Raw genomic sequence first — 71,507 nt, forward strand, 5'->3', positions numbered from 1 at the left:
TCTCCTTGAGGTTGTAAAGCAAGACATGCTCAAAAAGTATCACTGGGTTCTCACTTCGGATTGCAGCTTTCATTAAGCCCTTCGCATTATATGGGGTCGAGCATGCCACCATTTGGATTCCAGGAATTGATTGAAAATACGACTCGAGACGTTGGGAATGCTCAGCCCCAAGTTGCCGACCAACTCCTCCAGGTCCACGAATAACAATTGGGATTTTAAACTGGCCACCAGATGTGTAGTGGAGCATACCACAATTGTTGGAGATCTGGTTAAAAGCTAGAAGGAGAAATCCCATATTCATACCCTCAACAATTGGCCTCAGACCAGTCATGGCAGCTCCAATACCCATACCTGTAAAGGAGTTCTCAGCAATAGGAGTGTCAAGAACCCTGAGATCCCCATACTTATCAGCCAGGCCTCTGGTCACCTTGTATGAACCTCCATAATGACCCACATCTTCACCCATTACACACACATGGGGATCCCTGTCCATTTCTTCTTCCAAGCCTTCTCTTAGGGCTTCAAAGAGTAAAAGCTCATGCCTGAGGAAGAACACTAAGTGGTTAATACCCTGAACTAATAAACCATAATACTAAGAACAAGAATGCAAATACATAAGGCAATATTGTCTTGATGCTATTCATGCAGTTCCATTTGGCAAGTATGGGAAAATAGAAATCATTTTAGCTACTACTCACTCGTGAATCTCAGAAGATAAATAACAGCAGAGACATGGCATGCACATAAGAGACATTTTTCAAATCAAAACTTTGAAGATACGATGATAACTATGAAAAGAGTCTGTAGAAGGAATGCATTAAGGATTCAAAGAATCAATAGTAATACTTATCCAAAAAACAAAACAAAAAAGAATCAATAGTAAAACCAGAGTCTGATGTTAAGAACCATCCATGTTCTGTATTCTAAAGAGAAGGACAAACAGATATAATAAGAACATGCTGCATGAAATTTAAAATAATGGTATATAATATTTAATACCACATTATGCTTCATTTGAAGAATCACGTGCCTTTTAAATGCGTGCCCAATCCCATAACATTTAGGTATGGTTGAAATTTTCTTTTCTTTTTTTGGAATTCAAAATTATCAAGCAGATTGATATTTTGCGTTAAAACTTTTGTTTGTTAATCAATATAACAATCAACAATTTACAAATTCTACAAAGCAAAAACCGTGAATGCCACATCCACTAAAAATCAAAAAATATGAGTCGTCGTTGGTAACATACATGCAAGCATATGTTAATCCTGACACTAGAAAAGGAACAGTCAAAAGAACAGGAAAGAATGAAAATGGCAAGAATGAAGATGCAATTGCTTACAGAATGAGTGTGCCATATCTGTAATCTACATGGTTTGAGAAAAAAATAAAGGAAAATGCCGCCTGCCGGATAACAACCATCCTCATAACAGCTAGAAAATCAACATCCTTCAGAAACTAACAGAGAAAAAGATAGTCCAACAATTCAATTGAGGCATACTGAGCAAGAATGTGCATTCGGGGGAAAAGGTAATCTTTTTCTTAAAAGTTGTTTCATCATGTAATTTGGATACATCTAACATATAAACATATCTTACAATTCAAAAAAATAAGGGGAAACTTCACTAAGGACCCCCAAACTTTCACCCGTTTTGAAATACCCTCCCTGAACTTCAAAATCTCTCAATTTAGTCCCCTGAACTTTCAATTGGTTTCAATTTGGATCCCTCCGTCAGATTTTAAACATCACATGATGTTTATATCCCTGACTTTTGTATAAAATTACAACTTCTAAAACATTTTTTATTTTAAAAAAAAATAAAAATCAGGGATATTTTGGTCTTTTTTTGAATTTTTAACGGCTAAAATTAACTGAATGGTCCAAATTGAGAGCAATTAAAAGTTCAGGGGACTAAATTGAGAGATTTTGAAGTTCAGGGGAGGTATTTCAAAACGGGTGAAAGTTTGGGGGTCCTTAATGAAGTTTTCCCAAAAAATAAATATACGAAAAACATGATTTAACAACGCATCTGAGTTAGTTCTGACAGACAGTTTGTTAAGGCATTTGTGATTTTCTATAAGCATAGATACATTTAAAAGGAGCCATATTTCTATTGAACCATATAGGATATTAATTTTTTTTGTTTTTTTTTTGGAGCCCCTTGATATGAATCTAATACTGGTCAAATTTTGAATCCTCTAGGGTACCAGTCATACCTTACAATTAAAAAATAAATTATATGAATAACTTCACCACTACATCTAATTGAGACACCTTAATAAAATATTGAAGTCCAGCTTAAGCACCATGATGCATTAGATTATAGTTTTAGAAAAAGTTAAAGAAACCCCTCAACACAAGGTTTGGCATTCAGATGAAAACCGTAACAATCATCTTTCATATTTCAAAGAGGCTAGGAGAAAAAATGGCTAGCAAGTTTTACCGCATTGAAGAGGTGTAATAAAAAAAGAAAATGTTTGTCCTTACAATCTTTTCTCAATTAATCTCCAAATATCAAACCCACAGCATCTTTTTCAACTATTCATCTGGTGCAAGATGCATCAAGAGCCCCTCCTTCTCTCATACACAGTAGATCTTAAGAGTAATCTGTACATTAGCATGTCATAACTTTTTATCAATGAGAATGGACTGAGCTAGATTCAAACCCATATCTTGACGTATCCCTCTGGTACTGTTTAGGACTGCTCTGGACATACCAGCCATATCGGGCTTTTGACTCCAACTTTTCAGTCCATTCAACATTCCCAATGTTGACATGGTACCAAACCTTGCAGACTCTTGCCATTATCTAACTTTTATTGTTATTTCAATAGTGAGACAACAAATTTGACATACTGAGACCGACTTGCACTTCATTATCAAGTACTTGGTGTCTATGAAGAACCACAACGGGACAGGGTTTGAACCAAAAATCCTCAACATTGAGACAGCAGAGCATGTATTTAAACTGGTAAAAACATATTCTCATCCGAATTGGAGAAAACAATCATTTGTCATATGCAGATATTACTTTGGTTTCACGAAAAGCAAGTGACATTTTCAGATTGAAGAATTTGAAAACCATTATAGACAAAGTAAAGGATCGATTTAAATCCAAATTTCTGAACTTCTACGACCATCTTAGTCTTGTGGCTTCATACTAGTGACCATTAAGAATCACAAAAGATGAAAGCATCAACTGATTCACTCCGTATATATTGACTGACCAGAGAAAGCCTTTCACTGGCCGGCCAGCGTGTTCAGGTAGTTTCCATAACTAAAATAGAATTCCTTCACAAACAAAAGAAATTAATGTAATACAAGAGTCGACCAACAGTGGAGGGAGGAGTGTTAAAGAGACCATAACACAGTGAAGAATAAATAAAGGACTTAAATCAATGAAAGAGGCAGCCATCTAATTTTATCAAAAGCGGTTATTAAGCTATAAAATAATAGTTTCCTTAGTATGATAAAGGTATCCATCCAATCCACCTTCCCCATTTGATTACTCAAAACTTATTACATATTAGAAACCAAAAAGTAGCAATCATGAGCGAAGCTACAGCAGTAATTAAGAAGAACAACTGTCTCAAATAAGCCTTTTTATGTTTGCATTTATCTTCAGAGTGTTTAAGCAAATTAAATCAGCCATCAATACAATCCCTATTCTGTTGCCTCTGTAAATTATGGTTGCATTTATCTTCAAAGAGTGTGTAGGAAATGAAATAGAACAATTAAGCATTCCACATTGATCACAGAAGAGAAGCATACCCAGGTTTCGAGGCTGTTGAAGCTGCAGAAGTATCGGCCTTCGTCTACAAAAAGCCACGTCCAGAATCAAAATCCAATGCCCACAATAAACAAATTCACATACAATTCAAAGCAAATAACAATAACAGTAAAAGAGAGAGAGAGAGAGAGAGAGAGAGAGGGAGGGGAATAGATGGTTTAACTGCAACTGCATTAGTAATCAACTTCTCAGCCCTGAGGGCTCTCGAACCCTGGACCATTCTTCCATCAGATCTCACAACCAAAAAGCTTCCCTTCCTCTCTAAATCAAATAAAAAAAAAATCCCAAATCAAAACAAAGGAGTATGTATCATCAACAGCAGCAAATGTCGAAGAATACCAACGTTTAGTATCATCAATTTACAATAACAAGACCATGAGGTGAGCTACCAATCAAATCCAAACCAAACCAAACATGAAAGAAAAACAAAACCCAAGAACGAATTTGTATTCCTTTCTTTTCTCTCTGCTAAAATTTTAGCGAGCAACCCAACAAAGATAATGAATTGAACCCAAACCTGAGAGCGATCTGCGAGATGGGAGCTGAAATTTCCGGGAGTCAATGGACTTGGAAGCCGATAGAGCCGTGGCAGCTCCCACTCCATGAAGCACGGTGGCCATTTGATCTCCCCCCACAAGATAAAAAATCGACGACACAGAGACAGAGAAGCAGCAATGCAGAGAGATAGCAAAAGGGTGCAAATTTATAAGAGAAAATTTAGAGAATAGAGAGAGAAAGAGAATGGGCGGAGAAACTGAGGAAGGAGAAACAAAAGGCTTTGTGTGTGTTTTTGTCAGACTGGTTTACGTTGTTCGCCAACTGTTCGGCGATTTATTTCACACGCACTACGATTTGAGAGACACAGAAGAGAGCATAGTTTCCATCGCCACTAATTAATGGATTTCTTCACATTTTGGTTAATTTTGTTATTAATTATTTAGAGTTTAAAAAAATTAATTATTTAAATAATAAAAATGTTGTTAATTCATTATATTTTATCGCATAGAATTCTTTTGAAAAAGTTTTTCTTCAAACTGGATCGGAGGAATTTTCTTCAACTTAGTCTATAAAAGTGACACGTGTCATTTTTTTTAATAATATGTGAGATGCACATGAGTTTTTAATAAAATTTATCTCAACTTTGTCTATGCTATTAAAAAAAAACATATGCATCTCACATGTTCAATGTCACTTTTATAGACTGATGGAAGAAAATTTTTCCAACTCAGTTTAGAGAAAAAAACTTTATCTGAATTCTTTAGAGTTTACCACTTTGGCATTATTATTTTTGACACAAATATAATCTAATAAGTGCCGAATGTCATCTTTCACATGTTTTTTTTTTTTTTTTTTATAAATATTTTAACAGTCATTTATTATCATTTCACTAATTTAGGAACTCAAACATTAATCTTTTAGAAATCAAAAGATGTTAGAATGACACTTATTTCTTATTTAGAGTAGATCGAATGAAATTTCTTCTGAACCAGTTTAGAGGAAATTTGTGTCTACTATTTTTTATCAACTTATTATCTATATTGTATTTTATGTATTTTAAGAAGTAGTATTAATAGAACAAATTCTCAACTATTTAATTTAAAATTAATAATTAAGATTTAAAGGTCCACATAAAGTGGTGGGCTTTTCTTATTGGTAGACGATTGTGTGTGTGTTTATGACATTTATGTGATGGTTGCTCCATTGGTAGCCTACTTAGACCAAACCCAACAAGAATAAATGAGCTGACAATAAGCACGGTAATAAGATCGGTTGAACTCGTGTTCGAAAGAAAATAAAATAAATTAAATGTCAACATTTAATATTTGACTCGATTTTATTCTAATACAATTTTAGTCCATAGGGATCTAGCTAGCTCTTTACAGCCTTTTTTGGTTTGTAAAATACACACTTGACATTAACTAACTAATCTTAATTATAACTATTTCTTTGTTTCGAACACGAGTTTTGTTCAACTCCTTTGTAAATACCAAAAAAAAAAAGAAAAAAAAATCATTTGTTTGGTAATTCGCTATTATTGAAAATAGTTTATTCTCATGAAACTACTAATCTCATTTACAGGATTATCTAGGCTACCTCGTGCGTCGTTGGGGGTGGCCGTTATTGGGGTGGCTGCGGCCACTTCTGTAGGTGGCCAACCACCCCAATGGGTGGTGGTATTTCATTTTTTTATTATTATTTTTTTTAATTTTAGTATGAGTTTGAAAAGAAAAATAATATGGGGTTTTTCGTAATTTTGATTCGATTCCAATTTTTTCATGTGTGTTGTTACCAATCTAGTTATTATATTCAACACTCTTCTATTCTTAATAATAGTTATTTATTTTCTAATGGACTAGACATTTCACAAACTAAATGAAGCCTAAAGAAATTTTTTTTTTTTTTAAAGGATAATCTCAATTATAGTTTTTTTTTTTAAAAAAAAAAAAAATTAATTAATTGAGTTGATTTTTTTAAATGTAATCTTTATTTTTTTTTTTAAATGTAAGAAGCATATATTTTTAATAATATTAATAAAGTTAGAAAAAATTTAATTAAAAAAATTATCTACTATTACATCCTAGTAAAAATATATATATTTTTATATTTAAATGAAATCTTTCCCCAAATATTTGGCCGTTGGATGTCCACAACTGTATACGAATATATTTTGGAAAATTAACTCAAACAGTTGACCAAAAATAATGGAAGCACTCTATCTATTGGGCTCCATCGTCTCCACCACTCTCACATCCCTCGCTCTCTCGCTCCTCCTCTTCTTCCGCACTCTCTTCCTCCGGAAAAGTCCTTCCCGCGCCGCCTCCTCCACCTCTTCCTCCGACACAAGCGAAGAAACTGTGTCTCTCTATGAAGGCACAGTCTGGCACGAGCGCCGCCGCCCCGTCCACCACTCCTTCCGGTACTCCGTACGCTACGCGCTTTTTGACCTCGACCACGCTCGTCACGCACCTCCGGACCACCTCTCCGCCGACCAAGCTCGCCAAATTGCCGCGACCACCGGACCCATGTGCCGCTCGCTCTCTCGTTTCAACACATTCTAAATTTTTTGGGATTTAATTTTTTTATAATTTACAAAAAAAAAAAATTAACATGTTTGTTATCCTTTTGATACAGTTTGCTCCTGACAATACCTCCCAGCGTGGGATATGAACAAAACCCATTGAGCTTGTATTACTGCTATGATATTGAAGGGTCTACTCGGTGTTTGAAGAAGTGCATTGCCGAGGTGGGTGTTTGATTATTATGATACTTCATATTGCATGCATTTCTACCTCAACCTTATTGGCTTTTACATTCCTGTCATTTAAATTATTCAACTCTAATGATTTCTCAGCCTATTATTATGTTATTTTGGGTTAAAGTTAAACATAGCTTTTTAGAAAAGTTTATTTTCAAGCTTTTCTAACAAATGCATTTTGTCCATTTTTAAAGTGAAAAAGTTCAAGAAGTGCTTTTGAAATTTTTTACCAAACATATCGATTGGCGCAGCTTTTTAAGTACTAAAATACTTTTTAGGCTCTTTAACGCAATCTCAAGCAGAATTTTACAGTGGAATAATCATTAGCTATATTAGTGCTTTGACTTGGTTATGATTGTGCTAAAATTGGTTATGAATTTTGGGTCAGTTAAAAGTTAAGCTCCACAGTTACACTGCTTTTTCTTTTGGGTCACCCATTTTAGTACTTAATTATGAATTTAGAACGAGTTTAGTTATGAATGTTAGGTCACTTAGTAGGAAAAAAATCCTGACTTCTGTACACTCTTCCCTTTGCCTGCTCTTCACGTAAAAATTTGTCAAATTTGACATGACTTAATAATAGTAAAATGTAATTGATACAAGTATTTAGATGAAAAGCTTGAAGATTGTGCATGAATTCAGTAATGCTGGCCAGAGTTTGTCCTAGTGAATAGTGATAGTTTTAAAAGGATTGAGATCTAGTGCAATAGCCAATGGATGCAATACTTTTTTAATGTGTCGTTTATTTTAATATTGTACCCTCATTCTACTGGACATCAACTATTGTTAAATAAATAAATAAATAAAAATTTAATGGCTGATGGGTGGAGTGTGATGAGGGAATAGTATGTAGCATTTTAGGGACACTGTTCTGTTTAATTTGTTTCATTAGAATATGTGTCACTTGCAAACTCTGATCTATTTTGGGATGGAGGAAGTAGTCAAATTTTGTTTGAAGTTTGAACATGCTGAAACATGCAGTTAGGATCATAAATTTGATCTGTGACAAATACTACCGGAGTATGTTGAAAGTTGATAATGATGTTCGCTTGTGTTGGTGTTTAAGGAGTTATTTTATCAGTATGATACTCTCTTTTGTAGCAACTAAAGGAACTTATTTACGCATTTGTGTGTAAGATCTTAGTGATATTTTCTAGGTTTGTGAGGATAATGTTTGATCATTATAATCGTTTTACTGACCTTTGAATTGATGGTCTGCCATTTGAATGTGCTTTTTTAAAGCTTGAAATTATTGCAAGCTGGATGATATAAAATCCTCAAGAAGGTTTTTTTATGATAACTTTAAAAGCCCCAAGATGTGATGTGAAACATCTCAACACTGAAATTATCTTCTTCCTGTCAAAAGCTTTACACAATCCCTTAGGCAGGGAATTGGCTATCAGCAATTCTTCTCTTTCTCTCTCTCTCTCTCTCTGTCCCCCCTCGTGCTCATGGATTCCAGTTACTGGTAGTTATTCTTTTGCTTGGAATGATAGTGGGGGAAAATGATGATAGAAACATTTAAAATAACTGCAATTAAAATATGAAACACCTGCAATTGATTTGCCAAAATGTGCATCTCTCGTTCTAGCTATCAAATTGTATGGAATTTTTTAGTCTGGTTTTTATGCTGAATAGTTCTTTTTTTCTTTTATTGTTGCTTGAAGCTTTTATGTTGATAGGCTGATTGATGACGGTATTGGTGATTTCTTGTTTTAGGTAACAAACACACCATGGGGTGAACGAGTATCATTTGTTTTCAATCCAAATTCTGATTTAGTGGCAAAGCCATTACATGTCAGTCCCTTTATGGTATGTCTTGTAATTGGTCTGCTCTCGTACTTTTAGGTGTCTTGCTTTTCCCTATAGTAGAAGTTCATAACTTCTTGTTAATATGCACAATTGTTCTTTCCTACATAATATTGGAATAGAATTGATGTACAGTTTTCTCATGTCTCTTTGATATTTGATATGCTCATGTGCATGGATTCCTCTTTCATGAGATAAATGCTGCAATCTGGGCATATTCTATAACTTCATTTCTCCAGTTGATGCTTTCTACAACAAATTTCTATCTTATAGTTTTTAGTTGTTTCTCTACTTGGACGATTGTCAGGGAAAAGGGACCTCCTTTTGTCCTTTCATATGTCTAAGAATCTTATGCATTTGAAAATTCAAAATGAAATGGGAGTCCTATCTGATGTTGATGCTTGATCATAGGCAGAAATCATATCCTGGTATTATATTGGTGAATGGTCAATCACTTAATGAACTCCATTCTTTTGTAACTTCTTTTCATCCTATTCATGCTGTTGGTCAGAAGGTATTTGAAACATATCCTCCTTTTTGCACCCACAGAATTATATGATGGAAATTTTCTATTAGTGAATTGTACATAAGTTGATAGCTCCTTTACTTTATCCTTTGTTTTCACACTTTTTGTTGTGCATAAGGTATTTGAAGTTGTTGTACTAGTTGAGTGAGATGGCATTTAAATATTGACTTGTGCACCCAGCACGAACCTTTCATGCTTTAAATTGTAGGCATAAATTTAGTACAATACCTTCTATTTTAGGAACAATTTACTAAATACTAAATATAGCCTTTGCATGTTCTTTGGGACTTTCAAATTGGAACTGGTGAGCCTTTGATATTTCCATGATGGAGTTAAATTTGTAACCGAGTTTTTCTGCACTAAGGCGACCTTCTTGTATGTCCTCTTGGAGATTATCTTGGTTCACCTGCTTTATGCTCATGATTAATTTGCTAAAGTTCTTCAAAGACCTGAGGTAGTTTCCATTAAATGGTAATGACTATATAATGACATCCTGTAGAATATGGGAGTCCAGATTTAACCAATTCTCTTATGATTTAAGACATGCCCATGGATGAAATGAAGCCTGTAAGCATAAAAAATGTATCGATGGCACAATGAAAGACTTGAAACTGTAATTCAGCAAATAACAAAAAGAAGTCATAAGGCATACAGGAAATTCAGCATTTTGTTCTTTTTCTGACTGAAAAAAAAAAGAAGGAAAAGTCCTGTCATCATCTGAAACTGAACTTCATTATGTTCTGAAGCTGGATTGGTTAGAACAAGGATGTTTTCCAGGGTATAATCCTCAAAATAGAGTTTACAAGCTTGAATAATGAGTGATGCTGGAAATTAGTGTGATTGTTTGATTGTTCATTTCTCAAATCAAGGGATACAGAATAGCTCTTTGAAATTGTAAGTGATACTTTATGCTTTATTTATCCAATTTTTGTAATATGGACAGAGGTTTTCTTTCTTTTGAGTAATCATTAGGGAAAACAATTGCAGGATATGCTTGGGACATGGAGTATCAAGGCAAATGCTCCCGGAGATAATCTATATGTGGCAATTTCTGTTCAACACCCCAAACTTGGTGACTATTTCACAGCTACCTTGAAAGCAAAAAGAATGCCCTCATCATTAGTATCTGATCATGCTATGTTCTTCTGGCTGATGCCTCACAAGGTTGCAGTGTGGATCTACTGGCATGTAAGTGAAATTGGAGAATGCTCTCTAGATCTCAGTTTCAGTTATATTTTACTCTAATTAGTTAAACAGAGCTTTAACTACTCCTAGTTTGGGTGGCAACATGAATCCTTTTTCACCTTAACTTGAACTATACTCCAAAAGATTTTCTTCACCTTGAGACTATGATAATTGGTATTCAGAAAACTAGCTTGTCAACGTAGCCCACGATCTTCTTTTCCCCTTCCTTTTTGAATTTAGAAAGATTGATACAATTGAAAAGTTATGGTGATTGAATGATAGTCTAATGACAGTGCAAAATGTACCTCTAGACAATGAAATCAAAGGATACTGTTGTTCTCAGGATTCTAGGAATAACTTACTTCGCTAATTGCTGTAAACGACACCATACATTATGATTTATGATTATAATATATGAAACTTGTGTTAACATTAGCTGTTCTCTAAAACAAGCTCAATGTCGAAGAATCATATCATTATAATATAACAAGTCTAAAACAAAAAGGATATCTAACCAAAAAGAAAAGGCGGTACACTGTACACAAGTTAGGTGAAAATTTTAAAAGAAATGTTAAGAGGACCAAATTTTTTACTAAAAGAAGCTTACCAAACTGATGTGTAACTCATTAATTGGACAGAAACAAAACAATTAATTAAAATAAATGTAGCAGGTACCAATGAATGAGCTATACATCAGTTTGATAAGCGTCTCTTGATAAAAAAGTTAGTACCCATAACATTTCTCAAATTTTAAGGGATGAATAGTGCTTTCTGCAGTCATGTCATATATAAGGCTGGTTATAATGCCAAATATGCACTGGTGAGACTCAGTTTTATTCTTGAGACTCTCTTGTATAACCCTAAAGTCAATGACATTTGATATGGATAGTGAATGAATCAAGGGTATTTTGATCATATGATTTGTTAACATTATAGAAAGTGTCAAACGGATTCATTCTTACCTCTATGAATTAACTATTCATTCTCTTAAATTAACCGTGTCTCTTCTCCAGGCTTTTAAGCTATGGTGGAAAAATGTGTCATATATCCAACACCCAAGGTACACTAACCCTGCATATAGGGAGGAAGCTGTGATACATGATCAAAAACTTCAATGCTGTCCGATAATTGGATCAGACAGAGACAAATATCTGCAAGATGAAGGAAGTGATCAAGGATACTCGCCTGACAGAAATTACAAGATTCGTCAGTTCACTTGGAGAGACGCAAAGTGGCCTTGGTCTTGAATATAGAGGAAAAGAACATATTATCATCTATAACCATAGATGGCCGGTAGAAAGCAAGCACATTGAAAGAAGAGGACCTCAATTACAAAATCAAAGGTTTCCATTTTATCATCTATCAGTCTGTTAAAGTTTTTTAGTTACTGGAAGCACCCCCAGATCTCAACCAATATTGGAATTTGGCTACCTAATATTATTAGGATATTGTGTTTGATGCTCTAGTAAGGTTATCATAAATACTGCTCTGTGTAGAACCTTCTTGTGAAGTATTCTATACTGATATATGGAATACCATGGTTATCTTGCTTACAGGAATGGTTTTACGGACCACTAAGAATCTGTTTGAGATTGTGTTTGAGAAATAGAACTTTCAAGTCAAAATGCACTTTTTGGCAAAAGCTTCATTTTTAAACTTTTGTCAAAAGTGTGTTTTGGCCTTTTTTTTTTTGGCTTTTTAGACCTTTAAAAGCACTTTCAATTTTTTTTACCTATCATGTATTTTTTTCTTCAAACGGACTTTTTGAATGTTAAATACACTTTTAGGCCTCTCAAACACACACCCAAACAGACTCAAAGAGTGATTAATTTTCTTAATGTTAGCTAACAATAACATTCAAACACGTGAATACACTTTCCTCATAAACTAGTTTCCTTTTCAATGTAAAATCCTCCTCCGCAGCCTTAGTGAGCAGCCAGGGAGGAGGAATGAACCTTTTCTCCTTATTCTTTCCCTCCTTTAATTTCCTTCCTCTTCTTTTTGCTTTTTTGTTCTTTCTCCTTGATTTTTCATTGGTTCTCAAGCCTGATATGTAGTCCTCCACCCTCCACCGCCACCTTCCTTGGTCGCTACCTCCACCGCTGGCCTTTTCCTCGCTTCTCCTTTTCTCTTGTATGAGGAGTGAGACCCATTGTTGTCATTGCAGTAGCAAGCAGGCCAGCTCTTGGTTTGTCTCTACAACTGCTTCTCACAGAAGTCCCCCTCTTGGATTTTTATCTAAGAACTCATGGACCAGGCCAATTTTTGGCCCATTTTCAATTATTTGTTTGTATTTTCTATATGGACCTTGTTGTTGGAGAAGCTCACCTTTGTTGGTTTCCTCTTAACCTTTTTCCTTATTAAATAAAATATATATATAAAAAAATAAAAATTAAAAAAAATTAAAAAAAAACAGACTTTCTTATAGATAAAGAGGAGAGTGTTATATTTTGTGGAAAGCATACGATAAGAGCAGCGGCATAACCACTCCAAATATATTTTTTGTAAAGTTTTGCTCCCTCAAACTAAAAGTACTTCTAGTTTCGCCCTTAGATGAGATAACAAATCCTAAAAAATAACAATTTAGACTTGGATCCGAATTTCCAGGAACTTAGGAGAATTCCAGATTCTGGAATTTCAAATCTTAGCCCTTCAATTTCATCCAATTTCATCCAAAAGTTAGTGTTTCGCCACGTGTCATAATAATAAAAAAATAATATTTAAATTTTAAAAAGAAAATAATAAAAAAGTAAATTAATTTAGGGTGGCCGGCCACCCCATTTTTGCCGAGCCACCTCATATTTGCCATGGGGGTGGCTTTGGGTTTGGCTCTTGGGGGTGGCCGCTTCTGAGGGTGGCCAATCACCCCAATATATTTTTATATTTTTATTTTTTTATATTTTCTTTTTAAAATTTAAATATTATTTTATTATCAGTAGGATAAGTAACAGAACAGTAGCCTTTGAATTAAAATGAAGGGTCAGAATCTAAAGTTTCAAAATCTAGAATTCCCTAAGAATTCCAGGGGACACAAATCCTTTATAGAGATTTAATAAAGTCCACAAAAGAAGTGAAATGGACACCATCTATTGCAAACATTCAATCCCTTCAAAAGTGTTATTATTCCCCTTTCAGATTATCTACATAACACACAAACAAAATGAAAACAATCATTAAAGGATTCCTTTGAGTCGTTGTTGTCGGCCAAAACCAAGTGCTAGCTGCTATAACATGCATGTGCTAAAAAGGGATAAAAGGTAGATAAGAATTAGGACACAAAAGAAGCAAAAAAAAACACACCAAAAAGAGTAGTGCGCAAATGAATTAGTTTTTTGGTGTTTGAAAACTCGTTTTCACACAAATGAAGAGAACATGAAGAGGCTGCTCTGCTGTCTACCTACTAAGCCTACACACTTGACTCAAATATGAGAAAGCTAGCCAGAGATGATGATTGACTTCACTTCTTGGGGTACCTGTAGATAACCACTTGGACAAAGCGTCAACTACATCAACAGTCTTAGGGGCAGATCTAGGATTTATGGAGTGGGAAACGATTTTTTTTTTTAAAAAAAATTATTTATTTATTTTTATATACATTAAGAAGACAGACTTAAATAAATACAAAAGCGCATCAATACATATAATCTATGTGTGTGTATGTGCGTGTTTATATAAAATAAAAGGGTTAAAGACCAAATACTCTTCTGGGTTTTGTAACTTTATTTTTACCCCATGGGGTTTCATTTTTATCACAGGATCCCCTGGAATTTTGATAAAGGATCAAGTTAGTCCATCCATTAGTTGACCGTTATGACTGACACGTGGATCAATCAGATGTTGACACATGACACCTATTTAATTTTTTTTTAATTAAAAAAATGTATTTAAAAAAAAAAAAAAAAAACAATTGGCCACCCCCAAATGGTCAAGGCCACCCCCAATTGTTTTTCTTTTCTTTTCTTTTTTTTTTTTTTTTAAAAAAAAAAAACCTTTTTATTTTTTATTTTTAAATTAAATAGGTGCCACATGTCAACATCTGATTGGTCCACGTGTCAGTCCTAACGGTCAACTAACGGATGGACTAACTTGGTCCTTTATCAAAACCTCAGGGGAGTCTTGTGATAAAAATAAAACTCTAAGGGGGTAAAAATAAAGTTACCAAACCCTAGGAGGTATTTGGTATTTAACCCAAAATAAAAACATAGAAGCTTTAAATTTAATTTTATGACATCATAAACATATAATAGTATAAACAAATAGCAAAATAAACTAAATTAAAGAGGGACACAAATATTATTTTTGGAGGAAAAAAGTATAATTTTGAGGGGACAAATTTATAAATATGCATACTTTAAGACAATTTTTAAAAATTTTGGGGGCCTTAAGTCCACCCCTGAACGCTATCACTCTAAAAAGATCTATCTTAATGTTGGACCGAAGAGTATTATAATCTGGCTTCCTCCTTTAAACCTCTTACGTACATTCTTGTCAGGATTAAGTTATATAGTATTTTAGTAACGCATGACATTTTTAGGTGATTTACTGATTCTGATACTATTTATAACGATTCTAAAAAAGTATTAGCCATATTTATCCTATTAATCTAAAAGATTTAATCTCAATGTAAAACTTGGGTGTTATTTTTATTTTTATTTTTATTTTATTATTATTATTATTTTGGTTGTGGTGAAAGGTCAAGGCCTTCTTTAGAGCCGGTGATTTAGGTAGTACTTGCCTACATAGACATAGCAGTAGACCGACAGACAATATGGTCTCCTTAGTCCTACATACCGTAATTTCAACTATATCTCAAGCGGAATATATATATATATATATATCTCCAATATTTCTCTGTATATTTTTTAATAAAAAAAATATATATATAAGAAATGCACGTATAACACGACTCTTTGAACAGAGTCTTTTTTGGAGCTTCTAATAATGTGTGAGCAGATTATGATATGATTTGCTCAACAATGAAAAGATTGTGACACGATTTCCCAGCATCAGCATGTATTATCATGCCAAAGCTGCAATATGATTAGGGAAACCTCGTGCACTTTTTATTTTTTTTTCTTTCTTTGAAATAAATGCCCTTCTTTGTTGTTTGTCTACGATTGATTGAAGAAAAAAAAACTCCAATAATGAACTGTCATTGTACCATTGATGCGACCCATAATTCTGTGAAGATCTGCAGGGTTGTTAGCCAAATGACCAAAACAAAAAATAAAAATAAAATTTCATACTGCTGATTTCAAATTCAATTATTAACATTCTTATTTTTTACATTTATTTTTTATTTTATCATATTTAAAATAATAATAATAAATAATTATATTTTATTATTATTTAAATTAAAACAAAAAATCACTACAAAATAAATTTTTTTTCTCACTTTTCTATGATTCGATAAAAAATGTGTCACTCAAGTTTAGTTTGATGCATACTACACTTTAATGTCATGGTGGAGTACGTTTGAGAAGCTACGGGTTGATCAAGACCTACTTAGATGCCTAAGAAGACATGTTAACCCTAGGTCATATAGGGACTTGGATCCTCTCCATTTCAAATAAAATGGAAGGGGATCCATTTAGTTATTTTTAAGGGAACAATTTTGTTATTTTATTTTTTTTTTGAACAAAAATACTCCCTAAAAGTAACAAAATAGATCCCCTCCATTTCATTTGAAATAGAGAGGATCCTTCTCGGTTATCATTTAGAAGGGTGAATGTAAGACATTAGGCCAAGGGGGAAAGGCTAGAACATTTAAAAAGAAAAGTTGAGAGAAGCAAGAAATTTTTGTAATAAAGAAATTCCAGTTTTATGATGCAAGTTTAGAAAGGATAAGTATTATGCAATAAGTTATTTTCTAGTATTGATATGTATGCAAGTTTAGAAATGAAAGAAATGTTTATGGACACAATATTTTTTATTAGATTTATTATGTGTTAGAAACAAAACTCTCTCTACATTTCAAGAAAGGAAAATCTTATTTGGATTTATATCAGATTAAAACAATTATTTATTTATGGAGTAGTTTCACTTTAAACTCCTGAATTATCACGTGATTTGAGAAGCTCCCCAAATTTTAAAACCTCTCAATTTGAACCCATGAACTTTCAATTGCAGTTAATTTGAACCCCTCCATCAGATTTAAAACGTTAAAAGTGAAACAATAACGTTTATATCTCTGACTTTTTAAAAAAATAAAATTCAAATTTATCTTTAATTTCAAATTAATATATATATATATATATATATATAGTGGCCCATTGTTGGGCCACCTTGCGACCTTTTTTTTTTCAATTTTTTTTTTTTTTCATTTTTTTCATTTTTTCTTTTTTAATAAAAAGATAATTGAAGGATGATTTTGTTTTTTTAGGGGTTTTAACGGTAGGAATGTAAAGTAAAATTACTCCTTTATTTACTTATTTGGCTACGAGTATTTGCGCATAGTCTTTTTGGAGATTCTAATAATGTGTGAGCAGATTATGATACGATTTGCTCAACAAAGAAAAGATTATGATACGATTTGCCACCATGTGTTCTAATCCAAAAGCTGCAATGAATATGATTAGGTAAACCCTCAGGCACTTTTTTTTTTTTTTAATTAAATATATTTAATGATACTAAAAAAATGCACCAACCACTACCTAATTTTGCCCACTCTAAATATTATTTTATCAAAATATTAAAAAAAAAAAAAAAAAACCTTGAAATTACCGAATTTGTACGGATTTATTTATTAATTCAACACAGAAGGGATGATGGGGCTTATGGGATAATTGGTCTTTTAATTACTGTCATGCTGTGCCCGTTGGTGCGACAGTGTGATGGAATTGAGACCAATATTTATAGGAAGTGGAAAAAAGAATAGGAAGAAAAGAAAGAGAAAGGGAGACACCTTTTTGTTTTAATTTATTGATTAATTTTAATATTGGAAGTGGTATGCACTATATATGTGGATTTAAATATACAATATTAGCATAAAATTATATTATCATTTCTTGCGTTAACACGTGTACATGCTTTCGGTTATTTTCTCATTTTTTTTATACTAATCTATTGGGGTGGGCCAAGTGGCAATTCGGGTTCATTGATTGGATTTGTATTGTGTCAATCGAGTCATGATATACGATTATATGGATTAACACGAAAGCGAACCATTTAATTAATCGTGTAAAACACCTTAACCTTTACATGACCTGTTTAATAAATATATCGTATTGAGTTGACATGAACATGACTCGTTTCAACCCGTTTTAAACAAATGCAGTACTTAATTTCTTGCATGAGCATCGATACCTCACGTCTCCAAATTTTTTTCTTTCTCCTTCCCCGTCTTCTAATTTTAATAATTTATTTTTGTCTTTGTTTTGAAAACTAAATAGCTAGGGAGTCGAGGATAATATTAATGGCTTGCCATTTGCCAACGTCCTGACCAAAATCCAAACATACCGTACATAATTTTATGTTTTTTTTCTTCATATATAATTTATTTTTTCGTATGATTAAATTTCAACAAAACCTCATGTTATACGTTTGATCCATTTTGTGTTTTCTTCAGCACAATTACATTCTTTTGTCCATATATCCTTATAGTTTCTCGTAATTGAAAGATAACTTGTGACTGAGTGGCGGAGCCACAGCACTCTTTGGTGGTGCCACGGCACCCACAAAGAATTTTTTTATTTATTTTTATTCCCATTGCAAAATAAAATAAAAAAGAAAAAATCTTTTTACCTGCCCATTACCCAATATACGGCACCCTCAATATTACTAATATTACCATTACTTCTCAACACAGTTTCTACCTTGCTGTCTTTAATAAGGTTGTCAAGTAAAGTGGGGTTGAAGATCTTTTGTCCCATATCGTGTCTAGACGCCACCATCATCATCACCAAGCAAAGTAACTCCTTCTCTCTGACTCTCAGTTGCTTTCGTGTTAGATTTTTGTTCTAATTTCTTTCTTTTACCTAGTTTTAATTTTGAATTTTTCGATTTATTTTATCAGTTTCTTGAGGTTGTGTGGTGCACTGGGTGTGGGGTGGGAACAATCGAACTCTATGATACAGCTGCCAAATTAGGTCTTGATCTGATCTCTCTGATTATTAATTCTCACATATTTATCTTTTCTATTTATAATTTTTTTGGTTGTTTTCGTTTAATTATCTTCTGTTCACATTGGTTGCCTAGAAAATTGAATAAAAGTTAGTAAACCTATATGTATGTAACTATGGAGTCTAGTTATCCAGAAATGGAAAAACCCATAGACATCTAAATCGAAATGAATTTTTCAATTTAGATTCGATACTCGATGATTTTGTACTTCTAAGAGACCGTAAACTGCATTTCTAGACACTTTTTTTTTTTTTTTTTTTTTTTGTATTTATGTCTTTTTGATATAGTGCCGACATGTTACATTTCTAATATATCAATATGAGCACATATTTATGAACTTCTATAAATATTTTTTTGTGATGCATATATTGTGTGAATTACCAAATTTTTAGGGTAGAGAAAATTTTTAGGACGCCAAAAAAATTTTAGCGGCACCCCCAATATGAAATGTCTGGCCCCGCCACTGTGCAGCGATTCGAACATCCTATCCAAAATGTGTGAAGAAGGAAATAAAAAAAAATAAATAGCAAAACTCAAAACTTACCATACCAAATTCTCTTTTTTCTCCATTTTCATATTGATTTTTACATTTTATCGGTAAATAAATTAGCATTTTGTTTGATTAAGCGAGTTAAAGGTCGCTATAGACTTGAGTTGATTTACGTATTATTGTTTTTCAACAAGCAAATCGTGTTATTGCTTTTCAACAATTATATTTTCGTAATCCCAATCTCATAAGCCGAACCCAGAAACTATCAGCAGTGTCTGTAGGCCCGGGCGGAACCACCTTAAGGCTGGGGGCTTGGCATAAGGTGGTCCACAAAAATTGTATTTTTTTTTTTTAAAAAAAAAAATATATATATATATATACAGGTTTTTTATAAAATATATCTTTAAAAATTAATTTTTGTCCTCCAAAATTTTTTTTTTCAAATTTTGCCCCCAAGTTAAAAGTTCTAGTTCTGTCCCTGGCTACAGGGGCGGAAGGAGACTGCAAGGTAGTGGAGACAAGGCTCGACATTGAGGGAGACATTGGAGATATCTCGAGGGGAACTTGAGGTTGACACCAAGAAAGATGCGGCCGGAGGAGCTGAGCCCCATGGCGCTGACATGGAAATGGGAGGCGATGGGAGGACGTTTTTTTTTTCCTGTAGATGAGGTATATAAGGGTCAGTTCTAGTGTTTTGCTAACATTTGTTTTTTTCGTCACAAGCTGACATGTCATCTTCTTATTGGAGAGCATAAAGGTCTTAATTTGTGTCAAAACCTTATACAAGTTATTTTCGCTGATCCATATTTGTCATTTCCTTTCCTTTGTCCCAAAGGTTTTTAAATGCATGAGACAGCAAATAAAACGGTTATTCACTACTCATAACGTACACAGAGAAATCAATCCCGCGTTCAACGGTTATAATTGGTGTGTGTCTATAATGTTTTGTCCGCTACTTTGATGGATCCCTGGAGAAACAACTCTAACCAACAAGGAAAACGAGGAAGAGAGAAGAAGAAGAGAGAGAAAGAGGTCCATCTTCATCTTCCATGGATGAAAGGAAAGGAGATGTTAGAATATATGTTGTCTCAATCCTCTTCTTTGCCTGCATTGTTGCCGGCGGAGTCCTCCTCTGCCTCTACATTTTTCTCCCACAAACAAACTCTACATCCTCGTATCCGGTTGCAGGAATGATCCTGGTCGGGATCCCATGGGCCTTTTGGTTTCTTGCTTGTTTATACAGATGCTGCAAGCCCCGGGCGGACCAACAACCCGACGAGTACGAGAGCAATCGTGAACCTTCCCCACCCACCGGCCCCGCCAGCGGTGCAACAACTGCGGCCAATACATCGAACGAAGAGTCCCCCATAAATTCTCCGGTTGGCGATCAACGCCGCGTGCATTTCGGGGCAGTCATTGTGCTTGGAAACGACGAGTGCGGCGACCAAAAAGAATTTGGCCATGATTATGGGTGAGTTTGAGAGTTGATATCTTGAGATTAAGATCATTTAAAATTCCTAGGGTTACCAATCATTCTTTTCAAATTAAATATATACTTAGGATTTTGTTATATCAGTGTTATTATTCTAAAAATACAAGAAAAAAAAAGGGGGTAAATGTTGAGGTGATATATGTTGATTGAGTGATTCTATTCATTACCCCATCCCGCAAAGAGTTGGATCAAGATCCTTCAAATTTTCATCTTCGTATAACAGATGTGCAAATCCACCATTTAATCTCAGTGATAAATGTTGATTGAGTAATTCCATTAATCACCCGTATCTCCTCAAAGTGTTGGATCAAGATCCTTTAGAATTTTATCTCTATATAACAGATATGCAAATTCACCCCTGAATCTGCGTCCCATATATTAAATGGCCCCAGATTCAATGGTGGATTTTTTTTTTTTTTTAAATGTACAAAAAAGATGTATAAGAATGACACCAAAAAAATCTCTTTAATTAAATGGTTGAGATTTTGTTGTAGCAACAATATTTATAACCTATATATATACAAACATTTTCTTTTTTTTCTGAAAAAAAAAATAAAATGAAGAAGCATTGGTGAAAGATGTGTATATATATATAGGTAGAGAGGTCTTAAGTAAATTTATTTTTGCTGAAAGGCATCCTAAGAAGGTGAATATTTGTGAAAAAGAAAGTGGCAATGAAAGTTACTGCTATGAATATAGGAATAATGGAAGTTATTTGACTAATATTTTTGAAAAATTAAGAAATGGGCTTAAATTAATTGAGCCATGGGATACTTTAAAAAAAGCATAAAATGTGTGGCTCGTATTGTCTTAATCAGATAACATTTAATTAGAATATATATAAAGTCATTAGAAAAAAAAAAATATATATATATATATATAAAACCCAAGTGGTTAATTAATTAAGTTAATTATTAACAAATGAGATGCATGTACATAATTAAAATAGAGAAAAGTGCTAGGGAGCCAAACAAATAAATCCAGAAAAATTTTCAAACTAACGTAGCAGACCGTGAGTAGTAGACAAAGAGAGAGAATTGCATTTTTTTTTTTTAATTTAAAAACTCTTGCCACATTAGTTTAAAAAATTTTCTGAGTTCATTTGTTTGGCTCTCTAGCACTTCTCTAAAATAGAAAGAATAAGGAGAATGTAGAGCTATTCCTCGGGCGTTATTTGACTCCAACCTCTTTGAAAATTTTCCAATTTGCTTAAATTAGTTGCTTTTAATTTATGTCATACTTAAAAATTAAAAATAAAAAACGTGCTGCACGATTTCCATCTTTGTAATGATTGAATTTAGAGATAAAATAATTGGTTAGAATATAGTGTAGAGTAGAGACCCTCTCTCACACACACACACACACACACACACACACATATATATATATATATATATATATAAGGGAAAATATAAATTTGACAACCTTAAAGATATATGGTCTGCTCTACTATAGGAGTTAGTTATCAAAAAAAGGTAGTTTTGGAAATTATTCGCGACAGAACTCAATTAAAAAACTACTTAATTTCAAAGAAAAAGTGACAGCCTTTCTATTTGGAAAGTTAATCTCCATCAATTGGCCTAAAAGACCTTTTTTTTTTTTAATAATAAAAAAATTAAAATTAAAATGAGCCTAAAAGACTATATATATGCAATAGAGATTTGCATCTCCTATCAACATAATGTTAGAGATATTGGCTCATATTCGGAATTAGGAGTTTATACCGAGCTCTAGTCTAAAGACCGTATAGGGCGGACGGTAGCGAAATAAGCGGAGCCCGGCCATGACGACCATTAATATAGCGTATACCTAAGTGTGTTTATACCAGGTCGAATTGTTGGAAATTGTGTCCAAAATTTCAATTAGTTAGATGGTGCAATCCTAGCACGAGTACCTCCTTCTGGGTATGATAAAACTTGTTTGAATATTAATTAAATATTTAAATTCACTCGCATAGTATCAGAGGTAGAGATCATAATTAATCTTTCGAACCCTAACTCCACAACTTATTTCTCATTTCAGTTAAAATTCAATGTGTACATTGAGCTTCACTTATTAATGATGAGTTTGAATAAACACGTTTAACTTTTTATGATAAAAATATGCGTGTGCGCGCCGTACGTACACAACGGTCAAACCATGTAAAATTCAAAGAATTTGGTAGTTTCAACAATCACCCACATATAAGATATTTGTATATATAATAATTAGATGGTCAAGATGGGACTATCATTGTACAAAAATTGCAACTAATTGTGGAGGATATATATATATATATTAGGTGCCCATGAAATGACAATCCTACTGCCCAACCCTATCAAACTATAATTTTGTGTCCAAAACCCTCATTCGTCAATCAACCACATTAAATTGGACGGAATATTCTCTTTTAGATGTTAAATCTCCTTAAATAATAGAAATACCCCAAATAAAAAATTAAAACAAAAAATATAAATATATAAATTAAATTTAAAAAATTAAAAAAAAAAAAAAAATAGGGTGTGGCTGCCGGTTCCCCTTAGGGGAGGGGGTGGCCAACGAGCCACTCCCAGAGGTGGCCAACGAGCCACCAATGAATTATAGTTAATGGGAGAAAAGATATTTACTCTTTATTAGGATAAGCATGAAAGTTGTTGATATTAATATATTATTATAAGCATGGAAAACATTTAGGAAAATGAGTCCTGGTAATTTCCTCACAAACTTCCAAATAAGTTCACGTTGATAATTCAAGTATTGATGAAGAAGCATCCTAAAGTGAACGAAGAAAGTGATCTCTCTCTTTCGTTTTCGTCTCCACAGTGGAAGAACATGTGTACGACGACGTAGCAGACAAGACTCTAGCAAATGCCAGAATATATGTAGGGAGAGAGAGAGAGAGAGAGAGAGAGAGAGAGAGAGACTGGAGTGAATGAGCCGCAAGCCCACAAAAAACGTGATCCCTTTTTACGCACCACGTTAATTTGGCACTCACCATCATCCCCATCTCCACGTCAAAAAGTAGTGTCGACAACCCATCCAAATTGTAGATCCAAAGCAGTGGTGTGGAAATTTCACAAACACCTGGTGGGGACGTACCTGAACGTGACTATAATACTTCTGTACCAGCTAGGAAATCAGTGTCTTGAGGGTCACATGCGCTCGTTCAACTATAACTTAACTTTAAAGCCTCTTTAGGATTAAGTTTGAGAGCTTAAAAAGTAGGAGTGAATTCATTTTACGCCTCTGAATTATCAAATGATTTGAGAAAGTCTTTAAATTTTAATACTTTATAATTTGGACCCCTGAACTTTCAATGGCAATCAATTTGAACCCATTTTGTCAGATTTTAAACGTTAAAAGTGAGACAATGACGTTTATACCCCTAAATTTTTATAAAATTCTAAATTTACCTTTAATTCCAATTTTTTTTTTATAAAAAAAAACAGGGATATTTTGGTGTTTTTAGGTGTAAATCAGAAAAGTTAGCAGTCAAATCTGACGGAGGGGTTCAAATTGACTGCAATTAAAAGTTCAGGGGTCTAAATTGAGAGGTTTTAAAGGTTGGAGAGGATTCTCAAATCACGTAGTAATTCAGAGGTCTAAAGTGAAGTTACTTCTAAAATGTATTTTTAGTACCTAAGAACTTGTGTCAAACAAAAAGTAGTATGTTTGGTAAAAAATTTCAAAAGTACTTTGACTTTTTTACTTCAAAAAAATGGCTAAAACGTACTTTTAGCTTTTGCCAAAAAATACATTTTGATTTAAAAGCTATATTTCTCAAACACAATTTCAAACATGCTCTTAGTCTTATTAAAGTTCTAGTTCCATCAAGTGGTGAGTATAAGACTGACAATTCTTGACACGACCTGCAAACCTGACACAAAATTAAAGGGTTAAAGTTGACATATATAGTCTTATATTCATGCTTTAATACAACCCGAACCCGACACGCGACATAATGACATGAATTTTTGACATGACTCGCGAATCTGACATAAACCTAATACAAAATTAAAAGGTTAAAATAGATCTGTATAATCTTATTAGCATGCTTTGATACAATTCAAACCAACCAGAAGAAGATAAATTTGTAACGTCTAAGTAGGCAGCTATAGTTTTAAAATAATCAATATTGCCTCGTGGTTGAACCTCCTCCACACCAAACTATTGCCAATGGACCACACACACTCGGTGGTATGATACAGTGTATTTAGCCCCATTTTAGCGGCACAAATACCATGTATGTAAGCCCACAAGAAAATGCGTAACTTGTGCACCAAGAAACTATGGCTCTTTTTAATATTTGTTTTTGTTTAAAATTCGTTATTCGTATGTCAGCCAATGGTTGAATCTTCTAGTCAAGTGCAATTTGGCCAAACCAATAGCAATATATATATATATAAAAAGAAAAGAAAAGAAAAAAATAAATAAATAAGAAGTTGTCAAGTGTCAAAATCAAGTTGTTGGCGTGTAATTTGGATGTTTAGACTGAAAACAGAAATATGCCGACAATTTTTCTTATAAAAAAAAAAAAAGTACCAAAACCCATGACACATTACCAAACGGAGATTTCCCTTTCTACATGGAACACCAAATGATAAATTAAATATGAAAATGACAATTTTTTTTTTTTTATTACTTTTACAAATTGGGTAGTAAGAAAATTGCTTTAACTCAGTCTCTAAAAATTTATTTAAACATGTAAAAATCATTTAAAAAAAAAAAAATCGTCGCAGGCTTTTTACTAGTATTAATAAAAAAAATATTGAAAAAACTTCACAAAGGCCTCCTAAATTTTTATGTGTTTTGAGAAGACCCTTTAAAGTTAAAAAAAAAACTCTCAATTTCACCCATTGAACTTGTAATTTGATTCAATCTACCCACTATGTCAATTTTTGGTGTTAACTCCTAACGGAATCTATGAAAAATATCAAAAATACTCTTGAATTTTTTGTTTTTAATTTTAAGGGTAAATTTGAAATTTTATAAAAGTTTCGGAGATAAAAAAAGACAATTTCATCATTTTTACCGTTGAAAGGAGGAGATTGAATCAAATTAGAAGTTCAATGGGTAAATTAAAAAATTTTAAACTTTGAGGGTCTTCTTAAAACACATGAAAATTGAAGAGTCTTTGTGAAGTTTTTCCAATAAAATATTTACTTCTCTCATGCTAAAAAATACATGACACTTTTAAAAACTGAGATGACTCCCTAAAACTCAAAAACTCTATATTTCAACTCTCTTACTATTAGTTTGATTCAATTTACCCATTCCATCAGTTTTTGGTGTTAATTCCTAACGAAATCTATGAAAAATGTCAAAATACCCTTAAAATTTTGTTTTTTTGTTTTTAATTATTTTAATTTAAAATTAAGAGTAAATTTAGAATTTTATAGAAGTTTCAGAGATATAAAAAGGTCATTTCATCATTTTTACTGTTTGTTTTAACACCCGATAATAGAGATTGCATCAAATTAAAAGTCTTATGGGTAAAATTTAGAATTTTTGAAATTTTCTTAAAAGTTAAAACACATCAAAATTCAAGAGTCTTATCCCTAAAGAGTAGCTCAATCGGCTGGGAATCACGGCTTATGAAGCGGTCCAAGCGGAGGTCACTAGTTCGAATCTCCACTCCTTCCTCTTGTGTAGACACATTTAAAAATAAAATAAATTCAAAAGTCTTTGTGAAGTTTCTCCAATAAAATATTTAGTTATCTCCTGCTAAAAGCACGTGACACTTTTAAAAACCGAATTTGCAAAAAAAAAAAAAAAAAAATTATATATATATATGAAAAAGAAGGGTCAGGCCGACTGACGCACGTGAATGAATAAGGCGAAGAAAAAGAAAGCAGTTCAAAATGAAAGAAACATCAAATAAGCAATAAAATAAAGGTGGCTCTATTTTGGGGGGCACGAAGTCTTATCTATAGCGGGATAAAAAAAACCGTGTTCCACGTGCAACAAATGCCAACTCCAACCTCCTCCGCCGATGTCTTGTGTGCGTTGTGTGCTTTACGTGTTTCAACTACTTTTCCTTTCCAAAACGCTGTCGTCGCTCACGCTGATTAAACACTCCCCCCTGGGCCCCACACCATCATCAGTGCCTTCCATATATACATATATATAACAAACACCATCTCCAAAACTGTCATTAATTTCCTGACAACCAAACAGCAAGAGCTTTGACAGACACCCAAGTATCACCAACATGAGGAGGAACTGCAACCTGGAACTTCGCCTTTTTCCCTACTCCGATTCCGACCACCACCCCAAGTAAGCCCCCTCTCTCTTTTGTAATCTTTGTTCGGTTGGTAGGAAAGAAAGAAAGAAAGAAAAATCTTTTTTGTTCTTCTGATTATTAATGGTATGTGGGTTTGATTTTTGAAGGGTGGAAGAGACAAGTGGAAGCCCACAACAGAAACACCAGGAGCAACTGCAACAGCAACAGCTGACAATCTTTTACAATGGCAAGATTTGTGTTTCTGATGTTACAGAATTTCAGGTATATGTTCTTTTTTCTTTTCCTTGAGATATATGTTCATGATATTAAGAAAATTTTGAGATTATTTTGCTCAAGTCATGATCTTTTGGTTGGTCATCAAGAACTGAAGACTTATTTTTTTTAAAAAAAAAATCTGAATTACTGTTATTTTTTTATTTTTTTATTTTTACAAAATTGTCACTTTCAGAAAGTAAACAGCCAAATAGGAAGTAATTAAGTTGTAATCAAGGAATTTCTTGGAAAATATTCAAGCCCCCTGCCGACAAGTTGTTAAAAGCTAGTGAAGTTTCACCGAACTTCCAAGATTTGAATATCGCATATTTTTCTTAAATTCCGTTAATATTATACGACTGCCATAGAATTAGACTGGTTTGTCAATTAAAATTAATAATTAATTTTTTTAATTATATCTAATTATATATTAGTTTACTAAATAACATGTATGTGTCGTTTAAGATAAAACTATTTGCTTAATATGTTTATGTATATATGTTTCAGGCCAAAACCATTCTATTTCTTGCTGCTAGAGAAATGGAGGAAAGGCTGAGGACTCCGACAGGGTCGTCGGAGCCGTGTTCGCCAGCGCTGAAATCTCCGGCATACAGCCCTACATCTGGTCTTTACATGAAGAAATCGCTACAAAGTTTTCTCCAGAAGAGGAAGCATCGGATCCAAGCAACATCACCATACAATCATTAGGTAGCTAGCTAGCTATTAAGCTATATATAGGCAAGTAGAATATATATATGGATCTAATTACATTCAATGGTTTAATGTGCTGGAGAGAAGGGGAAAAAAAATGATGTTGTAGAGTTTCCTACAAATCATTTTTTTTTTTTTTTTTTTTGTGTCAAAGTTATGGAGATTTGAGACTTGTAAATTATTCGTTTATTGAAGCTTTTTAAATGGAATATGAAGGTTCTGTTTTTGGAGTGTTATTTTGATACATGAAAAATAATTAATTGTCATGTTAATTTCCTATCAATTAGTGGTAAAGTCCACTTAACATCCTTAAATTATCACATCAATGATAATTTACATTCCAAACTATCAATTACGACAATTTACTCCCTCAAACTACTAAAACAATGACAATGTATCCCCCAATGCTAGCAAAATAACGAAATTACTCGTATAGAATTTTCAATCAGACAAAAATACCTTTAAAATTTTGAAAAAAAAATTAAATTTTAGTATTTTAGTATTTTATTTTAGTAAGGGTAATTTCGTCATTGTTTTGGTAGTTTTGAGGGTAAATTGTTGCAATTAATAGTTTGGAGGTAAATTGTTATTGGGGTGGTAGTTTGAGGGGTTAAGTAGACTTTACCCTAATAATTTGCAAGCAAAATCCGATCGTAGATTATATATATGTCTATATTATGCAACTAAATTGCGACCGATAGATCAAACTAGTGGCGCTCGTGTTATTGTAGTGGTTACTTTTTGTCTTCTCTTTATATTTGTTTTTTTGCAACTATCTACGGGGTAAAGTTTTTTTTGCTTTCTTAGGTTTCGATTACCTTTAATCGGTTTTTAATGTTTTATTTACACGAAACCCTCAGAATAACAGTTTTAGATTTCCAATCTATCTTTTGTTTTTCTCTTTGATTCTTTTTTTGTGAGCAAATAACTGGCCGATGGCGGAGGAATTATTAGACATGTAGAAGAATCTGTCATTGATTGTAGGGGAAGCGAAGGAGATTGCGATTGAGAATACACTTTGTAGCGGAGATGAAAAAGGGAGAAAATCATTTCTAGTTGGGAAAGTTATGATGGATCGGGCAGTGGATAGGGGTGTGACTTCTCCGAATATGCTGAGGATCTGGAAACTGATTGAGATGGTGACATTCAAATAGTTAGATATAAACTTCTTCCTCATGCAGTTAGATATGATTGAGTCTAATTTCATCATCTTCCCTTGGCTTGTATGATTTGTGATGTGGGATCTAGCAAAAAAGGTTGTTAAACAAAGCATAGATCAGGTTTTGATGAAAGAAATTCTTCATTGTATCTATGATAATATTTTGTTATAGCAACATGCTCTCTTTTTATAAAATGAATGAAGAAGAAGAATATATATATATAAAAGAATAAGAAGAAGAAGAATGAATGAATTAGATGATTTAGATAATCATGTTTATCTCTTCCTTTTTTTCTTTTTCTTTTTTTTCTTTTTCTTTCTCACACTCTTACCCATATAATTATTCATTATACTCAAGTAATACATTTTTTTTTTTAAAAAAAAAAAAAAAAAAAAGAGAATCGTATTAATTACTCTCATTGCCCAAACAAAAGACAACATGCAAGTTGCTCTAATAATATACTTCAACACCTGTATTAACAAATATCAAAATAAATGAATATTTTACATGTGAAAAAAGTAAGTCCACAACTTAATCAGTAAGTAAATCGTCAATGAAACTTAGCATCTAAGTTTCTAGTATTACTAGTCCTGTTTAACATTTTGTGAAAATCGATTTTCAAACCTAGATACCAAATTTCCAAAAGTAACTTTTTTTTTTTTTTTTTAATTTACCAAAGAACTTATGGATTTTTCTAAAAAAAAAAAGTGCCGAAAGGGCACTTAATAGTCACACATTTAGGTCAGCTGCCTCCTTTTGTAGCAACTATTTGTGACCACCAGCCACTCTTTTATATAGATTGAAGTAATTGAATTGAGATCCCTCCTAGATACCCATTTATCATAGTTGTAATGATCATTTTTTAAATTGCATGCTGATTGAGGGGGCCAATGAGCTCTTCTCTCTCTCTCTCTTTGTTTTTTTTTTTTTTTGGAAACTTCACTTACTCCCATAAACTTACGCGCATTTATAAACACTCCTCCAATATTCAAAATCTCTCACTTTGATGTATCGAACTTTAATTTTCTTCAACTTTCTCCCTTCCGTTAGGATTTTTAGTTAAATCCTAACGCAGAGGTGTGAAATTACTAAAATATCATTATTTTTTTAATTAAAAAATAATTTTTTTTTTTAAAAAAAATCATGGTAAATTTGGAATTTTAAAAAATTTAAGGTGTATAAAGGTCTTTTACTCATTTTTTTTCGTTTAATTTAACTGCAATATTTAATGGTAGGGGGTATTTGAAACGAAACGAAAGTTCGATATACCAAAGTGAAAAACTTGGAACATTGAAAGGGTGTTTGCAAAAGGTGCATAAGTTCATGGAGGATAAGTAAAGTTTTCTCCTTTTTTTTTTTTTTTTTTTTGTTAATTTAAAAAATAAATAAAAATTTGCAATATGTGTCCTTTAACACGTTAAAAATATAATTTTTTTTTTAACAGTATGTAAAATTTTCTCCAACTCTTTCAATGCTATTAAAAAAACGTGTATTTTTTCACATGCTTAAGGAACACGCATAGCAATTTTGTAAACAGAATTAAGAAAAGTTGGTTTTAAAAAGATAAAATTGTCCATTAGTATTAGGTTTTGATAATTTAGACAAAGACACATACAAACACCCAAGTTACAATTGTTCCACCAAGTCAAACTCATCCTCCAGAATTTCAAACCAATCAAAACCAAAGTCATCTTGCCTCCGAGCTACATCTCTTACCTTTATTTAGAGGTATAGGATCAACTATTATAAGAGACAATGGGCAAGACTAGGGAACAAGGGGTCCAATCCAAATGAAGGGGTTGAAAAATTAAAGGGTTCTTCCATCATTTGGAGAGGAAAAACAAAAAGAACTTTGTCTCATGTCGATATTTATTAGATTCAAAAAGTATGTCCGCAAGCAATAACAAATGTTAAAATATTAATTAAATAATTAAATTTATCTTTATTTATTTTTTTTTATTGTTAGAACAATTTTTGAAATGAGTGAATCACGCAAACCGGAGAGATGGTGACATACAAACTAAATAAGAATTAGAAAAAAGTGCTTACCAGGAAGTGGCAACGGGGATAGCTCTTATGCCAAACTTAATAGGCTTTCTAAAGAATAATAACAACTCAATACACAAAGAGTCGACCCATTTTACCTAAAAGAATGCTCCCTTATATAGGTGCATGTGACGGTTAACGTCGATCGTAGTTGCCAGTCATCGTCCCTAAATTCTTGAGCCTGAGTGCTACCTGAGAATTTCAGGGACTAGATTTAAATTTGCAATGGTGGCCTTGACCAATCTTGACAATTTTCAGTAATGTGCTTCGAGATTGTTTTGGAGATCGTGACAATGCGTAGTAGAATTCTCGGTAATGCCATGTTATCAAGAACTCTACTAATAGTGGACTTGAATGACTCGTGCGGATTATGTATATATGTGATGGGCTTGGTTGGTTGGCTAGCTCCAAGGTCGGCCCACTACTCAACACTTAATTATCAATTAAACGTTTAAAATAACTGATGATTTAACATAGTATTATATCAATGATTCTAAGTTTGCATGAAAACTATTACAAGTAGCAATTGAATTTTGACTGGGTGATCTATATTGGAAGGTAGCTATAGGCAGCCTTGGAAATTATTTTGGTGGAAATTGAGTCATTAGAGATGATGGAGATGTATCAAATTGATAGAATTGTCAGCTCTAAGGGAAGAATTGTCAAATTCTTTATGGCTTAGAAAAGTTGATGTCGAAAGGACCGCACTATATATGTATATATAGCATGAGTATTAAGAATATTTGTGGCAAAAGCAGCTGAACAACAACCTTTTTGGTCAAAGAAAACTTGTATTCATAGAAGAAATTCATGCGTTATTATACCATATGGAAATCGTTTATGTTGAGCTTAATATTCTTGTTAATAGGTCCAACCAATAGCTCATTTTGTCTGCTGCGTGTTCAAATTAATCAACGCAATTATGGCATTGGAACCGGGAAATAGTATTACATAAAGGATGGAGAAAGATTAAAGAGACATGTTAGACATCATTCCGCAATACATCTCCTATCTATCCATTTTCCAAACCCATCATTGACGGCCTTACAAATTAAATGGTGGATTTCCAATTTACTGTTCGGATTGAGATGTACAATAAATATACGGAAATTACAATAAATATAACCTTTTTTTTTAAAAAAAAAGTCTCATTTCCCATCATACTTTCATGTAAAATATCAACTTAATTAGCAGTCTTAATGATATTTCTATGAATCTATTATTTGTTAAAAACCAAAGGAAAAAAAACAACTTATAATGTTTTGGAGATAATTTCTTATAGTAAAAGCATTTTTTGTGGTTGAAATATGAAGCATGAAGTGCCTAGTGATCATAAATTGAATAAATTAATAAACGTTTAAAATGCTTAATTGGGCCTTAATCTCAATGGTAAATGTGTAATGATGTGGGTTTGACATGAGTTAGTGTGAGTCGGCAAAGTTGATTGGATATGCTATCTTTTTCCCCAATCCCATCCACCTTCACACTATTAATTTATGGCTTTTTCTCAATTCAAAAAGACATTTTGGTCCAATATTATGGCTGGTGTACAGCTGAGAAACTTTCATGTTGCAATGAACATTCCCTTGTCCTTGTCAAATCCAACACTCCTTCAAAGGTCTTTTTGTAATGGAAAAATGTTATTTCTTACTCGAATAGAAATAGATGATATTTTTGTGTTTTCTTTGTGCTCGGTCAAAATTAACGTGGCTTTTAAAACTACTATTAAATCAAAAGTTAATAATGATTTGTCACAAATTCAATAGTAATTTTAAAAGTCAGATCAATTTTAGGTAGATATAAGAGAGACGCAAGGATGATGTCTATCATTACTCTTCTCCATTTCCCATCTATCTCTTTTTTAAATCCACCATTAAATCATGTGAGTCATACAGATCATTCAATGATAAATTTGAAAAATACATAGATGAAAGATAAACAAGAAATTGAAGAATATCATGTCTTTTTATAATTAATTACACATTCTCAAATATACATAAATGAGAGATTTGTTTTAGATTTTTGAGAAAAGTATACTTTACCCCCGAACTTTGGGGCGATTTTTAATTCGACCTCCAATGTTTCAATTTTTGCAATGCAACCCCCAAACTTCCAAATTTTTGCAATTCAACCAATTTTATCTCAAAATTTCTATATTGCTCCTAATTTTTTTATTTTTTATTTTTTTTTTTTAAATTCTGGGTGGCTACGCCATCTGGCCATTTTTGCACACCCAATTTTTTTTTTTTTTAATAAAAAATAAAAAATTAGGGGCAATATGAGAATTTTTGAATAAAATTAGTCGAATTGCAAAAATTTGGAAGTTTGGGGGGTGCATTGCAAAAATTGAAACATTGAAGGTCGAATTGAAAATCCCCCAAAGTTTGGGGGTAAAGTATAATTTTCCCTAGATTTTTTTTTTTTTTAATAATTTTATGAAGGATATTTTTTTCATTGAAGGAACATTGACGTTGTTTGGTAGTTTAGGAGAGCCATTGACACAATTAATAGTTTAGAGAGATATTGACAATGAGGTGGTAGTTTAAAAGACGTAGGTATACTTTTTCCTATCAAATATATGGTTTAGAAGGAAAAGAAAAGAAAAGTCTATATAAACACAAACGAGAGAGAGAGAGAGAGAGAGAGAGAGAGGAATTTGATCAACAAAGTAAATGGATCCTATGTACATTTTTGGGGTTTTATTCATAAACATCTTGGGCCAAGATGTTTATTCAGCCCAAAATTCAGATGTTTATTCATAAACATCTTGGCCCAAAATTCAGCCCAAAGTCAATGCATAAACCCAACTCAATATGCCAAAATGTGCATAGTAGAAGCTGTTTCAACTAACTTCCAGTAATGACAACTCCCCTTCACCTTCTTGGTGTTTAGGCAAAGTCAACTGTTGCTGTCTGCTGACAACTTGGAAGCAGATCTGCATTTCATTCTAACTTGCAAGATCTTTGGTAAGATCCCTTTGTCCTTTACCATCTATCTATATCTTCTTTGTTATTGATATCAGCAATATCATGTCTAATCAAGTTGCCATGATAGTTTCAGAGCCTTCCTTTTTGGGATGGATATTGAATATCTCTTAGGTTGGAAACTGATAGGTTATAGTTGATGTTAGTTTGATTGAGATTGGTTGTGGTTTCAAAAAGGGTAATGGTTGGATTGAAAATGGTTCTACACTTAGGGTAGGAGTTCACAGCATACAATCTGTTGATTGATTCTGTTCGATAAAATTCCTCAATGAACTCTCCTAGACTTAATTGACCCCTTTTGTTAGAAAGATCACATGGTCAATTATTCTACTGCCTATTTGAAATCTAAGGGATAACAATGATGCTGATGATGCTAGCTTATTTGAATTTAAACAATAACAGTTAACAAAACAACCCAAAGATAACAACCAAGGATTAAGATAACCAAGCCCAACAATTAAGTTAACCAAACTTTATCTTGTGATTCTCCCATAAGTTCTGGTATTTAGGATTGGGTCTCCTAGTCTGTTACCTTATCTGCTAATGGATGCAATGCTCATCCTTCTCTTTAGTGGGGCCTTCAGGTTTGAGGAACTCCACTCTTGAGACTTGAGTACCATAAAGTGTAAGGGGTGATCCATTAGGGAACTTCTTTACTACCTCTTTACCTAGAGTAGCATTTCCTTGAAAGATTCCACACAAACTACTTGAAATTATAGAATTTAAAAAGCATATTTTTTAGAATAAGATTACATTGTTTACATCATAAACATCAAAATTTGTGAGATCTGTTACTGTCATACACAGCTATTTTCTTTTGTTTTTGTTTTCGGCTTGATCACAAGTTTGTGACATTGATTCTTTTTTGTTCCTTCCTCCTTGTCACTCACTCTCTTTCCCCATTTTACTTCAAGCAGTGACCATGGATATTGGCGGGACAATCATTTCGCTACTTAATTTATCATGGGCGCCCCTTGCCAAACCGTTCTATTATTTGAGAAATGTTCAGAAACGCCTAGAGGCACTTCATGTCAATTTGGAAGTACTAAATGGTCGAGCAAATGACATTAAAATGGAGATGGATAGGGGAATAGCCTACTTGAATAAGAAGCCAAAAAGTGAGGCACAATTGTGGCTCAAACATGTGGAAAAAGCAAATAATGATGTGAGTAGCTTAGAAAATGAAATCAGCATTAAAGGAAGATGCATGAACGGCTGTCTTCCTAATTGTTGTTTGCGTTATAAGTTAGGAAAACGTCTTGTAAAAAAGATTAAAGACGTGGCTGAGCTTCAAGGAACGGGAGTATTTCCAAATGGCTTATTCATTGATTTATTGCCAAATGGGGGAAAATTTCTGCCAACAACAGGAATAATAGGTCAAACAATACCGAGGAAGGTTCTGCATGAGATTTGGGAATGTCTGATTGATGTCAATATCAATAAGATAGGTGTCTATGGAATGGGTGGCGTTGGAAAGACAACTATCATGATACATATCAATAATCTACTCAATGAAGCCCAGACATTTGATAATGTTATTTGGGTGACTGCATCAAAAGTGTTTGACTTGGGAAAATTACAAATTGACATAGCAAAAGCAGTACACTTGGATCTCTCTTACGAAGAAAATGTGATTAGGAGATCAACCATATTATTTGAGCACTTGCAGAGAATGAAAAAATTTACGCTAATCATAGATGATTTATGGAGTAAGTTTACCTTAGAAGAGGTGGGGATTCCACAACCAAATAAAGATAATGGTTGTAAGTTAGTATTCATTACTCGACTCATGGAAGTCTGTCGGGGCATGGAGACACATAAGGAAATTAAAGTGGATGTATTTTCTGAGCAAGAAGCCTGGAATTTGTTCATTGATAAAGCATGTATGGATGAATTTCTTTCTCCTACAATAGAATCCATTGCAAAGCTGATTATTGATGAATGTGGTCGCTTGCCACTTGCAATTATTACCGTGGGACGAGCCATGAGGAGAACCAATGATGTGAGAGCTTGGAAGAATGCATTGGAAGAATTGAAAAGCACAAGAGCAGAAATTGAAGGCATGGAAGAAGATGTTTTTGCACGTCTGAAATTTAGCTTTAACCACTTAAAAAATGATAAGGTTCAGGCTTGCTTTTTGTACTGTGCATTGTATCCTGAGAAATACAAAATTGATGTTGAAGAGCTGATCGAGTACTGGATTTTAGAGGGTTTGATAGATGAAGTATGGGATAGGGAGCATGAGATCAACAAAGGGCATGCATTGCTTAAGGAACTCAAAGACGCTTGCCTGCTGGAGGGTATTGGGACAGGGTATGTGAGAATGCATGATCTGGTGAGGGATTTAGCAATTAGAATCACAAGGGAGAGTCCGCGGTTTATGGTCAAAGCTGGTGTTGGATTGAAAACATTGCCAACGACATGGATGGAAGATGTAGAAAGGGTCTCCCTAATGGAAAATAACATTGAGGCTCTTCCAGATCATCCAACTAGCATGAATTTATCAACTTTGCTCCTGCAACAGAACCCCCTCTTGGAGAGCATACCTGATTCATTCTTTTTGAAAATGCATAACCTCAGAGTACTTGATCTATCTGATTCCAAAATTAAGTCACTTCCAGTTACACTTTCCTGCTTACGGAATCTCCGTGGACTCCTATTACGTCTTTGTGAGATTGAAGAGTTACCTTCACTAGCAGCCCTTAAAGAGCTGAGGGTGTTGGACCTTTCATCTACTCTAATCAAATGGTTGCCATGTGGTATTGAAGGCTTGGTATATCTCAGGCGTCTTGATCTTTCATATACGGAAGAATTAAAGATGTTTCCTGCAGGGGTTATTCAAAACATGTCCCATCTAGAAAACCTATCAATGTTTAAAAGCAAATGGAGATGGTCATTGAGTACACAAGGAAAAGGGGAAGGAGCAGATTTTGCAGAAATCACAAACTCCTCACAACTAACTAATCTGGGCCTTTCCTTTGAGGATCGATACAGCTTCAACAACTACGTGAAATCTGGACACTGGCGGGTGCTGAAAAGCTACCGCATTGGAATAGGACTTTTGTCAGGCCTTTTACCTATTTCCAAAGGAAATTGTAGTGTAGCAGTTCAAGGCTGTAACATCATTACAAATGGGAGTTCAATCGAGCTCCCAGACAACACTCAAGAGTTGGCATTACAGGGTTGTCATGACATTGATATTCTATCCAAACTGTCAAGCATATCGAACTTGGATAATCTTAAAGAGTGTTACATCTCCAGTTGTAGTGGGTTAGAGTACATCATAATGGCAGATGAAAATTATTTTCCTCTCCTGGAGAAATTGATCCTTCGAAAGCTGCTTAACCTAAAGGCAATTTGTAATGGAACTGTGGTTGATAGTCTATTCTCAAAGTTAAAGACTCTGCATATTCATAATTGCAATAGACTCAAGTACATATTCACATTTGGATTGTTACAGAGCCTGCAAAATCTTGAAGAGGTTGAGGTGTGGAATTGTCATTCAGTAGAGGACATAATAGAAGGGGAGGAAACCGGTGGAGTAAATAACAATGTCTTTCCTCCTATAATGATTCCAAGGCTACGTGTCATATACTTATCTTCTTTACCTGAATTGAAAACCATCTCTAAAAGGTTACCAGTTTGTAATTCATTAAAATCCATTGATGTATGGGACTGTGAGAAGCTAAAGAAGCTGCCGTTTTCAATGGACAACTTACCGTTCTCCCTCAAACGCATTGGAGGAAGCCAAAAGTGGTGGGATGAGTTGTACTGGGATGAGACTGGCTGTAAGAATCTTTTGCAACCCTTCTTCGTTGAAGATAAATGATTCACAAGGCAGCCTATCGTCAGGCTTTTTGATGAATATGCAAGTTGCATTCAACAATGACTTGAGGTTGATTCATGGCAAAGCAGCATTGTGAATCTCTCAAATGCTATGGCTTCAGACTTTCCAGGTGAGTTTGAGACTGCCTCTATCAACAAGCAACTCTCCAATGCTCCTCGGTCACCCCACCAAGACCATCACAGCCTAATTTGGAAGACAATGCTAGATTGCATTTCACCACTCATTTTCTTCACAAAAGGGAGATCTCATGGTATTCTTGTTAGATTGCACTTGAAGAAAAGCAAGCATGGTAGTACTAGTAGTGTACTATTTTTACTTGCAAGTCAGGGTTTTCAAGGTCTGTAGGCTGACAATCTTTGTTGGATTGCTGGGCTGCAGGGATGATACATAGGGTTATGCAAGGATACTGGTGTCTCTCTAAAGGTGAAGGTTTGAAGTCTGACCTATTACAGTTAAAATTTGTAGGATGAAGGTTCCTTTTGGGCAATTAGTCTATTTCTCATTTCTTTAATATGAAACTTCTATCTGTTTAAAGAAAAGTATACATATGCAGTTTGATATTTGAATATGAAATCTGATATCTTATATGGGTAATCACCATTCTTCATATTACAAGTAAATTTAACATTTGATGCATACTGAATTTTGAAAATGAAATAAAACAGTTGGTCGGGTTCTGCTTGCTTCTTTCAATTGAAAACAAACCATGTAGGCACGACTGACTAAAAGGAAGCAACTTTATGCTAAAATTGTCCCCTCTTGATGTAAAGACATAAAGAAGACTTAAATGATTGTTGATTTCATCAAATTGGAGTCATTTTATTCATCACAAGAGTTATGTCGTAAACTTCTGAAGTGTTCATGTAAATGTTAGCATCATTGAATGCAAATTACGTTAATGACTTTAGTGCTTAGAACTTACACGTTGGTGAATATCGACAAAGTTATTTTTTTTGTCAATTTGATCACACAAGAAAAAGAAGTGAAAAAAAGATGAATGCTCAAAAGGGTTTTAGAAACCTTGTTAATGGTGTTGGAACACATTGAATTATTTTCCCTCAGTACTCATATGTATATATAATATTAAATGTATCTTTACAATTTATTACAGATTATAGTATTGTAGGAAAGTTTACCAAGTGTTTCCATCAATATTCTAATCTATCAAGACTTGCCATTCCAGGAGTGATTGTGTAACGGTAACTTGCCATTAATGGATAGACTTGCCTTTTGAGTGCAGCTTTCCATTTCAGTGTTGTTGGCAGGTGAATCCCAGCTGGCAGGTAAGATTTCTGCTCGAGCAAAAGTTGAGATGTCTGTTCTGTATTCGAACCACTCGAAGTCCACTCGAGCGGTTTCTTCTGTTTCTATTTTTCCAGTGTCCTACGATTGGTTTTCTGAAACAAATGCTCATGGCTAAAAGATGAATATAGATGAAGCGTGCTAAAACAAATGCTCATGGCTAAAAGATGAATATAGATGAAGTGTGCTAAACCCTAACCCCCGCACTATGCAAAGAAATGAGTAATACTATATATTACATTTTATCTCACAGTGCTGACGTAGTAAGCATAATCAATCTTTAGATTTATTTATTTATTATTTTTTCTTTTAACATTGATTGATCCAAGAATTGGTTGAAATTGCCAATTCAGCATTATTAGATAAAAATATAATTTCTAACAATATTTCAGAGAAAAACACAATTTCCTTGCAATGAAGATCAATAATTTAAATATACCCTAAATATTTTAATTATCATTAGTTCCTTAGCAACCAAACAAAGCATTTGCTTTTTCCAAAAGCATGTCTCAAATTCCCAATTCAGCAACTTTAATGTTTGCACTAGTGTAAAATAATCTCAGCAGAAGTTATGTGCAATAATAACTCAACACAGCATCCTGGTTAAAAGAATATGCAGGGAATGAAAAAAGTAGCTCAGCTATATATGAAAATCATCATAGAGTTGTCATTACAGAAGTTTGAACTCTTCAAATATATCTTTTGAACCACAAGTGGGGTAAGTTATTCTAATGCAATCAGGTTTCTGAAACCTTTTCCTCCCACCAGCAGCACCATCATCTTACAACCTGGGTGCAATATGAGGACGGTCCCACTCAGTCGCAATGTGCTCACGGGTAATCTCTTTGAGCGAGCGGCAACCGCTTAAAGCCATGGTTAATTCAAACTCATCACGAAGCATCTGAAGTACTTTTCGCACACCGGCCTCACCTTCAGCGGCCAATGAGAACACCACAGGTCTTCCAATCTGAAATAGGATACAATGATCAAATGGATGACAATTAGCTAAGCAAGACCATTTCTCAGATCACTAATTCTAGCAAATTTCCAGGACAAATTCACCTGCTTCCAAACTTAATTCTAAAAATAATCTCATTGATCATTATATGTAGCTATTTCCATGAAGCTATTATTTACTCACAAATATGCCAGATGCTCCTAGAGCCAATGCTTTAAAGACATCTGTCCCTCGCCGGACTCCACCATCCAGAAAAACAGGAAGTCGGCCTTGTGCAGCTTTGACGACCTATGTCATCCCAATCAGAACATAATATTAGAACACAACAAAGTTCAGCTTCAAATGAATGCAACTTCAGAAAAAAGAAGAAAAAAAAAAAAAAATTGCCATGCAAACAATATCAAGGGAAGCGAAAAACTAAGCATGGAGAATGATAAAGAATTCAGAAATATAAACAACAAAAAGTTTTCAACAGCTTACCAATCAGTGACAACAACAAAATCTCTTAATAGATTTATGAATAGTTTGGAAAACATTTGATAGTGACAATAAAGGAAGCAAATGTTACAATTCTAGCATTCAACTTCAGGGCACACGTGAGAAATACATCTAAAAACAATTTTTGAATTAAAGAACTAAGCATCATAAAACTGGATCACCTAATCTTAATAATTAAATATGTTTGTAACTCATGATGGAAAATTGAAACGGTGAAAAAGCATGCCGGTGAAAAAAAAAAAAAGGTACCTCTTCCAAGGCCAAAATAGTTGCAGGGACATAATCAAGTTGGCGAGCTCCATGATTGGACACGATGATTCCTGCAGCTCCAGCTTGTATGGCTAGCCTTGCTGAATTGTAGAACAAGAGGTGGGGTAAAATTAGAAGATTGTTGGAAAATTTTACTAGAATTTTATTTCTTCTGGGGGGTGGGGTGGGGTTGGTGGTGGTTTGGGTTGAGTTTACATACTATCCTCAGCAGTAAGTACACCCTTCACAAGAATTGGTAAATGAGTGATTGTCTGAAGCCACTTCACATCCTGTCCCAAATAAATGAGAAGTTATTTAAAATATTACTCGTGTCAGATAGTTCAAGAAATCCTACATATAAACAGTCATCTTACCTTCCAGCTGAGAGACCGGTCAATTTGCCCAGCAACATATGAAGCTAGTCCAGATTCATTGGACTGCAGGTTAACCCCATTTATGATCATGGAAAAGTTAAATATGTAAAAATGTATATACAAGGAAAATTATTTGTTTGATATTAAAAAGTCATATAGGTCACCAACCTTATCCATCTTTCCAAGATCCAATCCCTCGAAGTTTTTCAAAGTCAAAAATGGTGGCAAAACAAATCTGTAGAAGAGTCCAATCAAAAAATTAATTTTCTGGTTTAATTTTTATATAACTTCAACAGGAGAATTAGTTATCGTCTCAAAAATAATGGGACAAGCTAACTAACTTTTTTAATTGTTTTTGTTAAAATATAAATTAAATAATTAAATTTACTTTTTCTTTCAGCTTAAGCTTTTGGAATAAATGATGATTTAACATGATATTAGAACAGAAGTCTTGAGTTCGAATCTTAACTTCACAATTTATCCTCATTTTCAGTTGGGTCTCACTTAATGAGGAAGAGTTTGAACCCACATATGAAGAGAGTTAAAATATTAATTAAATTATTAAATTCACTATTTCCAATCAATTTGCTTTTGAGAGAAGTGGTGATTTAACGGTTTTCAATTTCTTTATTTTCCAATTGTATTTTTGAATGAACACTTACCGATTCTTGATATCAGCCTCCCTACGGCCTAGCCTTGGAGTGTCCACAGTAAGGGCAATTGCCTTGAAACCAGCCCTTTCAGCTCTCCTTACAAGCTGTGCAACCACATTCCTGTCTTTATACACCTGAAGAATAAGCAGAGCAATCAATGTTTATACACCACATTCCTGTCGTAATTCATATACTTCATGACTTAATAAACACTGATGACTTCAAAAGCAGAAAGTAGAAAGGCATTTTCATCATGATCTCTTCAAATATAGCCAGGGGGCCACTATACTGGAACATAGAGAGCTTGTATTTTGAAACCATTATGAAATTTACAGGGAAGTATCAGCAAAGAAACAGATAACTCACAACATTTTTTCAAAAAAATATATATATATCAATAGGCAAGTAAGATAGAAGTTAACAGCCCCAGAGTGGATGGGAGAATATGGGGGCATTCATGCACTATTCTATATTTATTCATATGCCATTAAATTGGCTTTCTGAATTATTAGGTTGTATAATAAATCTTTTATGATGTTGAGGCCAAGATCAATCACAGTGAGAAAAAGTAGAGATTTTAGCAAAAGGATTAACAAGAAAAGTGAGGGATTATCTCTCACTCACATAGAGTTGGAAAAAGCGAATGCCAGGTCCTGTTGAAGCGACCTCTTCAACACTGGAAGTAGCCCAAGAGGACAGCGTCTGAAACAACCAATCAGGCACAAATTGAATATGACAGACTTGTAAGAATATTGATATCAATACATCAAAGACAACTTTTGATAAGTAATACATCAAAGACAAAACTATGAAGGAATTGCAAGAAAAGAGTAGGTTCAATTTAGACAAAGAAATTGAAGAAACTTGGTGAGAAACCAAACCATAATAGTGCCAGCTGCCGATGCTGCTCTTGCAGTTGCATACTCTCCTGCATGAGATATACTTTATTCAGTTCAGCCCAAGATCCTTTTTCTTTTTCTTCTTTTTTTTTGGCAAAAGTTATAAAGAAAAACTTGTCAATAGAGACAATAAGGAGGTTACACATCAACCAACCATATCAATGTGAGAAATATCTTTATAATCTCTTCAGAATTCCAATGCATTTTATACTTGGAAAAAAAAAAAAAATAGTTCCTAGAAAGCGCAGCTACACCCTTCCAATGGAAAATGTCCACCCCCCCCCTTACAACACTTTTGACCCTCTATTTGAAATTAGAGATCAATAGTAGGCAAATAGAGATAATCAAAAGCAGCTATTAGTGAAATAACTTCCAACTGTATTATAGGACCGTTAATTTCATTTAGGGAAAAACTGTTTTCTTTATTTATTTAGTTTTTCCTATTTCACATCTTTTGCAAATCAATGAATGCAAACCACATAACTTTGGAACTATTTAGTATCTAAGAGGTGCAGTATGGTAATTATAAGACCGATGTGCTAGGCAAATGGAACAATCACCAACCAAAATTTAAAAGGAAAAGGAAAAGAAAAGATTTCAACAGAGGATAAAAGCTATATTTGTATTAGGATCCTCTTCTTAAAAGCAAATTTGCAAAGGCAATTTTGGAGATGTAAAGTACAGGATATAGTTCTTTGCAACCTCTTATGAGGGGCACAGGTATGTACCTTCAGGGTGAGCCATCTTCTGCATGGCAGTCGGAGCAATCATGATGGGCATTGAGATTTTGAAGCCCAAAACAGTTGTAGTCATGTCTATCTTGCTTACATCAATAAGAATCCGAGGCCGAAACCTATTTTCAGTAAACACAAAGATAAATTGTGAGTGAAGAGACCCAAAAACAAACTTGTGGTAAAGAAATAACAAAATTTGCAACACAAGCTACAATTGGAAAAAGGATGAACTCAATTTTCTTTTCAGGAAAAAAAAAACAAAAAACAAAAAACAAAAGAAATCAACAGACTAGACCAAAAGAAACTACTTTTGGGGTCACTGTCAAGAGAATGGCTTACAAAATCCTTGAGAACGCATTTCGGTTCTCCTTCAGAGTCCATTGGTCCTCTGCGCCTGATGCATAGTAGTCATAAACCATCTTTGGCAATTTCTCCTTAGCAATTGCATCATACTCGGTAACATTAGTAATCTCCATCTTTCCAAAGGATTGTTTATGCTATACCCAGAATATCCTGAAAATGGTTTTAAAAAGAAAAAGTCACACCTCATAATAAATTTCTTTTCAAATCCAGTGAATTGAAGCAACAACATAGAAAACCTGATCAAGGCTTCCAGGGCTAATGTGCAAATAATTAAGTCAGAAGCACATGCTTAGAGAGCGATAGCACTTTCTATCAAATAAAATTCTGCAGTATATCTAAATCTACAAATTTTAGATTCTAAAGAACATTCTGGCATTAATAGTCAAATTAATAAAACAAATTCTGCAAAAAGTAATGCAGGCAACTCCACAGATAAACAGGGTTATGTCCCAATAGCACTTCAAGAGTTTCCATCACCATTTTACAGTTGTCCTTTACAAAATTCATCAATCATCAGTCCCCCTAACATGAAAAGCAGGATCCTCCTAAAGCTACACCATAAGACTAATACCATAGACTAATACACTGATTAGCCAATTAAACTGCACATAATCAATTCCTCCAAAACCAAATAAACCGAAAGGAATCCGATACTGAAGTCTTAAATTCTTAATATACGCAAAACCACAAATTCTGATATCATTCAACCACAGGAAAAAGCTCAAACAGACAACTTGCAATCTCTAGAAACTAGAAGAAATGAACAAAAATGCAAACTGGTTTTAAAAATCAGTCACGACCCGTTTCAATAAAAAAAAAAAAAAGAAGAGAAAACCTTGACTACTCCATCTCAATCATAATTCTGATCAAAACCCAGATGGGAATAATCATATAAACGCAAAGAAAGCATCATGCAGTGAAAACCCAAGTGAAAGAAAACTCAAGACAGAGCAAAGGAGAAGCAAAGAACAAACCTTGGACTCCTCAGAAGAATGAATGAATGGAAGGATTCTAAAGAGAAGAGCTAGCTGCTGCAGATAACGTTAGAGAGAGACAGACAGAGACAGAGAGAGAATGAATGTGTAGGCAATGCAAACAAACATGTAGTGCAGGAAGAAGAAAGAGAAAAAAAAAATAGAAGAACGGCGAGTAAAGACAAAAAAGAGTAGGGAAGAGATGAGAGAAAAAGACAGTTATGTGGATTGGCTTTCCAAGGTTAGCATTTGCAACCAAATCTGCTTCGATGGAATTGTAAAACTTTGTGTGGAGAGCATTTCCTTGATTTTCATTTTTCACTCTTCAACCTCAAATATAGACGAAACCCAGAAGAGCGTCGGGGACGACGTGGCATGACACGTCCGCACAAGAAGAAAAAAGAGATTTGAACTAATGAGGCGTGATCTCCAGTCAATTAAACTACTTTGATAATGTTTACCTTGGTTTATAGTGTACCTGAAAAGTCATTTTTATGTATTTTATTGATTTTTACCAATATCTTACAAAATCATACAAAGATAACATAAATATTATATTAAATTGGAATATAATAAAATAAAGAAACTAATATATATTACTCTTCTCGATTTTTTATTTTATTTTATTTTTTTAAAATCAAACTTGTAATCTTATAAAATTACATTAAATATATGAGAGCCCTTTATATGGGCCCTTTATATGGGGACGCGGATCTTTTAATAGAAATTTGACACATCAAGTAAAAAAAAGATAAAAGCACATATCTTTAATTTAAATAAATTTCATTGATTTTTTATTCGTTTTAACCCGAACGCCCGCCACACATCATCAAACCTCACACTCACTTCCGAATGGATGGAGACCCCCTCCAATTATTCAAAATTAAAAATTTTCATATTACAAAATCGTTGCCTTTCATTTTAAATTCAATAGCCTATAAAATGTCAGCTACTTTTATATAATCGAGACATTAAATTTTGATTTTATGCTGGTATTTGTTTTACCGAGATTTAAATGATTTTATAGACCATTTGATTTAAAATAAAAGGTCATGATTTCATAACATGAGAATCTCCAATTTTGAATAATTAGAGGGGATCTCAATCCCAACCAAATCCTTAACATCGGAGTCTTTAAAACCAATCAAAACGGTGGCTTCGGTAGTTTTATCGATGTATAGTATTTTATCCAGAGAAGAAAAATTATTTAGTGTGAATGATTATATTATTTTTTAGCGTTTCTAGTTGAGATGTCTTATTCATATTAAAGAGTGCCTAGTTCTCTAAGGTCTGAATTGTGAGAACCAATCTGATTTAGGTGTCATAAAAAAAATTGGTTTTCTCAAGAATCTAATTTTTTTATAAAAAATTAAAAAAAAAAAAAGTAAAATTAAATCTAAACAATTAAAAAAACTATATATATATCAATTGGTTCGTGCACCCACGTGCTAGTGGATGAGTGGGCTTTGGGAATGTAGCCTTCTGATTTGGAATGAGAATCCAAACTCTGAAAATTCAATTTGATGTGGAGAAAAGTAAATCACGTGTAATAATTGTATTAGCTCATCAACAACACTCTTATCTCTATTCGTTTGTGATTGCAGTCCATGACAACACTCTCCACCAATCAAATTCTTCTCTTTTGGGTTTTTTTTTTTTTCCTCTATTTTTTTATTAGGCAAGTTGATTTTTGGAGGTGTTTTGATTTGGGATTGGAGTGGAAGGTCTATTTCCTTTTCTTAATTTACCCCAAAAAGAAGAATACTTTTCTTGACTCTTTCAAATGGTAAAATTTCAACTTCATGATGATCTTGGTATAAGATGAGTAAGAAGACGTACAAATTAATAAAATAGTTAAAAAAAATTACAGAATTAAAAAAAAAAAAAAAATTCAATCTTGACAACTATCCAATCACAACTTCATAAGAAATTGTCTTCTTGGGTGGTTTTAGAGTGTAATTGTGTAAATATGATTTTTTTTTTTAATATTTTTAAAAGAGACGTGTCTTTTAAAATTACAATTTGATCAAAATTTAGTAAAGATTCATCTCAAATGGGTAATTTAATTCTATTTTCTAGCTTACCCAAACAACTTATTCAAAGTCGCCCACATTTGTAGAACTGCTGTTGAATTGGCTTTACAATACAAACTATCTAAATATAAAACACTCACAAATTACTCTATGCCACATCAGAAACGTTTTCAAGCTAAAAAAAAAAAATACTACCCTCTTAAAAAAGCATTAACATAAGATGTACTTGAACGTATGATATGTGTAATTTGGGTCATTCCATCACTTTCATTATTACCAGTAACTTGGAACCTTATGTAAATAGTAAAAATGTACATTTGATTGCTCAATAGACAAACTCAAGGATATTAGAACAGTTATGATCATTTGTCTACAATCCAGTTTTGTACGTCATATTCGTCGAGAGGTTAACAAAGCAGCTCATAGATTAATATCTACAATCCAGTTTTGTACGTCACATTGGAGTGTGACTGAAACTCCAAGCGCTCTTAGCTCAGAAACCACACACATACTCTTTAGAAAGTCTTTGTGCATTAGAACAAGTAACGAGCATCCGTTTTCTTGCTATTTTCGGAAAACATGAAAAATTGTCATCTTATGAACTTGTAAGTCCCTTTAAAGTCCCCAAATAAAGAGGAAAAAATAGGACTATAAGTAGGCTATTTGCTATTGCTATAAGGGCTGCTCGCCTTTATACGGCTTGGCTTTGCTGTCACTCTGATCGATTCGAAGCCAAAAACTCCCTACTTTCTTACAGTTTAAATAAAGTATGAGTGGTATTAGTAAGACCCGTTAAGTGTGATCATTACAATAACATGACCTGGTCATTAGCACATTTCTAGAAGCACGTATTTTGGTTATGTCACGTGTGTTAAATTGGTATGGGCTAAGTCTTATTTATAAAGATCAGTTTATTGGTCACATATAATACTATTTTATTACCATGGACAAAGATAAAATTTTGAATTTTATAATATATATAACTCCATTGTTGTGTGAGATATGATAGAGACAAGTCAAGGGATTTGAAAGCCTTAAGCCGCCATCAATTATGTCTACAAGTACATCTCCCTCATTATTTTCTTTAATGGTTCCATAAGATATTGGTTTAAGGGATTTCTCTGAAAAATCAATGAAATTAGATGAAACATGATCAGGTGATTCATGTGGTGCATGTTGCATATATTATCTAAAAGCTTACTTTATCTTTTTTGTATGGGACCCAACATTAGGTGCATGATGTATGTATTGTACTAAATAATTTAAAGCAAATTTAATAATAATCATAGGTTCAATGTGTGTACAATTAACTAATTAAGATCTAAAGGTATAATATAAGTGTATAACTAACATTGTATAGACTATGTTATTATTTATAGGTAATGTCTAATGTCCAATGCCCAATTCAAAAATAATAATAATAATAATAATAATAATAATAATAATAGGTTCAATATGTGCACAATTAACTAATTAAGATCTAAGAGTATAGTATAACAAACATTATATGGACTATATTATTATTTATAGGTTTAATGTCCATTGTCCAATTCAAAAATAATAATAATAATAATAATAATAATGATAGGTTCAATGTGTGTACAATTAACTAATTAAGATCTAAAGGTATAGTATAACTAATATTATATGGACTATGTTATTATTTAGATATTATTATTACTTTTTAAAATAAAATATTAAGAGATAGTGGGTTGTAGGCTGGGTTTGTTTTTTTCTTTTAAAAAAAAAAATATATATATCAAAAGATGGTGGGTAGAAGATTTGAAGAATGCACTATAGCATATCTCATGTGTTTTCGTTCTTATTTGACTTTGTGTAATTTGCTTACGTGTTCAATTTTGATTGGTGGGCCAAAGGACTTGGTTTACACCATGTCCTTTATAGAAGTTATTCCCATTTTGGTTTGGGATTAGAGTTGAAGGTCTATTTCCTTTTCTTAAGTTACCCCCAAAAAGAAGAATACTTTTCTTGACTCTTTCAAATGGTAAAATTTCAACTTCATGACGATCTTGGTATAAGATGAGTAAGAAGAAGTACAAATTAATAAAACAGTTAAAAAACATTATAGAATTAAAAAAACAAAAAAAAAAAAATCAATCTCGACAACAATCCAATCACAATTTCATAAGACATTCTCTTCTTGTTTTACAGGTAACTCGAGGCGCAAGTCAAACGTGCAAAATTTGGTATCATTAATGTATAATAACTTTCTTATGACAATACTTCCTCCCTGTAGCCCTCTTCTTATTCAATTAAAAAAAAAAAAAAAAAATTCATATGCCAATACAAGTTGGATTAAAAAAAAAAAAAAAGGGATTATTTTATTTCGTTGGCAACTAATAATGTAAGTTTAATCTAATCTATTCCACCAAAAGTAAATAAATAAAATAAACTCTACTAGTGGAAGTATTAATTAGTGTTAAGTGCTTTTAAAGTAAATAAGAATTATATTTTTTTTGGAGTGTATGTGTATATATAATTGCATGCTCTCACGTGTATGCATCCCTTCTTGGGTGGTTTTAGAGTGCAATTCTATAATTTTTTTTTAAATCTTTTTGAAAGTAATTTGCCTTTTAAAATCACAATTTGATCAACATTTAGTAATAATTCATCTCAAATGGGTAATTGAATTCTATTTTCTAGCTTACCCAAACGACTTATTCAAAGTCTAAAACTACTGTTGAATTGGCTTTACAATACAAACTATCTAAATATAAAGCACTCAAAAATTACTCTATGCCACATCAGAAACGTTTTCGAGCTAAAAAAAAAATATTACTCTCTCACAAAGACATTAACATAAGATGTATTTGAACGTATAATATGTGTAATTTGAGCCATTCCATCACTTTCATTATTACCAATAACTCGAAACCTTATATAAATAGTAAAGATGTACATTTGATTGCTTAATAGACAAACTCGAGGATGCTAGAGCAACTCTCAACTGTCCACAATCCAGTTTTGTACGTCACATTCGTAAAGAGGTTAACAAAGTAGCTCATAAATTAATATCTACAATTCAATTTTGTACGTCACATTGGAGCGCTCCTAGCTCAGAAACCACACACATACTCTTTGGAAAGCCTTTGCGTATTAGAACAAACAACAAGCATCCGTTTTCTTATTGTTTTCGAAAAACGTGAAGAATTGTCATCTTATGAGCTTGTAAGTTGTAAGGCCCTTTAAAGTCTCTGAATAAAGAGGAAAAATAGGACTATAAGTAGGCTATTTGCTATTTGCTATTGCTATAAGGGCGGCTCGCCTTTATACGGCTTGACTTTGCTATTGCTTCGATCGATTTGAAGCCAAAAACACTACTTTCTTGAAGTTTAAATAAAGTATGGATGGTATTAGTAAAACCCATAAAGTGTGGTCATTACAATAATATGACTTGGTCATTAGCACATTTTTAGAAGCATGTATTTTGGTTATGTTACGTGTGTTAAATTGGTACGGGTGAAATCTTATGTATAGAAACTAGTTTATAGGTCACATATAATACTATTTTATTACCAGGGACAAGGATGAAATTTTGAATTTTTTATATATATATAACTCCATTGTTGTGTGAGATATGATCGAGACAAGTCAAGGGATTTGAAAGCCTTAAGCCGCCATCAATTATGTCTACAAGTACATCTCCCTCATTATTTTCTTTAATGGTTCCATAAGATATTGGTTCAAGGGATTTCTCTGAAAAATCAATGAAATTAGATGAAACATGATCGGGTGATTCATGTGGTGCATGTTGCATACATTATCTAAAAGCTTACTTTATCTTTTTTATATGGGACCCAACATTAGGTGTCTGATGTATGTCTTGTATTAAATAATTTAAAGCAAATTTATGAGCCCAAAGTATCACACTCTATATAAGAGAAGTAAAAGTGATATTCAGCAAATTGTTATACGACTAATATGTAATTAGAATGACGTATTAGTGAAAATTGGTTCTTATTTTTATTTTTACAAGTCTTTACTATTTAAAGACTGATTTTTATTAATATGTTATCTCAACTATATGACAATCGTATATCAATCTATTAAATAACATTTCTTTAAAAGAATATATGCTTTCAACAATCTTAATCATTATTTTTTGGATTTTGTCATTTATATAGGACAAAACCGTTTGTGAGTGCGATCTCGTCTTTAGTAGTCATAAAAGAGAAATGAAAAAAATAAATAAAAAATAAAAAAGTAGTCATATATATATATATATTTTCTAATATATCTATACAAGAGGATAAGAAGAATTCGAACTAGAGACTTTCGCTTTATGAAACGTGGCCATTAGCTGATTAAACTACCTCCTGGGAACATTAATGCTCCCTCTCACGACTTGTGTTTTTTTTTTTTTTTTTTTTTTTATACTCAGCTCGTGGATCCTGATAGATGGATCCACTAACGGCCAATTGTCATTCAAATCGGCTCATGAAGTTGTCTCTCACAATTCTACCAGCAAACCCTCCCCCTTTTCCTCTGAAATTTGGAATTGCATTAATGGCCATAAACTTCAACACATATTAAAGCTTTTTTTTTTTTGGAAGATTGCTCGGAACCTACTACCAGTCAGAGTGAGGTGCAACAGTGTTACTTTACTCACGTGGATGGCTTTTAGAACATGTCTTACGGAGTGCATACAATTTTGAATGCCATAAAAGGCTTTGACTTCCTTCATTGAACTCCAATTAATTTTCAAATGAGAGATGGTCAAAGCCCAATCTAACAAATGATATAAGAGCCACGGTCATAGGTTTAAGTCGCGGAAGCGTCACGTTAAGGGAGAGATTGTTGAGGTACAATAGTATCGCTCTATTCATATTAACAACTCTTAAAACATGTCTTGCGGAGTGCAATTTCAGATGCCATAAAATACTTTGGCTTTTCTCATTAAATACCAATTAATTTTAAGATGAGATAGTCAAAGACCCAAGCCAACGTGTGTCGCTTTGTTACTATTAAGAACCTATCTACTTGGGTCTGTCCCTTTTGTAAGGACCTAAAAAAACTCTCTCTCACGTTTTCCTTGTGTACCCTTTTGCAAGAATTTTGTTGAGAAGCTGATTGTGACCTATCAGCTCTGAAGTTTTCTACAATCATCCTATTACTGTGTGGATTGCAGCCATATTACATCCACACCAGAAGCTTGCTATTCCAAGACTAGAGGCTCAAAAATTCCAGCTTCATGCAGCCATCACTTTATATTATATTGGGAAGTTGGCCACTCAATTAGCAGCCTCCTTTGGGGACTACTCTCATCTTTGAAGGGGATGTTATCAACATCGATCATCCCTGCAATTCAGAATCCCAACTTGTTCAAGGTTTGGAATTTTGCTTTGACTATTTTGGATATAACTTTAACTTGCCCGCTTTTCACGGTTGGAAAGCTAGCAAAGTTTCAAGTAGTGCAAATTTTAGAGTACACTGCTTTGTTAGATGGGCCGCTTCCAACATTGTGTTTGGAAGCATTCTCAATTGATCTCTCATTCTCTTTCCCATTTGAATTAAAGTGGAAAAAACTTAAAAAATGATCATCTCCATTTCAAATTCTCTCAATTTCTTTTATTTAGTGCATTTTGAACGGTAGTGCATTTAGTGCACTACCATCATTAAAATTTTTGAACAATACTACCCTTAAAAATGCATTAAATAAAAGAAATGAAGGGAAGTGAAATGCAGAGGATGCCTTTATGAAAAACTCTCATTTGTAATCGTTTTACTATTTAAATAGGAAAAAAAAAACAAAAATTTCAGAAGGAACATAAATACATAAAGCATGGCCCATGAAATAAGGCCCACAACACACATAAATTGATCACACCCTTTCAACTATTACAGGATCTACTAAACACATGGACAACCATCCTCGAACTACTAGTCTTTTTTTTTATCGTCTATTGATGTTTAAATTTTTGCAGTGTTCCCCCAATTTACCATCAGGATTATAATGCTTCCTTTTTGTGACCCAAAATAACAAAAAAAATTCCATAAATAAGAAATTACTCAAGTTCTGATTTTTTTTAAAAAAAAAATCTTAAGGAAGGTATTTTTGTCATTTTAGGTTAAAAAATAGAATCATTGCAACCCTAATGATAAGTTAGAGAGACATTAAAAAAAATTTATACATTGAAAAATATAGCAAAACCAATGATATCTAAAGAGGGTTAAATGTAGTTTTCTGAAATTTCAAATTGCAATAGTGGAATCCCATTCCCATTTCATGCATGAAGCTTTCAGTTGCTTGCTCTCTAGGTTTGACTGATAAAAAAAATATAAAAAATAAAAATAAAAAGATTTTAAAAGAGTTATATATATATATATATATATATATATATATATATTTTAATTTTGTAAAGGCATTGTAGCTGAACAAGACGCGTGGCTCTAATCAAGTAATAATTGATGCTCTGTTGTGTACAGACTTTAAAATAGATGGTTATTACATGTCAGTCTAGATTCCTGCACATCATATGAACAGTCACTTCTCTAAGGAATAATATGGAAGCAACTGAAAAGAAAAAAAAAAAAAAACACTTTGATCAAATAATCAAATCGAAAATGTCAAAGATGAAATTTTGAATTTTATAATATATATAACTCCATTGTTGTGTGAGATATGATAGAGACAAGTCAAGGGATTTGAAAGCCTTTAGCCGCCACCAATTGTGTCTACAAGTACATCTCCCTCATTATTTTCTTTATTGGATTTGAAATCCTTAAGCCCCCATCAATTATGTCTACAAGTACATCTCCCTCATTATTTTCTTTAATGGTTCCATAAGATATTGGTTTAAGGGATTTCTCTGAAAAATCAATGAAATTAGATGAAACATGATCAGGTGATTCATGTGGTGCATGTTGCATATATTATCTAAAAGCTTACTTTATCTTTTTTGTATCGGACCCAACATTAGGTGCATGATGTATGTCTTGTACTAAATAATTTAAAGCAAATTTAATAATAATCATAGGTTCAATGTATATACAATTAACTAATTAAGATCTAAATGTATAATATAAGTGTAGAACTAACATTGTATAGACTATGTTATTATTTATAGGTAATGTCTAATGTCCAATGTCCAATGCCCAATTCAAAAATAATAATAATAATAGGTTCAATATGTGCACAATTAACTAATTAAGATCTAAGGGTATAGTATAACGAACATTATATGGGCTATGTTATTATTTATAGGTTTAATGTCCATTGTCCAATTCAATAATAATAATAATAATAATCATAGGTTCAATGTGTGTATAATTAACTAATTAAGATCTAAGGGTATAGTATAACTAACATTATATGGACTATGTTATTATTTATAGGTTTAATGTCCAATGTCCAATTCAAAAATAATAATAATAATAATAATAATAATAGGTTCAATGTGTGTACAATTAACTAATTAAGATTTAAGGGTATAGTATAAGTGTATAACTAACATTATATGAACTATGTTATTATTATAGGTTTAATGTCCATTGCCCAATTCAAAAATAATAATAATACGTTCAATGTATGTACAATTAACTAATTAAGATCCAAGGGTATAGTATAAGTGTATAACTATGGTCCAAAAAGCCAAAATGGGAACCCCCTCCCCTTGGAGTTTTTAAGGTAAACTGAGACGTAGCCATTGCCTCTGAGGAGAAGCGGATGGGGGTAGGTGTACTGATTGTTGATGAAAAGGGCAATGCGATTGCAGGTCTTAGCAAGCCCATCACGACAGTATATGATACAGTATCCATAGAAGCATTAGCTGCTCTCTGCGCAGTGGAATTTTGCAGAGAGGTTGGGGTTCAAGATATCATCCTTGAGGGGGGATTCTCTCCTTGTGGTTAAGGCAATTATTGATCCGAACCCCAACTGGCTGAGGTATGGGTAGATTATAGAAGATACACGTCTGGTTTTGGGGTCTTTCTGTAGATGGAATGTTCGACATGTCAAATGAGAGGCCAATTCAGCTGCCCATGGCCTTGCCCAAAACGCAATAAATATTTCTACAGATCATATTTGGCTTGAGGAGCTACCCCATTATATTTTTGACATTGTTATTTTAGAGCAATTAGCTCTATCTTTGTAGGGCTTTGTCCCGAACTCTAGTTTTTATGAATGAAGATTGACCTTTCTCTCAAAAAAAAAAAAAAAGTGTATAACTAACATTATATGGACTATGTTATTATTTATAGGTTTAATGTCCATTGTTCAATTCAATAATAATAATAATAATAATAATAATCATAGATTCAATGTGTATACAATTAACTAATTAAGATCTAAGGGTATAGTATAAGTGTATAACTAACATTATATGGATTATGTTATTATTTATAAGTTTAATGTCCATTTTCCAATTCAATAATAATAATAATAATAATAATCATAGGTTCAATGTGTGTACAATTAACTAATTAAGATCTAAGGTATAGTATAACTAATATTATATGGACTATGTTATTATTTATAGGTTTAATGTCCAATGTCCAATTCAATAATAATAATAATAATGACAGGTTCAATGTGTGTACAACTAACTAATTAAGATCTAAAGGTATAATATAATTAGCATTATATGGACTATGTTATTATTTATATATTATTATTATTTTTTAAAATAAAATATGAAGAGATAGTGGGTTGTAGGCTGGGTTTGTTTTTTTTTTGTTTTTAAATAAAATAAAACGTCAAAAGATGGTGGGTAGAAGGTTTGAAGAATGCACCATAGCATATCTCATGTGTTTTCGTTCTTATTTGACTTTGTGTGATTTGCTTACGTGTTCAATTTTGATTGGTGGGCGGTGGGCACAAAGGACCTGGTTTACACCATGTCCTTTATAGTAGTTATTCTCATTTTGATTTGGGATTGGAGTTAAATGTCTATTTCCTTTTCTTAAGTTACCCCAAAAAGAAGAATACTTTTCTTGACTCTTTCAAATGGTAAAATTTCAACTTCATGATGATCTTGGTATAAGATGAGTAAGAAGTACAAATTAATAAAACAGTTAAAAAACATTAAAAAAAAAATAATAAAATAAAATAATCAATCTCGGCAACGATCCAATCACAACTTCATAAGACATTCTCTTCTTGTTTTGCAGGTAACTTGAGGCCCAACTCAAACGTGCAAAATTTGGTATTATTAATATTTATATAATAATTTTCATATACCAATACTCCCTCTCTGTAGCCCTTTTCTTATTCAATTAAAAAAAAAAAAAAAAACAAACTTTCATATGCCAATACAAGTTGGACTAAAAAAAAAAAAAAATTGGATGATTTTATTTCGTTGGCAACTAATAATGTAAGTTTAATCTAATCTATTCCACCAAAAGTAAATAAATAAAATAAACTCTACTAGTGGAAGTATTAATTAGTGCTAAGTGCTTTTAAAGTAAATAAGAATTATATTTTTTTTCGAGTGTATGTGTATGTATAATTGCACGCTCTCACGTGTATGCATCCCTTCATGGGTGGTTTTAGAGTGCAATTCTATAATTTTTTATTTTTTACCTTTTTAAATGTAACTTTCATTTTAAAATCACAATTTGATCAACATTTAGGCTTAGTTTACTTCGACGTAAAATGGTTTCCTTCGTAAAATATTTTCAAAAAAGCCATTTTCTCTGAAAATATTTTCCGTCGAAAACATTTTACGGTGTTTACCTTGCACACGGAAAATAATTTTTTTTAATATATTTTTTTCAATAAGGTCCTCCGGGACCTACACGGGACTTGTTTGAGACCCCACAGAGACCTACCCGAGACCCCGCCAGAACTTAACCGGGACTTGTCAGGGACCTCGCCGGGACCTACCCGGGACTTGACCGGGACTTGCCCAGGACCTGCCCAGGACTTGTCCGGGACCTGACCAGGACTTGCTTAGGACCTGCCCGGGACCCCGCTAAGACTTGACCGGGACCCGCCTGGGACTTGCCCGGGACCCTCATGGGACTTACCCAGGATCCCATCGGGACTTGACCGGAACCCACCCGAGACCCACCTGGACTTGACCGGGACCCGCCTAGGACTTGCTTGAGACCTCACCAGGACCTGCTCGGGACTTGCTCGAGACCTTGCCGGGTCCCAGTCAAGTCTCGGACGAGTCCCAGGAGGGTCCCGAGCAAGTCCCGGTTAGGTCTAGGGCGGGTCCCAGTCAAGTCCCGGGCAGGTCCCGGGCGTCCCTGGCAAGTCCCGCTAGGGTCCAGGGCGGGTCCTAGGTAGGTCCCGGGCGGGTCCTGGTCAAGTCCCGGGCAAGTCCCTATTAGGTCTAGGGTGGGTCCTGGGCAAGTCCTGTGCGGGTCCCGGGCAGGTCCTGGGCGGGTCCCGGGCAAGTCTCGGGCAGGTCTTGGGAGTCCCGGTCAAATCCCGGGAGAGTCCCGGGTGGGTCCTGGGCGGGTCCCAGGTAGGTCCTGTGCGGGTTCTAGTCAGGTCCCGATCAGGTCCCGGGCAACTCCCAATCAAGTCTTGGGTAGGTCCTGGGCGGGTTCCGGTCAAGTCCTGGGCAGGTTCCAGGCGGGTCCTGGTCAAGTCTCGGGCAGGTCTCGGGCGTGTCCCGAGCAGGTCTTGGTCAAGTCCCAGCGAGGTTCTGGGCGGATCTTGGCAAAGTCCATCGATTTAAGAATGAGATGCTCATAGCCGGAAAATGGTTTACGGTTTTGAAAACCGTAAACCATTTTCTGAAAATTAAAGAAGAATTTTCGGTCAAAAGGTAAATATTTTCCATTGACCATTATTTTACGTCGAAGTAAATATCGTAAAATACGTAAATCATTTTTTGAAAACCATTTTATGTCGAAGTAAACGGAGCCTTAGTAATGATTCATCTCAAATGGGTAATTGAATTCTATTTTCTAGCCTACCCAATTGACTTATTCAAAGTCATACGGTTGCCCGCATTTGTAGAACTACTGTTGAATTGGCTTTACAATACAAACTATCTAAGTATAAAACACTAAGAAATTACTCTATGCCACATCAGAAATGTTTTCGAGCTAATATTACTCTCTTACAAAGACATTAACATAAGATGTACTTGAACGTATGATATGTGTAATTTGGGCCATCCCATCACTTTCATTATTACCAATAACTCGGAACCTCATATAAATAGTAAAAATGTACATTTGATTGCTTAATAGACAAACTCGTGGATACTAGAGCAACTCTCAACTATTTACAATCCAGTTTTGTACGTCACATTTGTAGAGAGGTTAATAAAGTAGCTCATAGATTAATATCTACAATTCAGTTTTGTACATCCCATTGGAGTGCTCCTAGCTCAGAAACCACACACATACTCTTTGGAAAGCCTTTGTGCATTAGAACAAACAACAAGCATCCGTTTTATTATTGTTTTCGAAAAACGTAAAGAATTATCATCTTATGAGCTTGTAAGGCCCTTTAAAGTCCATGAATAAAGAGGAAAAATAGGACTATAAGTAGGCTATTTGCTATTGCTATAAGGGTGGCTTGCCTTTATACGGCTTGACTTTGCTATTGCTCCGGTCGATTTGAAGCCAAAAACACTAACTTTCATAAAGTTTAAATAAAGTATGGATGGTATTAGTAAAACCCATACAGTGTGGTCATTACAATAATATGACTTGGTCGTTAGCACATTTTTAGAAGCACGTATTTTGGTTATGTTACGTGTGTTAAATTGGTACGGGCTAAATCTTATGTATAGAAACTAGTTTATAGGTCACATATAAATACTATTTTATTACCATGGGCAAAGATGAAATTTTGAATTATATATATATATATATATATATATATATATATATATATATATATATATATATATATAAAACTTAATTCATTGTTGTGTGAGATATGATAGAGACAAGTCAAGGGATTTGAAAGCCTTAAGCCGCCATCAATTATGTCTACAAGTAGATCTCCCTCATTATTTTCTTTAATGGTTCCATAAGATATTGGTTTAAGGGATTTCTCTGAAAAATCAATGAAATTAGATGAAACATGATCGGGTGATTCATGTGGTGCATGTTGCATATATTATCTTAAAGCTTACTTTATCCTTTTTATATGGGACCCAACATTAGGTGTATGATGTATGTCTTGTATTAAATAATTTAAAGCAAATTTATGAGGCCAAAGTATCACACTCTATATAGGAGAAATAAAAATGATATTTAACAAATTGCTATATGACTAATATGTAATTAGAATGACGTGTTAGTGAAAAGCGGCCCTTATTTTTGTTTTTACAAATTTTTACTGATTTAAAAATTGATTTTTATTAATATGTTATCTTAACTATATATATCAGTTTATTAAATAGCATTTCTTTAAGAGAATATATGCTTTCCACAATCTTAATCATTATTTTTTGGATTTTGTCAATAATTTATATAGGACAAAACCGTTTGTGCTGCTCTCAGATTCTCGTCCTTTATAGTCATAAAAGAGAAATAGAAAAAATAACTAAAAAATAAAAAAGTAGTCATATATATATATATATATATATATATATATATATATATATATTTTCTGACATATTCACACAAGAAAGAAAAAATGATTTGAACTAGAGACCTTTACTTTATGAAGTATGACCGCTAGCCGATTAAACCTCTTGAAAACATTAATAGTTTGCTCCCTCTCATGACTTTTTTTTTATACTCAGCTCGTTGATCCTGATAGATGGATTTGGATTCCTCCACTTATGGCCAATTTTCATTCAAATCGGCTCATGAAGTTGTCTCTCACAATTCTACCAGCAAACCCTCCCCTTTTTCCCCTGAAATTTGGAATTGCATTAATGGCCATAAACTTCAACACATATTAAAGCTTTTTTTTTTTTTTTTTGGAAGATTGCTCGGAACCTACCACCAGTTAGTGTGAGGTGCAATAGTGTTACTCTACTCACGTGGATGGCTTTTTTAGAACATGTCTTACGGAGTGCATGCAATTTTGAATGCCATAAAAGGCTTTAGCTTCCTTTATTGAACTCCAATTAATTTTGAAATGAGATGGTCAAAGCTCAATCTAACAAATGATATAAGAACCACGGTCATAGGTGTAAGTCGCAGAAACGTCACGTTGAGGGAGGGATTGTTGAGGTACAATAGTGTTGCTCTGCTCATATTAACAACTCTTAAAACATGTCTTGCGGAGCACGATTTCAAATGCCATAAAATGTTTTGGCTTTTCTCATTAAATACAAATTAATTTTAAGATGAGATAGTCAAAGACCCGTGCCAACATGTGTCGCTTTGTTACTATTGAGAACCTATTCCAGCTTCATGCAGCTATCACTTTATATTATATTGGGAAGTTGGCCACTCAATTAGCAGCCTCCTTTGGGGAGTACTCTTGGGATGTTATCAACATTGATCATCCCTGCATTTCAGAATCCCAACTTGTTCAAGGTTTGGAATTTTGCTTCGACTATTTCGGATATAACTTTAACTTGCCAGCTTTTCACGGTTGGAAAGCTAACAAAGTTTTAAGCAGTACAAATTTTAGAGTACATTGCTTTGTTAGATGGGCCGCTTTCAATATTGTGTTTGGAAGCATTCTCAATTGATCTCTCATTCTCTCTCCCATTTAAATTGAAGTGGAAAAAACTTAGAAAATATCATCTTCATTTCAAATTTTTTCAATTTATTTTATCTAGTGCATTTTGAAGGGTAGTCATTAAAATTTTTGGACAACACTACCATTCAAAATGCATTAAATGAAAGAAATGAAGGGAATTAAAATGGAGAGGATCCCTTTCCGAAAAAACTCTCATTTGTAATCGTTTTACTATTTAAAAAAAAAATAAATTCAAAATGAACAAAAATACATAAAGCATGGCCCATGAAATAAGGCCCACAACACACATAAATTGATCACACCCTTTCAACTATTAAAGGATCTACTAAACACATGGACAACCATCCTCTAACTACTATTCTTTTTTCATCGTCTCTTGATGTTTAAATTTTTGCAGTGTTTTCCCAATTTACCATCAGGATTATAATGTTTCCTTTTTGTGACCCAAAATAACAAAAATACCTTACATAAATAAGAAATTACTCAAGTTCTGATTTTTTTTTTTTTTTAATCTTAAGGAAGGCATTTTTGTCATTTTAGGTTGAAAAATGGAGTCATTGCAACCCTAATGATAAATTGGAGAGACATTAAGAAAATTTAAACATTGAAAAATATTGCAAAACCAATGATATCTAAAGAGGGTTAAATGTAGTTTTCTGAAATTTCGAATTGCAATAGTGGAATCCCATTCCCATTTCATTTCATGCATGAAGCTTTCAGTTGCTAGCTCTTTAGGTTTGACTGATAAAAAAAAAAAAAAAAGATTTTAAAAGAGTTATAGGAATATATATATATATATATATATATATATATATATATATTTTTAATTTGGAAAAGGCATTGTAGCTGAACAAGACGTGTGGCTCTAATCAAGTAATAATTGATGCCCTGTTGTTTACAGACTTTAAAATAGATGGTTATTACATGTCAGTCTAGATTCCTGCACATCATATGAACAGTCACTTGTCTAGGGAAGAATATGGAAGCAACTGAAATGAAAAGAAAGAAAAAAAAAAAAAAAAAAACTTTGATCTAATAATAAAATGTGAAATGTCATAAAATAAACTCTAGGCAAAATGGAATCAAATCGAAAATGTCATGAAAATAATAGAAATATCAGTTTAACAACATAAACAAGGCATTCATTCAACCATAAGTGGTGGTAGTTTAATTGTCTCAAAAAAATTTCTTCGACTCTCGAAATAAGAATTTGTAATCTTATTAGTATTAGTTGCTTTGATTTTCATTGATGTCTTGATGAGGGTTGTAACTCAATTGAATTTGAAAAAAACACCACAATTTGTATCATTTAGGCCTCTTTTGTGCTACTTTCAGGCTTTGTTTGGTAATGTGGTTGGGGTTGGCCCAAACACTGTTCATCACTATTTTCCAAAAAAATTAACATCAAAACATTCTAACTTTTTCACTTTTAATATCAAATCATTCATTTTTTATTATTATTCAAATAAAAAAAATCACTACAAAACAAAACTTTTTCATTTTTTTTTATACCAAACATTCTTATTTTTTTTCACATCAATCTACATCAACTACAGTGTTTAGGCCATCCCATTTGCCAAGCACCCCCTCAATGAACAAATGCTACTATTAGGAACATGATTATTTCAATTTTATTTAAATAGTAGAATATCATGTTAGTTATAGTAGAGATATATTTTTGTCTTTCCATTTTTTAAGAGGACAAAAATACTCTTCCATTATAACTAACTGGATATTTTTCAGTTTAAATGAAATAAAGAATATCCTAATTCTTACTATTAGAACAAAATTCTCTCTATTTTATTTGAATCAGATAATATTTAATTATAGTAAAAGAATATTTTTATATTTTTATTTTTTTTTAAAGTACATTTAAAAAAAGAAAATAAAATAAATAAAAGGAGGATTCATTCAACAGCCAGTGCTTTGCTTTGAGAAATACACTGCAATGATGAACTTTGAATGGTTGCAAGGCCCTTTGGATTTGAGAACTGCAATTATGATATGATTCTCTCTCTCTTATGCAAACAAAGTACAAAAAAAAAAAGTATCCTTCAACTCGGCAAAGGTGAGTATCCGACACTTTCTGCATCTCTCTCTTTAAAAAGCTGCTACAGAGCAACTTTCATTGATAAGACTTGAGCTTTGAGATTCAGCTTCTCTTGTTTAGATACCAAAAATCCAACAGAAGAGATCCATCCAGCCAAAGCTTTTTTCATCCACATTCCACAGATGTGTGTAAATGCCCATTAATTAGTAGTACACTGAATTAAAACACAGTACCTTTTATCCATGCATACATCAAAAAAGAAAGGGACCCATGAGTGTATTAATCTGAAGCAAAAACCAGTAAATGACTATATATAATTGTTACAGTACTCTTACAATGAGAAAATCAGAAAACAAAGTACAAAAACTGAAAGCCCAAGTGAGTAAAATGTGTTTTTGATCTCTCCATGTGAAGTATTTGAACTTGTCTTGTCATGGTGCCAGGATGTCTTCGTTGTCTCAGAATCATCATCTGGGTGTTGATCATTAGCAACGGTTTTGTGATTCATGGGTCCTGTTGTATTGAAGCAAACAGGAGTTTCTAGATACGTAGAAATGTTCTTCTTTTTGTATATTTTGTTGCTTGTGCAGAGCCCTGCGTTGCCTCTAACATCCAACCTCTTCCCAAGCCTGTCAATGAACTCCTCTGGGAGTTGAAGCTGCCCACTTAATTGATTGTGGCTTAAGTTTAGCTGATCAAGATTTGGAAGAGCCCCTAAATCTGTAGGAATTGTTCCAGTGAGGCTGTTGTTGTCTAGAGCTAGAGCAGTGAGGCTTTCCATTGTAGTGATAGTGTTTGGTATTTTGCCTGTGAGCCCACATCCTGACAAACTCAATGATTTTAGCTTCCTAAGGGTACCTATGAACAAGGGCATCCCTGTAGTTATAGGGTTGTGATCAAATACAAGATACTCCAAATTCTCCAAACCTGAGAGGGTTTCAGGGATTGGCCCATTAACAAAATTGTTGCTTAAATCAAACAATGCCAACCTGTTGAGCATCCCTAATTCTGGAGGTATCCTTCCAACAAACCTGTTTGAGCTCAAGTCAATCTTTTGGAGAATAGGAAGCTGACACAGAGAACTAGGCAGATCCCCTTCAATGCCATTCCAGCTTAAGTCCAAGATGGTCAAATGAGTCAACCCACCAATTTCTTCTGGGATATCTCCACTTAAATTGTTGTAACTCAAATCAAGTTGCTCTAAGTTGACCAACCCACCAATCTCCCTTGGGATTTCTCCCTGCAGGTTGTTTTGTGCCAGATTCAGGACCCTTAGGCTGACAACTTCTGATATGCTTGATGGAATTCCTCCGGAGAGGGCTGGATTGGATACAAGGGCTAAACACTCCAAAGAAGAGACTGCACCAAAAAGGGTCGGAGAAAGAGTGACAGGAGTTGTAAGAAAACAGTTGAATATAGACAGAGTCTTCAGAAAAGGTAGTTTGAGGAGGGAATCTGATAGATTAGCAGAGGATTTGCAGGGTGGGGAGACAACATCAGGGCCAATATGAATCTTTGTTACATGAAAGATTGGAGGGTCTTGACCAATTTCACATTCAACACCAGGCCATGGAGTGTCTGTACAAGGCTGCGGATGCAGCTCAGCCCAGCCAGAATCATCTAGAAGACCACCCATGACATCAAATAGCCCCAAAATCTCTTCCTCTTCCATCACCATTTCACCTCCTCTGTTTTGCTGTGCAATCACCTCTCCTGCCAAAGCAAGGAAACCTACAAACAAAAGAGACACAGAAGCCATGAGAGAAGACCAGGAAACTGACAAATGAAAACCCACAATAGTTTTAGGACCAAAGAGACTATTGTTTGTTTTGTGTTCTCACAAAGCTTTGATGAATGGTGGTGATTGCAAATGGGACGAAACTAAAGGAATATCTATGCAGCTCACCTTTATGTCAGTCTGAAGGCTGCATGAAGCTGAAGTTGTCGCCTTTGCATCCTAGAATTGCAGGCATGAGTACGACAGTGCTAGTTTGCATGAAAAAAGGTAGTGAGATGCGCCAAGGGAAAAGAGTTACTATAATGGTTAAAAGCTTCTCAGAATGGTCAAAATTGGTTCAAAGTGTAACATGACTGGACATAGCTTTATCTCAGTAATAAAGATACTTTATAGACTTTACAGGCTCTTTCTCTTTCTCTCTCGCGCATCCATCTCTCGGATTGGCTGCAGCCTGCAAGCCACCCCCACAAGAATCTGAATCACTAATTTTCTTATTTGCCAATTTTTTTTTTTTTTTTTTTCAAGAGAAAAAAAGTACATTTTACCCTTTGGAAATTATATTGGTTTTTTTAATTTTGCCTTCAATATTTAAAAATTGACAATATATTTTCATTAGGTTTCTAAAATTGCCAATGTAGCTATTTCGTTAACAAAATATGTCTTCTCTAACAAAAAGGCCCATGCATAGGCTTTAAAGGCAAATGTCCCCAAATTACACTTAATCTTGACGCGTGATTTTTCTAAAATGCCCACATTTTGGGTGTTGGGGGGGGGGGGGGAATGATTGGGATGGCTGTAAGCCACTCCCTCGGCCCAAACTCCCATTGGCCCAAACCCTTTATGGGTATTTTTGGCTACCCCTATTTGACCTATTGAATGAGGCTTTGTAATCACCCTCTTGGCCAAATGGGATAGTCGAGTCACTCCTAAACCTTTTGCGGTCTCCCTCGGCCCAAAACCCTTTATGGGTAGTTTTGGCCACCCCTATGTGACCTATCAGATGAGGCTTTGTAATCACCCTCTTGGCCAAATGGGGTAGTCGAGTCACTCCTGAACCTTTTGGGGTAATGTATAGATATGTGTGTGTTTGTCTATGTAAGTAGTTCATTTATTATAATACAAAATAAAATCAAGATTTGATTATTTAAGATTCAAGTTAATTTCTTTATTTAACTCAAATGATAAAATGTTAACAAAAATTATTTAACTAATGATTAGTATGAATTTACAAAAAGATAATCAATCATGATATTTATTTTATATAAAAATGAATAAGTTAATTGAGCAACTTGTAAATAAGCTTGAATTCGTTTGGAAAATAAATGAGTCAGACTTGAACATTTAATATTCAGCTTGAATGCAGCCCTATGCCTATATAGTATTGTATATAGTTATACTATAATAATACTGACAATATACCACGTGAGTGACTGTATCATTGAGTTATGTATTGATAAAATAGAGGTTAAAATTTATTTTGATAAAAACTACTAGGGGGCAGTGGAGGGGGGCTTGTTTGTCAGGTGGAAAACGCGTGCAAAAATATCATTGTATTGCTTAAATTTTGTTAGAATGATAATAATGCCTGAAGTTAGTGTTTTTACAAGACTAGGGTTTTGTTCTTAGATTTAAAAGTTTGAATTTATTTATTTATTTCACGTTTGAAAAATGATAGATGTTAATGGTATATGATGTCTATAGACCCGTTGACATGAAAAGTGGACAAAATGCAAGGCTTTTGAGCAATTTTGGAAAAATCGAGTCATCGCTAGTACCCCTCAGCCGATCGAGTGACAAGCTCAATCGATTGAGCTCGAGACAATAGGATTGTGAGAGCCTTAGTTTCTTCTCTTTTTTTTTTTTTTTTTTTTTTTTTGAAGAGAATAATAATTTCATTACTCAAAAGAGAAAGTAGCCAAGAGCATAAAAACTCTAAACAGCCAGAGCAAATTGCTCTAATAACACAATATCATAAATACACGGTATACACCTAGGTATTTCTTCCATCCAAATTTGTTCAGGACATAAAAGAGCAAATTTCGCAAGGTGATGAGCCGCTGAATTAGCTTCCCGCTTTATGTGAGAAATCATCCAACTCCGATGCATTCCTAGGACTGCTCGAGTATCCTCCACAATCTGTCCATATAGTCCAAAATTTACTCTAGTCTCGCGAAAAGCTTGGACAACCTGAAGAGAGTCACCCTCAAGAATAATATCCGGCAAACCCAAATCCCTGCTAAATTTTGCCGCAATCAATGAAACCAGTGCTTCCGCAATAACCGGTTCCTAAATCATGTCCAATCTCCTACATAGTGCCGCAATAACTAATCCACCATGATCACGAACAATAATCCCACAGCCCAGGCATTTGTGTTGTATGTCAACCGAAACATCCCAATTCACTTTGTATTTTCCAAACAAAGGCTTTTCCCATCTAATCCTAGGCACTGGAGCTTGCTCTGCTGCACCACTTATGAAAATATCTCCTCCCAAGGCTGTGTGAAGGGAAATAAGAATATCCCCTGCCTCTTGAACAATTCTGTTAGGATGAATAAAATCACCCCCGTGCACAACTTGATTACGCCTAGCCCATATTTTTTTTGCAAGAACAGCAAATAAATTATGCTCCTCCCTACTGCACCTTGTGGTCACATAATCGAACACCTCCAACATCGAATGATTCTGAACAGAAATTTTTTGGAGCCTTTTAGCACAAACCTCCCAGACATCCATTGATGAAGGACACTCCCAAATAATGTGAAAAACAATTTCCATTTCCTGTAGGCAAAAAATACACAGCCCCTCTTTGATAACTCCACGTCGCAGTAGATTATCCTTGGTTGGAAGAATATTAGCACACGCCCGCCACATAAAAACCTTAACTGCATTAGGAACTTGTAAGCCCCAAATCTTCTTCCATACCCCAGAAAAACTTGATGTAGATGACTCCTCTCCCCGCAGCGAATCAACCCTCTCTTTTTCCAAATAATACGCACTCCTAACAGTGAACATACCATTTTTAGTTACTCGCCAAATCAATTTATCTTCCTGACGATATCTGCTAAGAGGGAGGTTACAAATAATTTCTGCTTCGCCAGCCTCAAAAATATTACAGATAAGCCTTTTGTTCCATCCCCCTGTAACTGAATCCATAAGCACATGGACTTTAGCTCCCCTATCCAACCGAGTACAAGGGGATTGAACAGCAAAAGAAGAAGGCTTAGGCAACCATTTGTCTCCCCAAATGTGAGCCGTATTCCCATCCCCAATTCGCCATAAAAGCCCCTCTTGAAGAAGATCCTTTGCTGCTAAAAGACTACGCAATGCAAATGAAGGTCGACTCCTAATTTTTGCCCCCAACAAATGCCATCGAGGATAGTATTTAGCTTTGATAATCCTGCCTGCCAAGCTCTCCGAAGATTGAATAAGTCGCCAACATTGCTTTGCTAACAAAGCTTTGTTGAAACAAAGAAGATCCCGGAATCCCATACCACCTTGGGATTTTGCAACTCCTATCTTTTTTCAGCTCATCCAGTGGATCTTCCTATTATTCTCCTTGTGACCCCACCAAAAATTCCTCATAAGTGAATTTAATTCCCTACACAAGTCTTTAGGTAAAAGAAAAATACTCATGCTATAAGAAGGAATAGCTTGTAAAACCGCCTTGATAGGTATTTCTTTTCCTGCCTGGGAAAGAAATTGCGTCTTCCAATCATTAATTCTCCTTTTGACCCTTTCAATAATAGACCGGAATTCACTTATTCGAGATTGCCCCACCAAAGCCGGCAAACCCAGATATGTGTCAAAACGTTGTGATGCAATAATCCCAGACAAACGAAAGATAAGATCCTGAGCCACTTGCTTTGTATTTTTGCTAAAGAATATGGCTGTCTTGTCTTTATTAAGCCGGTGCCTCAAGGCTCTCTCATACATTTCTAAAATTCCTGCCAAGCAATTCCATTCCTCCCTATTAGCCTTACAGAAAAGGAGGTTGTTGTCAACAAAGAATAAATGGTTTACTTTTGGCCCTCCCATTAAAGTTGGAACTCCTTTTAAATCCCCAACATAATTAGCTCTGTGGAGTAATGAACTTAAAGCCTCTGCACAAATAAAAAAAAGATAGGGGGATAGTGGGTCCCCCTGTCGTATTCCTCGAGATGGCCTGATATGCCCCACCGGGTCTCCGTTAATAAGAATTGAATAATGAACAGTAGAAATACACTTCATTATCAAATCAATCCACTTCTGAGCAAACCCCATACGCTTCATCACTTCTGCCAGAAAAACCCATTCTACCCTATCATATGCCTTACTCATGTCAATCTTTATAGCCATATACCCCTCCTTCCCCCACATATGAGAGTTCATGGTATGAAGTGTTTCATAAGCAACTAAAATGTTATCAGAAATCAGGCGCTCCGGGATAAAAGCATTCTGAGTACTAGATATAATATGAGGGAGAATAACTTTAAGCCTATTTGCAATCACTTTTGAGAGAATTTTATAGACAACATTACAAAGGCTAATTGGGCGAAATTCGGTAACCTTAGTGGGATTTTATGTTTTGGGAATCAAAGCAATATATGTATAATTAATATCCGCATCAAAACTACCAGTATCGAAAAAATTCAGAATGGCATCACAAACCTCCTTTCCCACCACTTCCCATTGCTCTTGATAAAACCCCGCAGGAAAACCATCCGGACCCGGTGATTTGTAAGGTGCCATCTGTTGAAGTGCATAAAACACCTCCTCCTTGTTAAAATCGGCCAGCAGCAGCCCATTCATAGTGGAGGACATGGTGCTTGGCAAAAATTCAAGACACTGACTCATACCAGCTGGGTTGGAAGAAGAGAACATACCCTCAAAATACTCAACAAAAGCATTTTCAACATCTACAGGGTTTGATCGAAAACTTCCACCCTCATCAGAAATCCCAAAGATTGTATTCGATTGTCGACGTTGCTTTACACTAGCATGAAAATATTTTGTATTTTTGTCGCCCAATTTGAGCCAATGTTCCTTTGCCAACTGACGCCACTTCAGGTTTTCAGACTCCATCATCTCATTTACTTCAGATTGAAACCTACGGATGGTTTCCAAATCTGGCATACCCTTAACCTCTTGCAAGACCTTAATGTCATGGGTTTTCTGAGTAATTGACAGCTCCATATTACTTCTATGCTCCTTATTCCAGCTTATTAAATGTCGTTTACTCCTCTCTAGATTTCGTGAAACAGTCCTCCATACACATTATGCAGTTGATTTCTTTTGCCACACTTGCCGTATAACAGCCCTTGATTGTTCCTTATTTCCCCAACCAGCCACATACCGGAAAGGTTTAAATTTTTTTTCTATGCCAACCCATCAGTTTTTGAAAGTGTAACAAAATAGGAGCATGGTCCGAGTTCCTTGTAGCTAGAACCTCTACCTTGACCACCAGGTACAAGTTGCGCCATTCCACCGATGCCAACGTTCTATCCAGCCGTTCTCTTATAAGATCTCCATCTGCCCTCAAATTGCACCACGTAAACTTAGGACCGATGAAACCCAAATCCTGCAGATGACAGAAATTCAATGTAGTACCGAATACATCCATTTGTCTCTAAGGTTTTCTGCATGATCCAAAATTTTCACTTGGTTTTAAAATTTCATTGAAATCTCCAATGCACATCCTGGCCATCGGAGAGAAAGACCGCAAATGACAAAGGAGATCCCATGATTCCTTCTGTTTATCCGCCTCTGGGTTCCCATAGAATCCCGTAAACTTCCATGGCTGTCCATTAACTTTAGAGTGAACCACTGCATTAATGTGCCTCCTACTAAAATTTTGAATGTCCACCATAACTTCAGTACTCCATAACAAAGCAAGTCCTCCGCTACGACCAACATTGTCGACTGTAAACACACTTCCAAACCCGATTTTTGCTTTAATTACTTCCATTTTATGAGCTCGTAGCTTGGTTTCCATTAAGAAAACCAAACTGGGCTTCTTCTCCTTTACCATCCGGCAAAGATCCCTAACTGTTCGGAGGTTCCCAAGCCCTCCAACTTAAGATATTCATTTGGCGTGGCGGGGCTGAACCTCAGCCTCCGCCAAAACCTTAGAACCGGAAACCATTCGTTTCCCTTCATTATTTTCCCTCCTCTTCTTCCCCACTGTCGGTGTCTTCCCCCCTCTGGATTTCTCCTTCCTTTTACTGCCCAAAACACCCGTTGGTATAGGATTGACGCTACTCCTAGAAATATTACGGGCTGACCTCTTCCATTGCTTGATATTCCTGCTACCAAGAGAATCCCCCACAGCATCTATCCTACCCGTAGTGACATCTTGTTCCAAATTAACTGCCTCCTCTTGGTGCAAAAAATTATTTTCTTTTGGAGCCACCCCACATGGCTCTATTACAAATTCCATACATGTCAAAACACCTTGACCCTCATCTACTATCTCATGTGTCAAAGGCAATAACTCATCTTGACCCTCCAAAGACTTTTGTAATATCACATGGCTTTCCAAAAGTGCCCCACCTTGCATGCAAAAATCAGACTTACGTATCACATCCTCCTCATCCCTTAGCACAAGCCCCACTGACCGAACTTCCATACTACCAGCCCTTAAAATATCTCCACTACTAACCTCTTTTTCCTTCCCACTTTGTCCCTTCTTAACCACAATAGTATTATCAACAACAGTTATATCCACATCAGAAGGCAAAGATCGAAAACCGCAATCATCTCCACCACTGTGTCTCAGCCTAGATTCGCCACTACTAGCAGTTTTTGTAGGTTGATGTGAGTGGGAAGTTCTCCCATGGAAACCAGAACTAAAATTCTGGATTTGCCGTTCGGGACTGTTCCACCCAACCTCCGTCGCTTGCTCCTCCGAAAAAGAGGACCCACCCCCATTACCATACCGGAATTGGCCTTTCATCTTTGGAGCATCCGTTCTCAAAGACACACCCCATTCCTTCCCTTCATCTCCTCCATTCAGCCCTTTTATTGAGAGCCTTAGTTGATGCTCAATCAATGTCAAAAAGTTTGGATTTTTTACCAAGGTTTTTAATGATTTTCAAGGGCCTTAGATTTCATTAAAGGCTTTAGGGCTTTAAATAGAAAATAGAACCTAATCAATAGACATAGTGTAAATGCAAAGGAGGTACAAAATCAAATTACAGGGGATTTAGGGTCTGTTTGG

General features: G+C 34.1%; 7 protein-coding genes across 9 annotated transcripts in view; 4 read left to right on the plus strand and 3 right to left on the minus strand.

The window, feature by feature from the left end:
* LOC132172408 (pyruvate dehydrogenase E1 component subunit beta-3, chloroplastic) overlaps window positions 1–4,634 on the minus strand; it is a 5,447-nt gene extending 813 nt beyond the window's left edge. Inside the window, exons 1-4 of the mRNA XM_059583903.1 lie at window positions 4,309–4,634; window positions 3,955–4,052; window positions 3,773–3,816; window positions 1–542 (exon numbers count right to left, since the gene is read on the minus strand). The exon at window positions 1–542 is cut by the window's left edge and continues 813 nt beyond it. Of these exons, the coding sequence (XP_059439886.1) occupies window positions 1–542; window positions 3,773–3,816; window positions 3,955–4,052; window positions 4,309–4,411 (787 nt within the window). The 5' untranslated portion in view covers window positions 4,412–4,634. The remainder of the gene's footprint in view (window positions 543–3,772; window positions 3,817–3,954; window positions 4,053–4,308) is intronic.
* Window positions 4,635–6,471: 1,837 nt separating this feature from the next.
* On the plus strand, window positions 6,472–12,122 carry LOC132172928 (uncharacterized). 2 transcript variants are annotated; one of them, XM_059584486.1, is made up of 5 exons: window positions 6,472–6,816; window positions 6,924–7,035; window positions 8,767–8,859; window positions 10,370–10,570; window positions 11,581–12,122. In XM_059584486.1, the coding sequence occupies exons 1-5, from the start codon at window positions 6,494–6,496 to the stop codon at window positions 11,812–11,814; spliced, it is 963 nt and encodes a 320-aa protein (XP_059440469.1). In that variant the 5' UTR covers window positions 6,472–6,493; the 3' UTR covers window positions 11,815–12,122. The 2 variants fall into 2 exon arrangements, with proteins under 2 accessions (XP_059440469.1, XP_059440470.1); XM_059584487.1 differs by lacking the exon at window positions 8,767–8,859.
* Window positions 12,123–20,227: 8,105 nt separating this feature from the next.
* Window positions 20,228–20,653, plus strand: LOC132169453 (uncharacterized). Its single transcript, XM_059580486.1, has one exon. It carries the CDS (start codon window positions 20,228–20,230, stop codon window positions 20,651–20,653), a length of 426 nt encoding a protein of 141 aa, XP_059436469.1.
* A 6,165-nt stretch (window positions 20,654–26,818) lies between these two features.
* On the plus strand, window positions 26,819–28,067 carry LOC132172411 (protein TIFY 5A). The gene is made up of 3 exons (XM_059583907.1): window positions 26,819–26,925; window positions 27,040–27,154; window positions 27,653–28,067. The coding sequence occupies exons 1-3, from the start codon at window positions 26,861–26,863 to the stop codon at window positions 27,851–27,853; spliced, it is 381 nt and encodes a 126-aa protein (XP_059439890.1). The 5' UTR covers window positions 26,819–26,860; the 3' UTR covers window positions 27,854–28,067.
* Window positions 28,068–33,934: 5,867 nt separating this feature from the next.
* Window positions 33,935–38,473, plus strand: LOC132171171 (probable disease resistance protein At4g27220). The gene is made up of 2 exons (XM_059582416.1): window positions 33,935–34,028; window positions 34,964–38,473. Exon 2 carries the CDS (start codon window positions 34,969–34,971, stop codon window positions 37,873–37,875), a length of 2,907 nt encoding a protein of 968 aa, XP_059438399.1. The 5' UTR covers window positions 33,935–34,028; window positions 34,964–34,968; the 3' UTR covers window positions 37,876–38,473.
* Window positions 38,474–39,815: 1,342 nt separating this feature from the next.
* Window positions 39,816–45,151, minus strand: LOC132171391 (glycolate oxidase 1). 2 transcript variants are annotated; one of them, XM_059582698.1, is made up of 12 exons: window positions 44,898–45,151; window positions 43,900–44,073; window positions 43,555–43,679; window positions 42,809–42,855; window positions 42,552–42,629; window positions 41,937–42,061; window positions 41,443–41,509; window positions 41,275–41,337; window positions 41,121–41,190; window positions 40,901–41,001; window positions 40,337–40,441; window positions 39,816–40,162 (listed from the first exon to the last, which is right to left on the minus strand). In XM_059582698.1, exons 2-12 carry the CDS (start codon window positions 44,034–44,036, stop codon window positions 39,977–39,979), a joined length of 1,104 nt encoding a protein of 367 aa, XP_059438681.1. In that variant the 5' UTR covers window positions 44,037–44,073; window positions 44,898–45,151; the 3' UTR covers window positions 39,816–39,976. The 2 variants fall into 2 exon arrangements, with proteins under 2 accessions (XP_059438681.1, XP_059438682.1); XM_059582699.1 differs by lacking the exon at window positions 44,898–45,151 and adding an exon at window positions 44,759–44,865.
* Window positions 45,152–62,855: 17,704 nt separating this feature from the next.
* Window positions 62,856–64,688, minus strand: LOC132171917 (receptor like protein 29-like). Its single transcript, XM_059583330.1, has one exon. The coding sequence runs from the start codon at window positions 64,331–64,333 to the stop codon at window positions 62,906–62,908; it is 1,428 nt and encodes a 475-aa protein (XP_059439313.1). The 5' UTR covers window positions 64,334–64,688; the 3' UTR covers window positions 62,856–62,905.
* Between the last annotated feature and the right edge of the window lie 6,819 nt (window positions 64,689–71,507).

The sequence above is a fragment of the Corylus avellana genome, chromosome ca2, assembly GCF_901000735.1.
Source record: "Corylus avellana chromosome ca2, CavTom2PMs-1.0".
Lineage (NCBI taxonomy): Eukaryota > Viridiplantae > Streptophyta > Magnoliopsida > Fagales > Betulaceae > Corylus > Corylus avellana.

What these genes read in the sequence shown, in the direction of transcription:
- LOC132172411 (XM_059583907.1), top strand. Translation starts at nt 26,861, where the DNA reads ATGAGGAGGAACTGCAACCTGGAACTTCGCCTTTTTCCCTACTCCGAT. An exon ending in GATTCCGACCACCACCCCAA is followed by an intron (nt 26,926 to 27,039) that starts GTAAGCCCCCTC and finishes TGATTTTTGAAG; the next exon opens with GGTGGAAGAGACAAGTGGAA. An exon ending in CTGATGTTACAGAATTTCAG is followed by an intron (nt 27,155 to 27,652) that starts GTATATGTTCTT and finishes TATATGTTTCAG; the next exon opens with GCCAAAACCATTCTATTTCT.
- LOC132169453 (XM_059580486.1), top strand. Translation starts at nt 20,228, where the DNA reads ATGGATGAAAGGAAAGGAGATGTTAGAATATATGTTGTCTCAATCCTC.
- LOC132171171 (XM_059582416.1), top strand. Translation starts at nt 34,969, where the DNA reads ATGGATATTGGCGGGACAATCATTTCGCTACTTAATTTATCATGGGCG.
- LOC132171917 (XM_059583330.1), bottom strand. Translation starts at nt 64,333, where the DNA reads ATGGCTTCTGTGTCTCTTTTGTTTGTAGGTTTCCTTGCTTTGGCAGGA.
- LOC132172928 (XM_059584486.1), top strand. Translation starts at nt 6,494, where the DNA reads ATGGAAGCACTCTATCTATTGGGCTCCATCGTCTCCACCACTCTCACA. An exon ending in TGAAGAAGTGCATTGCCGAG is followed by an intron (nt 7,036 to 8,766) that starts GTGGGTGTTTGA and finishes TTCTTGTTTTAG; the next exon opens with GTAACAAACACACCATGGGG. An exon ending in TACATGTCAGTCCCTTTATG is followed by an intron (nt 8,860 to 10,369) that starts GTATGTCTTGTA and finishes AAACAATTGCAG; the next exon opens with GATATGCTTGGGACATGGAG.
- LOC132171391 (XM_059582698.1), bottom strand. Translation starts at nt 44,036, where the DNA reads ATGGAGATTACTAATGTTACCGAGTATGATGCAATTGCTAAGGAGAAA. An exon ending in GAAGATGGCTCACCCTGAAG is followed by an intron (nt 42,856 to 43,554) that starts GTACATACCTGT and finishes TATCTCATGCAG; the next exon opens with GAGAGTATGCAACTGCAAGA. An exon ending in CGGCAGCTGGCACTATTATG is followed by an intron (nt 42,630 to 42,808) that starts GTTTGGTTTCTC and finishes TGGTTGTTTCAG; the next exon opens with ACGCTGTCCTCTTGGGCTAC.